The following is a 72089-nucleotide window of genomic DNA, read 5'->3' on the forward strand; positions in this document are numbered from 1 at the left end:
CCATCAACAAATCTATTTCTCAAAATACACAATATAAAACCAAAGCCAAGAGAGGCAGCATGGTCCACTGGCTCGGGCACCAGTTTAGGACATTGGAGACCTGAATTTTAGTCCCTAATCTTCCACAGACTTCTTGTGTGATTTTGGGCAAGCCAAATAAGCTGTCTGTCCTTCCTTCCCCCATGTGTAAAAGGGGGAGAATAGCACTTCCCTGCCTCACAGGACTGTTGGGCATGTAAATACATTAAGACTTGTGGCGTGCTCCATTACTATTACAATATTTAGATAGAGATATTCAGAATAGTGGAGGTGTAGGCCGAGATCCTCAAATATTTAGGCACTTAACTCCCATTGAGCTCTTATTTAAGAAATAAGACACATTTGTGAAACATAGTCTGTGAACTTCCTGTCAGAGAGGACTGGCCATCGAGGGACGGGAGAAGGAACAAATAATACATTGCTTAAAATATCTCCACAATAAGTATTTAAACCATATTTATAATATTTTTTCATTTTTATTGAAATATTTAAAGATAATCACTATTAATTAGAATAATTATGAATCTTGCTACCTTCAGGGCAAAACGTAAGGCCCAGGTCTTTGTCCTCTCTTTCCTACAGTGTTAGTAATTATAATAAATTAAACAAACCCATCACAGAAACCTCCCATCTGTGTGTTCATGGAAGGGAGGAGGGAACCAAAGGGAGACTCCAAGAGAAAACTACATTGAGAAAATTACCTGCCAGATTTATGTCATATAAATCGCTCCGATACCAGATTAATGAGGGTGATTCTCAGCTAGATTGTACAATAAATGGCCTAGTAAATGGCAGTAGCAGATCCCTACCCTTCTGGAGAAAAGGGGTGGGGCAGAGAAATAGATCATACATATAATTGACCCTCAGCATTGCGAATTACTATTTCCTACCCCTCCCCTCTGCTGCTTGGGATCAGCTGTGCTGGCTGGTGCAGGGGAGATGGAAATAGACAGGGACAGAGCTGGGGCTCTGCGAACTCACTTTCTGCCTGCTGCCTGCTGAAGATGGGGTAGTAACAGGTGTGCAGAATCTGCTTATCCCTATGCCCCAAAATCCAAGCTCCAGGGAGAGCTTATGGGTCTTACTCTCTTACACCTTATGTAATCATATAGGGCTGGCCATGATCTAACCCATAAACATCAAGGTCCTGATCTTGTAACCCCTGGGGGAGGTACACAGAGGTCTTCCCGGGGCCACATCAACACATCCATATATTTGCCTAATTTTACAACAGGCTCCATAAAAAGCACTATCGAAGCCAGTACTTACAGTAACTCCTCATTTAACATTGTAGTTATGTTCCTGAAAAATGCAACTTTAAATGAAACGATGTTAAACAAATCCAATTTTCCCATAAGATTTAATGTAAATGCAGGGGGTTAGGTTCCAAGGAAATTTTTGGGAGGCAGACAAAAGGCATTATATACTGTACAGTACTGTACTGTATTGTGGTTGGGAAGTGCCCCTGGCTTATCCCACACAGGCACAGCCCGGTGCAGGCAAGGATGCTAGGAAGCACCTTCCCTGCAGCAGCAGTGGCAGCTTATCCGGAGAAGAACAGGCGCCGACTTTGCCAGGGGATTCTCCAGGCCCACCTCTTCCCATCCCCACTCCATCTCCTCTTCAGAGCACGCTGCAACCCCGCTTCTTCCTGCCCACCCCCTAAGCGCTGCCAAACAGCTGTTTGGCAGTGGGGGAATCGCTGGGAGGGTGGAGGAGGAGGCGGAGAAGAACTTGTGTGATGCTCCCTTGTAAAGTCGCTGCTTTTCCACAAAATCTTACAAGCAGTGTACAGAACAGGCAGCCAAACAACATTATAAGGGAGCATTGCACAACCTTAAATGAGCATGTTCCCTAATTGAGCAATGACATAACTTTGAAACAATGTTAAGCAGGAGGATGTTAAGTGAGGAGTTACTGTACTAAAGTTTCATCCAATAACTTTTTTATACTGCTCTATATACCATACACTGAAATGTAAGTATGATATTTATATTCCAATGGATTTATTTTATAATTATATGGTGAAAATGAGAAAGTAAGCAATTTTTCAGTAATAGTGTGCTGTGACACTTTTGTATTTTTATGTCTGATTTTGTAAGCAAGTAGTTTTTAAGTGAGGTGTAATTTGCAAGAAAAATGCAAGAAAAATCAGTCTCTTAAAAGGGGCACAGTTGTCTGGAAAGGTTGAGAGCAGACCCCATACCCTTATGGAGTCAGTGGGACTCTGCAGTATTAGATACCAACACAGAAGCAGGGCCTAAATAGTAAGTTGCCTTGGGACTGGGCTTCCATACACCAACATTCTCTCTTTTCCTGATCTCCAGGTGGTAGCTGTCAAGAGCTGTGGTGTGGCTAAGCAGCCTCTTGGAAATACAGCACAGCTCATGGCATTACCATACCAGAAATGGCTTTAAAACAAGTGTCCTCAGAAGATTCTAGAGGAGTATCCTATGAGTAGCCATATGTGGATCAGAACCTTCAAAAGGGAATAGAACAGCTATAGAACAAAAACAGTTGTTTTGCTCAGTAGGCTCTGTATTAGAATCATTGCAGGATTATGTATTCAGCATCTTTCAGTTAAATTGATCATTGGCATTTTATATACTGCTCATTTTGTTTATTTATTTTCTTGAGCCCTTATTCTTGTCACATTCTTTCTTCTTGGTGCTTTTTGTACTGCTCTTTCAGGCTGATCTGCATATTGATTTTTGCTAGCAACACCAAGACTTCAGATTTCACTCTAATTAAGTGCTGCTGCCATCATTAATTGATCCAGTGCTAAGGGCCAGGTTTTTTAAAGTATTTAGGCATCTAAAGATGCAGATAAGTGACTAAGGGCTTGTCTTTACTACCGGTGTAAATTGACCTAAGTTAAACTACTCCAGCTATGTGAATAACAAAGCTCCAGTCGACGTAGCTTAGGTCGACTTACCCTGGTGTCTTCACTGCACTACATTGATGGGAGAGGCTCTCCAGTTGACTTCTCTTACTCTTCTTGGGGAGCTGGAGTACCAGGGTGAACCAGAGAGTGCTCTTCCATCGATTTAGCAGGTCTTCACTAGACCCACTATATCAACACTCACTTCATCTATTGCAGCAGCATTGATCTCCCTGGTAGTGAGACAAGCCAAAAGAAATTTTAAAATCTGGCCCTAAGTGCCTAGTGAGCAACAATCAGATGTTAATTTTCTCCCATTTCCCTTCACTCCCAATTTGATAAGAAACCTTCTTGCTGGGATACTGAGAGCTGAAATACTGCTGTCAGTTCTCTTGGATTTTTACCATAAAGTACTTAGAAAAGTAGTATCATTAATATTGATGAGATGACAACCCTTTAGATCACTCCACTGGCTATAACAAGTTCAATTCTTAATGTTAGCGAGCAATTCAGTAAATTATTCCTCTGGTTTACAACCTGCATAAGGTCATAGTAGACAGACATTTTTTTTATTTACTGAATCAGACTCTTAATCTGCAAGAATGACAAAAATGAAGAGAGAGAGAGACAGTTGTGCAGCTTTTCAGAAGATGTCAGTACTTAGGGCAAAATTATCCTCTCAGAACTGCAAGGTAAGCTCAACTTCTATATTTTGATGTCCTTACCAAACTCCCAGCAACATCATATCATATTTTTTACATCACTGACAATGGTGTGTATGTGTCGTTGATGATGTTCTTATAATCTGATTTCAATGTATTTATATTTATATAATACTTAGTCATAGAATCATAGAATCATAGAATATCAGGGTTGGAAGGGACCCCAGAAGGTCATCTAGTCCAACCCCCTGCTCAAAGCAGGACCAAGTCCCAGTTAAATCATCCTAGCCAGGGCTTTGTCAAGCCTGACCTTAAAAACCTCTAAGGAAGGAGGTTCCACCACCTCCCTAGGTAACGCATTCCAGTGTTTCACCACCCTCTTAGTGAAAAAGTTTTTCCTAATATCCAATCTAAACCTCCCCCATTGCAACTTGAGACCATTACTCCTCATTCTGTCATCTGCTACCATTGAGAACAGTCTAGAGCCATCCTCTTTGAAACCCCCTTTCAGGTAGTTGAAAGCAGCTATCAAATCCCCCCTCATTCTTCTCTTCTGCAGACTAAACAATCCCAGCTCCCTCAGCCTCTCCTCATAAGTCATGTGCTCTAGACCCCTAATCATTTTTGTTGCCCTTCGCTGTACTCTTTCCAATTTATCCACATCCTTCTTGTAGTGTGGGGCCCAAAACTGGACACAGTACTCCAGATGAGGCCTCACCAGTGTCGAATAGAGGGGAACGATCACGTCCCTCGATCTGCTCGCTATGCCCCTACTTATACATCCCAAAATGCCATTGGCCTTCTTGGCAACAAGGGCACACTGCTGACTCATATCCAGCTTCTCGTCCACTGTCACCCCTAGGTCCTTTTCCGCAGGACTGCTGCCGAGCCATTCGGTCCCTAGTCTGTAGCGGTGCATTGGATTCTTCCATCCTAAGTGCAGGACCCTGCACTTATCCTTATTGAACCTCATTAGATTTCTTTTGGCCCAATCTTCCAATTTGTCTAGGTCCTTCTGTATCCTATCCCTCCCCTCCAGCGTATCTACCACTCCTCCCAGTTTAGTATCATCCGCAAATTTGCTGAGAGTGCAATCCACACCATCCTCCAGATCATTTATGAAGATATTGAACAAAACGGGCCCCAGGACCGACCCCTGGGGCACTCCACTTGACACCGGCTGCCAACTAGACATGGAGCCATTGATCACTACCCGTTGAGCCCGACAATCTAGCCAGCTTTCTACCCACCTTATAGTGCATTCATCCAGCCCATACTTCCTTAACTTGCTGACAAGAATGCTGTGGGAGACCGTGTCAAAAGCTTTGCTAAAGTCAAGAAACAATACATCCGCTGCTTTCCCTTCATCCACAGAACCAGTAATCTCATCGTAAAAGGCGATTAGATTAGTCAGGCATGACCTTCCCTTGGTGAATCCATGCTGACTGTTCCTGATCACTTTCCTCTCCTCTAAGTGCTTCAGGATTGATTCTTTGAGGACCTGCTCCATGATTTTTCCAGGGACTGAGGTGAGGCTGACCGGCCTGTAGTTCCCAGGATCCTCCTTCTTCCCTTTTTTAAAGATGGGCACTACATTAGCCTTTTTCCAGTCATCCGGGACTTCCCCCGTTCGCCACGAGTTTTCAAAGATAATGGCCAAGGGCTCTGCAATCACAGCCGCCAATTCCCTCAGCACACTCGGATGCAATTCGTCCGGCCCCATGGACTTGTGCACGTCCAGCTTTTCTAAATAGTCCCTAACCACCTCTATCTCTACAGAGGGCTGGCCATCTCTTCCCCATTTTGTGATGCCCAGCACAGCAGTCTGGGAGCTGACCTTGTTAGTGAAAACAGAGGCAAAAAAAGCATTGAGTACATTAGCTTTTTCCACATCCTCTGTCACTAGCTTGCCTCCCTCATTCAGTAAGGGGCCCACACTTTCCTTGGCTTTCTTCTTGCTGCCAACATACCTGAAGAAACCCTTCTTGTTACTCTTGACATCTCTTGCTAGCTGCAGCTCCAGGTGCGATTTGGCCCTCCTGATATCTTTCCTACATGCCCGAGCAATATTTTTATACTCTTCCCTGGTCATATGTCCAACCTTCCACTTCTTGTAAGCTTCTTTTTTATGTTTAAGATCCGCTAAGATTTCACCATTAAGCCAAGCTGGTCGCCTGCCATATTTACTATTCTTTCGACTCATCGGGATGGTTTGTCCCTGTAACCTCAACAGGGATTCCTTGAAATACAGCCAGCTCTCCTGGACTCCCTTCCCTTTCATGTTAGTCCCCCAGGGGATCCTGGCCATCTGTTCCCTGAGGGAGTCAAAGTCTGCTTTCCTGAAGTCCAGGGTCCGTATCCTGCTGCTTACCTTTCTTCCCTGCGTCAGGATCCTGAACTCAACCAACTCATGGTCACTGCCTCCCAGATTCCCATCCACTTTTGCTTCCCCCACTAATTCTACCCGGTTTGTGAGCAGCAGGTCAAGAAAAGCGCTCCCCCTAGTTGGCTCCCCTAGCACTTGCACCAGGAAATTGTCCCCTACGCTTTCCAAAAACTTCCTGGATTGTCTATGCACCGCTGTATTGCTCTCCCAGCAGATATCAGGAAAATTAAAGTCACCCATGAGAATCAGGGCATGCGATCTAGTAGCTTCCGTGAGTTGCCGGAAGAAAGCCTCATCCACCTCATCCCCCTGGTCCGGTGGTCTATAGCAGACTCCCACCATGACATCACTCTTGTTGCACACACTTCTAAACTTAATCCAGAGACACTCAGGTTTTTCCACAGTTTCGTACCGGAGCTCTGAGCAGTCATACTGCTCCCTTACATACAGTGCTACTCCCCCACCTTTTCTGCCCTGCCTGTCCTTCCTGAACAGTTTATAACCATCCATGACTGTACTCCAGTCATGTGAGTTATCCCACCAAGTCTCTGTTATTCCAATCACGTCATAATTCCTTGACATCACCAGGACCTCCAGTTCTCCCTGCTTGTTTCCAAGGCTTTGTGCATTTGTATATAAGCACTTGAGATAACCTGTTGATCGCCCCTCATTCCCAGTATGAGGCAGGAGCCCTCCCCTCACAGACATTCCTGCCTGTGCTTCCTCCCGGTATCCCGCTTTCCCACTTACCTCAGGGCTTTGGTCTCCTTCCCCCGGTGAACCTAGTTTAAAGCCCTCCTCACTAGGTTAGCCAGCCTGCTGGCAAAGATGTTCTTCCCTCTCTTCGTAAGATGGAGCCCGTCTCTGCCCAGCACTCCTCCTTCATGGAACACCATCCCATGGTCAAAGAATCCAAAGCCTTCTCTCCGACACCACCTGCGTAGCCATTCGTTGACCTCCACGATTCGACTGTCCCTACCCAGGCCTTTTCCTTCCACGGGGAGGATGGACGAGAACACCACTTGCGCCTCCAACTCCTTTATCCTTCTTCCCAGAGCCACGTAGTCCGCAGTGATCCGCTCAAGGTCATTCTTGGCAGTATCATTGGTGCCCACGTGGAGAAGCAGGAAGGGGTAGCGATCCGAGGGCTTGATGAGTCTCGGCAGTCTCTCCGTCACATCACGAATCTTAGCCCCTGGCAAGCAGCAGACTTCTCGGTTTTCCCGGTCAGGGCGGCAGATAGATGACTCAGTCCCCCGGAGGAGAGAGTCCCCGACCACCACCACCCGCCTTCTCCTCTTGGGAGTGGTGGTCGTGGAACCCCCAACCTCAGGACATCGCATCTCATGCCTCCCAACCAGCGGAGTCTCCTTCTGCTTTCTCCCCCCAGACCTATCATCTGGTCCACTCTCCGCAATGGTACCTGTGGAGAGAACATGAAAGCGGTTAGTTACCTGTGTCTGTGTTACTGGAACCCGGACATTCCGCTTACCTCTTCTGGAGGACACATGTTGCCAAGCTTCTTCACTGGCCTCTTGGCTCCTCTGTGCAACCTGCTCTACATCTTTAGAGCTTTGTGCCCCTAGAAGGCTATCCTGAGTTTGGTCCAGAAAATCCTCAGTCTCTCGTATACAACGCAGGGTCGTTACCTGTTGCTCCAGACCTTCAATCTTCTCTTCCAATATGGAGACCAGCTTGCACTTTGTACAGACAAAGTCGCTTCTGTCCTGTGGAAGAAAGACAAACATGGCACATCCAGTGCAGGTCACAACAGCTGAACCCCCCCCTTCCATATCACCTACCTACTATGAGCTTCCTCAGAGACGTTGGCAAGATGTAAGCCTCACTGGGCTCACTCCAGGCGAACTCCCAGGCAAACTCCTGCTGTGAGCTGCTCTGCTGTCCCCGCTGCTCAGCTGGTTCGCGAGGCTCTGGCTATTTTTAAACAGCCAGGCTTCCCTGACGCAAACACACAGACACCCTAATGCCCGCCCCCTGCAGGCTAGCAGCCAATCAGACACTCACTCAGGCTCTCTCCCTGCCCTCCCAGCAAACACACGCTCGGATACTTCCTCAGCAAGCAAACACACACACTCGGATACTTACCAGTCCCAGGCAAACTCCTGCTGTGAGCTGCTCTGCTGTCCCCGCTGCTCCGCTGGTTCGCTGCCGCTCAGCTGGTCCTACCTTGAGTGCATGGGACTGGACTAGATGACCTCTTGAGGTCCCTTCCAGTTCTATGAGTCTATGATTCTGTTTAAAGTGGTACGATTTTCTTCTTGATCAGCTGGGCCATACTCTGAATTTATAATTTGGGAGCCATGTGTGTATCTGAAGTCAGAATACGGTCTATTTTTTTGGCTGATGCAAAATCCAAAAGTTTTAGGCATTTTTAAAAAATCTGATTCATTTGGCATGAACTGGAGATTTTCATTCTTGTACTTCCTTAGACTCTGAAACCTAATCTTGGATCCTTATTTGATCATTGTACGGGCAAAAGCCACTGATGACATCAGGGCAACACCAGTATGGAAGGTAAATCTGAGCACTATCAGGCAGATTGAAGAGGAGAATTTTTTCCATTAGCAACTTTCACATAAAAAGAAACTTGAAATTGAAATATTAAAAACACTTTATTGTCATGTAGTTTACTATTACTCAGGCCTGTGGTTAATGTTTGCCTAAGTATCATCCTTTCTATGTGTTTGGGTATTCTATCAGGGTATTTGTGGGAGAATTGATTTGATTAGTCATGTAATTATGATATCATTTGTTTTGTTTATAAAGGTAATTTTCTCTATAGCACTATGTTTGAATGTTGTTGTTGATTTTGCTGATGGTTTATTTGTCCTGTATTTTTGTAATTTTTTTTATTTGTTTTAAAATCTATTACATTTTCTTCTTTTTTCTTCAACCATTTATTTTGCTAAAAATTTTTGCTAAGTATTTATTACTGGCTCTTGGAGAAATTTATGTTTTCAGAGATTTCTTTCCTTACAATCACTGTGTTGTTTTTCTTATTCATGCAATTAATCCATAATCTGCAGTTTAATGCTGTGAAAATGATTGTGATCCTTCATTTTAGGCATTGCGGTTTTTCTGCAATTCGAGCTGGAAGGGAGCCAGAAATCCCTTGTTTAAATATGTGTCTTTGTTATTTAGAAAAAGTGATGTGGCAAGAAAAATTATGAACATGTAAAAAAAAGGCTTTTTTTAATTTTAGATATGAAAAATCCTAGTGATTTCCACACAATAGCATCTTTTGAAAATAATGCTTGAGAGCTCACTCCAAGTGCCATTGAAGTCAATGGGACTCCTTCTATTGGCTTCAGTGGGAGTTAGATCTTACTCTAGAGAACCGTATTGCCAGACTAATCACTCACCTAAACGCTCATAAGTACTCATGCATGGGAATACATAAGTAAGTACTCTTCCACTGGAATGTTGAAAAGATTTACTGTGTCTAAAATAATGCAGGTAAGGAAGTCTCCACTCCAATCCAAATGATTACGACCGTGATATTCAGATCTCAGGGGTTCAGGAGCCAAATTAGCAATCAGCATTACCCAAAAGAGCCACATTAATGTGAATTCATTGTTTCATTTGCCATAGTACTATATAATGGTATCAGAGGAAAAATATTTGGGGGGAGGGATAGTTCAGTGGTTTGAGCATTGGTCTGCTAAACCCAGGGTTGTGAATTCAATCCTTAAGGGGGCCATTTAGGGATCTGTGGCAAAAATTGGGGATTGGTTCTGCATTAAGCAGGGCGTTGGAGTAGATGACCTCCCGAAGTCCCTTCCAACCCCGATATTCTATTTAATTTATATTTATATATAAACAGCAAAATGAATAACCAAGTATTATTATTTCATCAACTACAATTGGTTAATAACATAGTAAAAGCATCCTGATTGGTTAATAATTAAATCACACACTGTTTGAATATCATGTGCTGCAAAGAGTCAAAGGAAACACATTAAAGAGCCACTTGTGGCTTGTGAGCCTCGGTCTGAGTATCACTGGATTAGAACCTGTGTAAAAGTGACTAAAGTAACTTGCATACTGTGTCAACAAAGACCATAGGCCAAAGTCACCCCTGGTGTAACTCCTATGACTTTAGTAGAGTTATACTAATGATGAATTTGGCCCAACTGGACTTGTTCTGGCTTCTGATACACACACTTGTGTATGTATATTTGTGGTGCTCATCCCTGAATTATCTGGATAACTTCAGTAGAGTAATGATTTAACAATGCAGGGTAACTTCAGAAATTGGTTTATATGATATAGGAGATGGTCCTAAGAGGTGCTAAACACTTGCAACTCTCAGTGAAGTGTGGTCTAATAATGTATAGACTACCTGCTAACAGCAACTACAGCAAGACAACTATGGCTATATTAAAGGTTTCAGAGTAGCAGCTGTGTTAGTCTGTATTCGCAAAAAGAAAAGGAGTACTTGTGGCACCTTAGAGACTAACAAATTTATTAGAGCATAAGCTTTCGTGAGCTACAGCTCAGATGAAGTGAGCTGTAGCTCACGAAAGCTTATGCTCTAATAAATTTGTTAGTCTCTAAGGTGCCACAAGTACTCCTTTTCTTTTTGGCTATATTAAAATTACTGCATGGCTATATTCAAATTACTTCAGTGGGAAGTTGTATATGTTCACACAAGATCAGGATCAGTCCATAATCTATGTCATATACCAAGGAGAGGACACCACATTGATAAAAGAAATAGTTGTGCAAATCAATCTATATAGTAACATAAGTAAGTGGTGACTGCAATGGCAAATATCTGTGTTTAATGAAATCTAAGAGAATTCTACGTGATCCACCTGCTTAAAAGAAAATAAGAGATTTGAACAATTATCTAATTCTTTTAATATTTGGTTTTGATTTTTGTTGTTTTGATCATACAAATACTACTATTCTAGTACCTTTAATTATTATATGAATTAACTCTTCCCAAATTAAATAGTGGTTTCTACACTCACTTACAACTGTGCTCACTGAAAACAATGTGGTTGCACAGTGGAGTCCAAAATCTGTGGCCTTTGTTTATGCCCAATTATAGCCTTCATTTGTGTGACAGTTACTGATAGCCAATAAAGATGCACTCTGATAGTCTCACTGTGAGACAAAAGTTGACATAAGATTCTGACGGATATGAGATATCTGTAGTACCTAATTAGTGTCTGTACCCACTAATTAGAATACTGACCCCTTTGTGACTGGTAAATGACCATATGGTTGTTTCTCTTTTTGCTGCTGCTGCTTCTGCTTTGGGCTGCAGTTATGTACGTCTTTTGTCAAACAGTTCAATGAGAACATGATATTCTTGACAAAGGCCAGAATTCATCTAGGACAGAGTGCCTAATAAAGGCAGAGTGATTGGCATTTCCCAATCTTAAATACTTCTATGTGGCATGTAGGGATAGTACAGTAAAAGATATGTCCTCTAACAAAGATCAAAAATGCTTTGCCTGACATGTTTTCTGGATGGAAAGACCAACTGAAAATAGGGACCCCAAACTCAGGCTGTTGTTACTTACTTCAGGTCAAGTAATCAAGCCAGCACCATGAATGATCTGATCTTTGAACAAACCCCAGATATTGCAAATTTGCTGCTATCCTGGTTTATCACTACTTATACGCAGAGGTCATGGCCTTCCACCAAGGAGGCAGGCTGATCGTATCTGTCTATCTTCAAAGTTTCACGGACTCTGTTGGCACTCCCTGGTGACAAATGGTGACCATCTCCTGGACCAAAGCATTAAAGGGCTTATAGTATGCTATAGCCATCTATTATCCACAGCCACTGATGCACTGCTTATGCCCTCTCCCTTCCCCCTGCCCATTCAATCAGATCACCTTGGTAAATGATGAGTTGGGACAGATTAAAGGGAGGAGGCAGTAGATTGGAGCATTGATGGTGGAAGAACAGAGTCTGATAGTCTGCAACATGAAGAATTTGTGACTTCTATTCCACATTGGTGAAAGAATATAAACACATCATAGAGTCTCGCTCCAAAGTTCCTGCAAAGTACCACCTGGCAGATCTTTAAAACTATAACACTCTTATTGAGAAACTTCTCTAGCAGTCAAGGAGCACTGGTTCTCTTTGTTCAGTTCCAAGGGACTATAGTGCTCATAAGGAGGGCTGTACTGAAAGCATTGGAGACTGAGATTCTCTCCCCACAGAACTAGTAGGGCAAGGTATAGTACAAGCTCCCAACACTATCTAGCTACGTATCTCAATTCCTAACCTAGAAAGATGACTTTTTGGAGAGTAAAGCTCAATCTTTATGACTAAACTGTCAAAAAGAGGACCAAATCAATGTAGTTGTTCAGGTGCCAATCCAGATCCAGTAGTCTGTGTGGAATGACTGGTAGCCTCAGCCCAGTTGTTAGTGAACTTCCATTAAATATTAGTAACTCCACACTAGAGTTTTAGCCAAAGCATCATTTTATAGACAAAGGGTTGTGGTTTATCCATGATCAATCCTATGAATCATTCAATCCTTTATTCAATTAGAGTGGTATTCACTACCGTGCAGTGGTCTTGCACAATGCCCTACAAAAAAATTCAAACCTCAACTACCTCTGTGTTAAGGGTATAAGTGGTACATAGGATTTTGCACTGACCTGCTATGCTAGGATGGATGTCCCTTTTTAAGTCCCCCAGTTATAGAACAGACCAGAGACACCTAAATCCTGAACTGTAGAAGATTATAGAGTAGCAGCCGTGTTAGTCTGTATTCGCAAAAAGAAAAGGAGTACTTGTGGCACCCAGTCTCTAAGGTGCCACAAGTACTCCTTTTCTTTTTGTAGAAGATTATGTTATTGTTTATTGGTGTTTTAAAAATAACTCTCTGTACATGATCTATAATTCACCATACTTTAGATGAAGATTTCATCTCAGTTACTTGTGTCTATTCTCTCTGTATTTAAATACACAATTCCTGATTTTTTCGTTAGTTCAAAAAAAAAATAACCTGCATCTTCCATCATTATGCCCTCTAGCATCAGGAATAATGGGTTCAAATCACTTCTCTTCCCATCTTTTTTCTAGAATACTCTATTCCACTGCAGTCTAAGCTATCCAATAGTCCTTCTATCATTTTTGTTGCTTCTCCTTGAAACTTTTATTGCTCTTTAATGTCCCTTTTGTAGTGGATTGCCCTTAAATGTCCAGAGTACTCTAAGTAACTATCCTTAATCGGGGACTTGCACAGGCAGATCAAGAGCAGTAAATGGCACTAAAGGTGGTCTGGCAAGTCTCTAATAGTAACTCCTATGGGTGTCTTTGGTTTCATTTAAACATTTCCCTTTTTGTGTCTGATATCTGCATTTTTTGCAGTTCTGTCTATCATTCCTATAGCCGCTGACCCTGTGTTTAGCAAAGTTTTCTGTTAACTTAGGTCAGTGATTAGAGGCCTTTTTCTGCAAATATGAACCTGGCTTGTTTTGCTCTGATGCTCTTAAACCTACTGCTACTTTTCCTCTTAAGATTTTTTTGAAAACGATATTTCTTGCAATTCAGGATTTGAGGGCAAGGTTCTATATGTCTGGCTCCAATTTAGATTCATTTTCTAATAGAGTTAAACAGGTAAAGATAGTGCAGAGTAATTGAGAATAATTTTGAAAATGTTCAGGAAAAAAGAATGTAAACCGAACAACTTAATACAAAATTTCTTATGCCTATAGTAATAAAATATAATTTTATTATGCCCAGGGAGATCAAAATTTTGGTAAATTATATTAAGCAACCAATATTGGGGCTTCCTGAGGTATCCAAGATGAAGGGGATGACTGATTTTATATCTGCTACTTTGAATTCTGGAGCTATTTTTGATCTACCTCTCTTCTAAATGGATTCAGGAAAGCAAATAAATGTTCATTAATGTCTAAATTGGCCAGATCAAGTATTTTTTCTACTGTAATTGTAGTCTTTGCCTCAGTTCCAAACAGGGAAAGAATTACAGAAATGCAAGATTACTTTATACATTGATCATGGGATTCATGTCTTTCCTGATCTTTCTAAGACCATTCAGTCTAAAAGTTGAAATGTATGATTGCTTACAGAAAGCCCTACAGCCATGAAATCTGTTTTTTATCCTTCAAATCTGTGTTTTTCTAAAGACAATGGAAAATTATTTTTCTTTTACAATGATTGTGAGGCGTTTCTGATCTCTCAGAGGAATAGTAAAGAGTCTCTTTCTCCAGCTACAGAAATGTTGATTTCTGTGCTGTAATTGTGATATTCTGTGGATCAGATCTTCACCTAGCACAGTGAATCTAGTGTTATATCACATTTTTCAAGCTTAATATGCAGTTGATTAAAAAACTTAGATTTTTTTGTTGCTCTTCTATCTGATCTTTCTATGTCATGGTGTTTAGTGGCCTGCTGAAATTTGTGGTTGTGAGATAGTTTAATTGCACTATGTAGGCACTTTGTCTTGAATGCCATTATTTATTCAAATTTGGGATATCATTTTTAAAGTAATATGAAACTCATTTGAAGGCTGCCTTTGAAAAGAGTCACTGAAAAGTACCCCTTGCTGATGTTACTACACTCCCACTCGCTCCAAACTGTTTATTCATCACCCTCTTTCCCCTAATGCCACCTACATCTAGTGAGATTGTAATTTCTGCTCGTTTCTTTACAAGTGCACTTTCTTACTTCACAGTAATCTACTGAGACTGCTCTTCAGCTGTTCTCTATTCTATTCTGCTTCATCACTCATTCCAAGCTGTTTTTTTACATTTCTGTGAAGCAACAGACTTTTGTTCTCTCTATTTCCAAGGCAAGCCTCTTAATCTTACATTTACTTAAAAAGAAACTGTTGAAACAACTTAGTACCTTTCTAAATAAGAGGCCCTGATTTAGAAAGGTACTAAGCACATGCCACACTGAAAGTGTGTGAGGGCACTACACTGCAATCACATATCTCTGGTTGGCCTGTGCCAGCTGATTCAGGCTCCTGGGGCTTGGGCTGCAGGGCTGTTTAATTGTGGTGTAGCCGTTTGGGCTCAGGCTGAGACAGAGCTCTGAGGCCCTTCTCCCTCAAGGAGTCCTAGAGCCCAGGCAAGCCCAAGTCTGCAGGTATGGGCCAGCCGCAGGTTTTTAATTGCAGTGTAGACATACCCTGAGTGGGTCAGTTGAAGTCAAACTGCTCTATATTCTATACACTGAAATGTAAGTACAATATTTATGTTCCTATTGATTTATTTTATAATTATATGGTAAAAATGAGAAAGTAACCAATTTTTCAGTAATAGTGTGCGGTGTCACTTTTGTAATTTTGTCTGATTTTGTAAGCAAGTAGTTTTTAAGTAAGATGAAATTTGGGGGGTATACAAGACAAATCAGACTCCTGAAAGGGCTACAGTACTCTGGAAAGGTTCAGAACCATTGCATTAAGGGAGGAAAGAGGATTTATTATTGATTTAAATATCCTGTGCAGGTGTGACAAATGGAGAGATGGAAATGCCTGTTGAGAGTACAGGAAAGTGGTAGCTGAAAGGCTGGTAAGAGCCGCTACCTTAACTATGATTATTCTTGACTACTCACAAATATGTCTCTCTTTACCTGCATGCTGATCAACCAGCAATGTTAGAACATCATTGTCACACGTACACTTTATCTCCAGACATGGGAAGCACAGAGCTCACAGACTCCTGGTATTTCAGACCTCAGTACCCAGCTCTTCTTTTTCTTAACAACATCATATTATTATGTTCAAGCCCTGTGCAAAAATCATGATTGTATCTAATAGCAAGACCTGCTGCTTTCATAAGCAAGGATTAATACACTGTGTGCTAAGCACCTGTAGGATTTTAGCAATTTACTGACAAGAGTATGAAGGATATGCTCATTAAAGACAGATGCATAAGAGGACTCCTCTACTCAGAGTGGAGGCGGGGAATGGTTAATTTCACCCAGCAAACATTTCTGATGCCCCATCATCTCCTGGGGAACTTGTGACCATTCAAAAGAGTAAGAGGGAATGACCCTCTAATCCTGCAGATGCCCTAAAATCTATGGGGAAATCCACAGATCTCTGGTATGTCTGAACCAAACCTTTCGTGCTTCTCCCTGGACCCCCATGTCCTTTAACAGCCCAGTTCAATCAGAAGTCATGCTGTCAATGTGTTCTACCCCTTCCCTAAGAAGGTAGATGCCAAAACGAAGTTATTGCTGGGTAGAGTGGCTGCCCCTAGGCCTCTGGCCATACCTTCCTAGCTTCTATCCTGCAGAGGGATTTCTTCCATCTTGAAATATAGGCTGTAAGAGTAGTCTCTGCTGTTCTCCTTTGCATGTTTAGTACACAAGTTTGACTGATATTTCCCCTAACTTCATTCCTGATACACTTCACTCTATTGTGTATCTTTTGAGGTGGGAAGGGAAAGGTGCTTACACTTAACCTATTGGTGAATCCCTGTGCTCCGTGAGTACTGCCACTTCGTACTGTAGTGTGCCTTTTCAATCTGCAGATCTTCCTATGGGAATGGTTTACTAGCTACATGTTTGAAATACACGGTCAGTGTTCAGCCAATAGTAAATCCTGTAACAAGGGGATATATTAAAGTGGTTTCTGTTTTATCCAAGATTCCTTGTTCTGGCCTCTAGTCATTCAGTGCAATCTCTACCATGATTGTCTTCCCAATAGTGACTATTATTAACTGAAGCATATTTATTGGTATTAGAAGGTCAAAGAAAGACTCATCATAAACTTGCACAGATAATCCCTTGATGGATTATCTCTGCCACTATTTAGCAAAACTTTCATATCACAATTAGGGGGTCAGTAGTATCTAGTGTCAGTCCTATAATGACTGGAAATAAAGGCTTCATCTAATGATCTGAGAACAAGGAATGTTCGAGTTCTAATCCTGGCTCTGTCATTGACTTCTTTTATGGCTTTATCTGATGAGTCATGTATGCTCTTTTCCTTGCTATAAAACTGATATAACAGGGACGTTATAAGTATTAATTTAATTATGGATTTGATCCTCCTTTCCTTGGACACTCAAAATTCCTATCCATATCAGTGGCAGGTTGGCGTGAACAAGATCCGGTCCACTGTTTGAAAAGAGCTTTGAAAATGAAAGGTACTATATGTAGTGTAGGCTAAGTATTATTAAATACTTTCTTCTTTGCTTTGGCTTCACAAAAATTTCTAAAAATCAGGTTTAAAGAGACATTTTAAACAGCACTGCAGCACTTCTATCAATTAAGCCAATGTTTGAAAAAAACACTTTTCTATATTTTGAAAAAACAATGCTGTATTTTAATAATTAAAAAGAACACTTTCTAAAAACTTGTGGTGGTAATTAGCAATTCCAGTCTTAAGAAAGCCTTCTAGATTTTATCAGCTTTCTACAAATGAATTTTGACCATTGGTTGTGCTTGCAATTTGTCGGCTATGTTTTATATTCTGTGCACATGTATGCACATACACACATGCCTGTATTTAATGGGAGCTTTGGATGTGCAAGGATGAAGGCTCAGGTATTTGCTGTTGAATTAAATATGTAAATTTATATTGTTTAAATGATTCTCCTGGCAAGCATATGTGGATAATAGCTGACTAAATCCCACATATTTCTCTTGATAGGCCTACAAACAAAGTCTAGTCTACCATAATTCTTTTTTCAATATGAGCATTAATTACTGTGTCACTTGGGTGACTAAGTAGGTTTTGTTTATTTTTATTGTGATAAGCTGTGCTTTTATTAAGCATGTAATTTATATTACTGACATTTATCTGTGATGGTACGGAAAATAAACATAGAAGTTATACTTAAGCACAGTGGAAGGCTCAAGAATGAAGCACTCCATTAAAAACCTGATGGCTGATTGCAGCTTACAATTTTAGCCCTTATCAATCACAGTCTTGAATGATACATCAAATGATCTTTACCTATAAGGACAGTATTGAGAAAGCCAAGTGAACCAATAAATATTCTTGTTAGTAACACAATTACTACTAAATACTCTTGAGAACTCAGTGAAGCTTTTTATTGTTTGTATTTCATTTTCAGTTACACATAGGAGGCACAGTCAATGCACTTGTATCACAGCAGGTGGCCACAGTCTGAAACTCTAATTTTGACTGCTGTACTTAAGTAGACTTGTCTTAAGATCTTAGCTGAATAAAGAAAAAAAAAATGAAATAAGATAATGAAATGAGAGTTATTTCACTGATGTCTGACATCAGTTTATCCAGGATTATGGGGTATTTATTTTGCAGGTGCTGTGGCTCTTTTAACAAAGCAAACTGCTTCATCTCCCTACAGAATAGAATAATCAATATAAAATATTTTAGATGGTCTAAATTCTCCAGTATTTGATGCAGTAAGGATGTGCAACAGACACAAAAATAGAAAAAAATTTAGTTACAACATCAAATAGTACTTAGTCCCAGTTGGTTAAAGGTAAAGCACATAGAACTTTTTGTTTTCCCTTAATGGTTAAGTAGAACTGTTTAACTTATGAAGGAAACTATAATACAAGAGATGATAATTGTTAAAGGATAAACCAAGGACACAGTCATACGTGTGATGCAGTTGAATACGTCTAAGACTCTCATTATTACAGTATTTGTATTTACTATTGTTTCAAATACAACTATAATATTTTGCACACTCCTGCTTCACACACATGTTCTGCCCAAGGAGTCATTTACACAGTTTATGTTCCTATTTTTAAATGCTGCAGTTTTCCTCCAGTCCCTTTTTAAAGTAAAGTTAACAACTCTTTCCACTGAAAGAAAGAAATTACAGGTGCACATAAGTACAACTATATTCATACAGACACAAACAACTATTATGCTCACCCCTAGAACTTGCAAGAGAAAAGTTAAAGGCAAGCCTGCAAAATAAATAGACGTTTTACTCTCAAATTTTGTTTCCAACCCCCATCAGTTCTAAATCTTGATTTGCAGTTGCTCTCTTTTTGTAATGGCTGTGTGTTTTGGAAAAGCATCTTTGCAAGAGTCATTACATTGAAATGCAGGGCAGAACAATTTGGTGGCAGTATGTATTGATGTTATTGCAGCATCATGAATCTGACAACTGGGGCGGGGTTTCAAGCAGTGTGTCTTTACAATAGCAACTTGATTCTGCAGACAAAAAGGGAAAAATATCATAGAATTATTAAAGTGACACAACAAAGACAGTAAGTATTCTGCATAAAATGGCACTGAAACGTATATACATTACATCATATCATGCTAAATGCACAGTTGTTCAACATGTGAAGTAAAGAGAATCCTTTAGGACACTTAATTTAGTGGGATTGGGTATAGAATGTTAATGTTTATATTAAAATCACCTTACTTCAAATGATCCTGATCATGCAACCCTTATTCAGGCAAAACTGTCTTTGAAGCCAAAGGGAATTGTGGGTGTACAAAAGGCAGCATGGGACGCTGAAGTTAAGGTCACTCCTAAAACAGGGCCAGATCCAAACTATTTGAAATAGATGGAAAAATTAATATTGAATGTTGGAGGTTTTGGATCAAGCTCCAACTGCACAGTGAAATCTTCTGATCCTTCTGTCTAGAGAAGTAACTACTTATCAGTCTCCTGAGAGGTGCAGATGAGAAGGCTGTGCTGGCACTTACAAAATTTAGTATGAACTATGGCTCTGGAAGCAACATTTATTCCTCCCAATGAATATTACATAAACTCTGGCACTTAGTTATCTAAATATTGCCCCCAAAACTCCAAAATTATTTGAGCAAAAACCAGAAGCACTGAAACTGGCTACCTTTGCCATTTCTATTTGTTCTAAGGCAGATGGCCCACGTATTTCATGTAATCCTTGCAAGGAGATGAGCAATCAGGAGACCAGAGCTACATCGGGGTTCTTACTATATTGCGTTACAAATATTACTGGAAAGGGAGCAGGTCTCTGAAGGTGCATAATGATGCATGAGAAGGGGATTAGAAGTGAAAGGAATGTTATTGCGAATGAGTGCAAAGAGAAAATATTTCGCATTTTAAAAGTCCTGTACGGAGAAGATACGCCAAGGCTCTCTTAATACGATCCCAGTGTCACTGTAATCAGATTAGCTTCTGTTTGATCAGTCTACTGTTCTGAATTAACTTCTGCTTTTTTTTCCGCCCTAGACAGATGGGCTGAATTAGATTAGAGAGCAAAGGCATCTTAAAAAAATAGGGTTGTTTAACATTAATTGGGCTAAATGATTGTATTAATAATATGTGGAACAACAGCAAACTTGTGTGAGTCACTCCTTATGGGCCTCCGTTGGCTGCGAGTTTAAATATGTAAAATGTCAGAGACGTGTACCGGCAATAAAATGAAAGCAGTTTGCAGGCTTTGGCACGAGCGCACGTACAATTTAGTTTGATTTGTTAAACGTGATTTGGCAATAGCTAAACAGAAATAAGTCACACAGCTGCGGGAAAACACACACAACGGGGTTGCTATTCTCATACTCCATAGCCCCTCCCTGCCCCCAGTTTCAAGTATAAAGTGGTTAGTCTCAACGCATCATTGCCAATTCTTCCAGGTGTCGGCTCTGTCCGCGTACAAGCTAAGGTTTGGAGCCTTATAAAGTCCACGTGGCTCATTCCGTCATGTTTTAAATTAAAGAAACAAAGAGCAAGATAGCTGTAACGAGACATTGCCAAAGGACTTGCAGAGAGACCGCGGATACCCAAAGTTCTCGTAGGGCATGCTGGGCGATAAACTTCTAGTTCAAGTACTGCCAAGCTGTAGATCTGTCCAAAGGAGGTGTCCAAAAGCTCTCCAACTCCTAACATAGTGCTCTACGGGCTCTAGAGGGCATAATCCAGGAGAGACACCAGTGATTTTTTTTAGGGCACTGCTACTTAGCAGGATCAGAAGCAGCAGTGTCATTACAAGGGCTAGAGGAGAAACTTTTACAGATTCGCCCCTCTGAAGGGAAGCAAAGCCCTGCTTGCCTGATTGAACTTCGCTCTCCCATTAGAGCAGCCTTTTAGAGAAATGATAACATCGTAAGAATAATCAACCTACCTGTAGAATCAGACACAAAAGTGTATTCAAGCAGCCCTGGAGAACACAATGCATTCAACATTCAGCTTGTGCATCTAAAACGCATCAATTTATGAAAAGCTTGTTTGAAGTCTTCATTGGACATTGTATAGATTATGGGATTGATTAAAGAGTTGAGATATCCTAGCCAGGTGAAAAAGTCAAAGATGGCCATGTGGAACCAGCAAGCCTCCTTGCAAATAGGCAACACCAAGGTGATGATGAAGAAGGGCAACCAACAGACAATGAAGGCTCCTAAAATAATCCCTAAAGTCTTGGTCGCTTTCCGCTCTCTAGCGGCAGTGAGCTTCTTTTTCTCCAGAAGGGCATCCGAGATCTTCACCTTGACCTGATTCATATATACAGGAGATCCCGTTTCACTGGAAGCCTCTGGGGCCTTCGAGTTTATGGAGGTGACAGACGACGATGATCCGGGGGAGTCGGTTATTAAATGAGCCCTTGTTAATCTTTTGCCTGTTTTCGTTGGCGACTGTTTCAAAATCCGAGATCTGGCTTCCACATAGATCCTTCCATAGAGGGCCATCAGCAGCAAGGTGGGGAAGTAGAAGGCGCCCACTGTGGAGTAAACGGTGTACAGTATGTGGTCTGTGTTCACCACACAGTCAGAAACTTCTTCCGCTTTCGCTTGACGCCAAAACAAAGGCGGCATGGAGATGGAGATAGAGAAGACCCAGACCAAAGCGATCATGCCCGCTGCCCTCTTGGGAGTCCTTTTCGTAGAATATTCAACTGCATCGGTGATCGCCCAGTATCTGTCCAGGGCGATGACACACAAGTGGAGGATGGAGGCTGTGCAACAAGTAATATCCGAAGAGAGCCATACATCGCAGACGATCTGGCCCAAAGTCCATTTCCCGGTCACAGTATACATGGTGCTAACGGGCATGACAAGGATAGACACGAGAAGGTCCGTGACAGCCAGGGAGGCGATGAGATAGTTGGCCGGAGTGTGCAATTTCCTCGTCTGATAGACGGTTGCAATTACAAATGCATTGGAGAGCATGGTGGCGAGAGTGATAAGAGCCAAGATAATGGTGAGGACTATCTTCCAGGAGAGCGGAGTGGCATCCTGGTAGATCCCTCCCGCTGCACTGCAGTTGCGGTCGTGGTACGACTCATTGGTCTGAAGCTCCTTCAGGTTGTCGGGTGCCGGCTGGCAGGGAGCCGCTTGCTCCATCACTTTCTCAGCCGAAGCGTCAGCCGGCAAACTGACGGGCGCTGAGTTAGCAACCCAAGGCGGCAAAGGGCAGGGCAGCCCCCCCCGCCAGGAAACCGATCGCCGGAGGAGCGGGCTGCACCTCTTCCAACTCCGCCGGCCCCGGCACGGACTGGGCAGAGGCGACGCTCCCCATCCCCGCCCGAGCCGGGCAATCCAATGGGGAGTCTTCTCGGGTCTCCGGCGCCCTGGCGGCTCCCTGCCCGGGGGCGCCAGCTAAACCCGGGCAGCGCGCGAGCCGGTGCATTAGCCCACGGGGCTGCAGCCGGCCTGAAACCTCCCCGCGCTTTGGCGGGCTTCAGAGCGGCTCTGCCTGCCACGCTCCCCGGGCAGCCCGCAGCCTCCGGGCGGGAACAGCTTGGCGCTTCAGGTAGCGGGCCGGGCGGAGGTTCCCCGGGCTGGCGGGGCGCGGGGGAGGGGGGGGGAGCCCTGTGCCCCGCTCGCTCGTGCCCCGTCCGCAAGTTGCGGCGGCGGGGGGGGGGGGGGAGGGGGCAAAGGCGGCGCCCCTGTGTCCGCCCAGCGCTCGGGGGCAGGCAGGGGCTGGGCTCCGGCAGCGCGGCCGGGAGTGAGAGACGCGCGGCCTCCGCCCCTTATATACAGCGCGGCTCGGAGCCGCCGGAGCGGCGCGACTCGTGCGGTGCCGACTGCGGGTTCCCGGCGCCTCACCACCCGCCCCCCCTGCCCGGGGAGGTTCCCGCCGGGTCCTAACGCCCCCGGCAGCGCTTCCCTCTGCCCCCCTCCCGGCCGTGCATTGCTCCTCTCCCACCGCAGCCCGGGGCATCCCTCCACTCCGGCTGCCCGCGCCGAGGCTGTGAGCGCAGGAGAGAGCGGGCCGAGGAACCGGGTCGGGCCCAAGCCCCAAGCCGCGTTTCCTTCGGGCCGATCTCTCGCCTGCCCCCCCCCCCACCTGCCGCTCCTGGGCGGGAACCCTGAGCCCCGGGGTTTGCCCGAGGGGGCTTTTCTGCGCTGGAAACAAGCTGCAAGCGAGGGGCCAGGGAGCCTGCAAAGCTGGGGACGTTAGACCGAGACCCCGGGCTGCAGCGATCCCTGACAGGGGGCGGGGATGGCTGGTGCTTTTGGGAGGGATCCTGTCTTCTGGTAACGTCTGTTCTCTCTTATCCGCCCCCTGATTTTAACCCAGGCTGTGCATGCTGGGGCGATAGTGCGGCCCCTCTGTATTGTAGCCCCCCTTGGAGTGGGTCCTTGCGGAAGTTGTATTTGCTTTTGCTGGAAATTCCCCCCCCCCCCCACACACACACACACACGCAGCTGCTGGACTGCTTAAACATAGGCAGGCCATGCCCAGCTCGCCCCCCCCACCCCAGAGCATTGCCCGCGGCTGATGCACCCCATTCACACGGTGTGCGCATCCTCCTTCCAGAACCCGTATCCCGTACATTGCTAGGGAAATTTTGCATTCAGATATAGTCAGGATCCGGTTGGGAAAGGCAAACAAACAACAGATGACAGAAGTGAGCTGTAGCTCACGAAAGCTTATGCTCAAATAAATTTGTTAGTCTCTAAGGTGCCACAAGTACTCCTTTTCTTTTTGCGAATACAGACTAACACGGCTGCTACTCTGAAAAAAGCGCTCAAGTAGACGGGGTGAGAGATTAGGCTTTAGGGCGGCAGTAGGTGATTTTTATGAGCTTGATAGCTGTAATCTGTTGTTTGCCAGCCTTCGATTTACGGCAATAAACCGGTGAATTGGTCTAGTTTCATCGGGTTCCCCTCGGAGTCGCAATCTCCCCCCACCCCCAGAGAAACCCCAGGACTGGGGAGCGCTCTGATGGGAGCCCAGCGCTTTTATGGACTAACGTTGTGTAAATCCCCGTTTGTTGTGTGGATTTAAAGTCCTAAACCGCAAATAGCCGATTGTTAAAGCATTATCGCTCTGTCATTTAGAACCGCCCCCACGTTCACACTCTATTTAATGGAGAGGATGCTTTAATCAACACACACACACACGGCTGACTGAGCCGGAAGTGTGTGTGTGTGTGTGTGTGTGTGTGTGTGTGGTGTTAGTGCCGGCTGGACACACAATGTACAGGATTTCTAACTTCTGGGCGCTGTTGTGAAGTGGCCCTTGCAGTTGTTTCAGTCATTTCCCACATGCCGCAAAGGAAAGTTTTGCAAGGAAAAATAAATGTAAGATTTTTTGTTGATTCGGTGCTCCTGCTGGAGTCTCTCAGTGATGTATAGAAAACGGATTGGAGAAGGGAGAGGAAAGGGAATTCTCTTCCTGAAATCTTTGTATGTACGTGTGTGTATACCGTAGACACACACACTTGATTTGTGCATGTTGTTTATGAATAAAACTTCAGAGCACTAAAAATCTCATTGAATCTTCCATACCTGGGAACCTCAGCGGGCGTCGACAAAAAATAATGCATCCGATGAAGTGAGCTGTAGCTCACGAAAGCTTATGCTCTAATAAATTTGTTAGTCTCTAAGGTGCCACAAGTACTCCTTTTCTTTTTGCGAATACAGACTAACACGGCTGCTACTCTGAAACGTCTGGCAATTGAAACTGTCAATCTTTAGCTGGCAAACTCTGCTCTTGTTCTCCGGGAGTGCTGAGTCCTCAAAGTCACCGCCACCTCCAGGAAGCCTTTTGTTCAAGGGAGCAGGTTGGTGATCCAGGTGCAGCCCGCACTCTGCAGCTGCACGTTTGCTCTTGTCGCCCAGCGAATAAATAGCCAGCCGCTTGTTCTGTGCAGTGGGCCAGGTAAAATGTCAAGAGCTGAAGGGGTTAGCACCTTCCTCTTGCTGATGACCCTTCTCTTTTAGTGGGTGTTTTCAGGTGTGCTCACAGTGAAATGCTTTTAGAGGACAATTCTGGAAAGCAAGGAGCATTTAGAAGTAAGCTGATATATAGAGAGAGAGCCAGAATCATAGCCCACGGCTTTGGCACAGAATTATAGAGCCATTTCCTCCTGTTTATACACTCCCCCACCTGACCAGTGGTGCAGCTTTAAGAGAACTCGAAAAGTCTTGTAAGACGAGACAGGCACACCAGACAAGACTATGTGTCCAGTCAAAGGGTGGCAGGCTGAGAAGCCGGGATGTGCAAATATAAACGAAGGGAGGGAGGAAACTTGTAAGAAAGCTCCCCAAATAGAAGCTCAGAGAAAAAGTTGCACAGAGCTACCGTGACTTTGCAGGCTGGGTGTGCGCTGAAAGAGCTCCCGTCGGTAGGGAACTGTCCAGGAAAGAGACCTTCTGAAACAGGCTAGCGTCCATACGGAATGTCAGCCCGAGAAAGGCAGTGATGCTGGACAGCAAGACATGCAGGGGCTCAGTCCCCCCTCTGCACCCTCCAGACAGGTTGGCATACCTTTCGGAAGTATTGAGCACCCACAAGTCGGTGGAAGGTACGGGTGCTCGGCATTTTGAAAGTCAAGCCATAAAGGCCCAGTCCTAGCCTCACTGAAATCATCTAGTTAGAAACTCTGCAGAACTAGAGCTTCAATCAAAATCTTGGCAAAGATGAGAGTTTGAGTTAATTGGAGTTTTGATAGTCAAAGTTTGGCTGTACTGGCATTGGCTTCTGGTCGCAGTATATATCGTCCCTATTCACTCCCAAGCATCAGCCTCTGACGTTTGCCACTTTTTCAGCACGGAACCAATCGATATAGCCACGATTAATGTACTATTGATATAAAGTATGCACTTGATTAAACTATTGATGTAAAGTATGCACTTGATTAAAAGGCCAGAAGTTGTTTTTATGAAAGTATTTTATTTTGTATCTACACACAACGGTGTATTTAACTGCACTTCACACTGGGAATGTATTCCTTGACAATTTAGCAGTGAGTGATTAGCCCATGTCCACATGTTATATAGGGGGTAAATTCAATCACTGCTTAATTACTCTTTTACGGATGTAAATGAGGGTAGAATACTGGCCCTCAGTCTTTACATCAGTGAAGCTTGGTTTCCCACCCTTTGGCTTAGGGACTGTTTTATGTACATGCTTCAACATTGCCTAGCACAACGAGGTTGATCGTTGATTCGTTGATCGTTACTAATAACAAATAATAATATAGAGCCTTTGGTATTCTTCGGGACTCTTTTCAGTGGGAAGAGGTTTTACAATGTGAGTTCTTCATGTGGCAGCATAAGTTCCCCCTCTCCCATTTAACATTTTCTATTGATTTTGATTAAACTCCTGTAGGCAACTTTCCTCTGAATACCCACTCCGAATTCTCCCGAGAAGGGCCAACTTGTGATACCCAATTGATTTTAATTTCAAAAACTGTTTCTGTTTTGCAGCAGCATGTCTTCCTTCGGTGGAAAGTCTCTCTTCTCTTACAACCCCATTTCGTTCAACAGTAACGTTCTAATCTTATGACCTCCAATTTAACCTTTAATCAAGATAAATACTAGGTGGCTGGAGAATGAGCTCTGGCCTCTCTAATGCAGTTGTTTACCCTTATTATAAAAAGTTCTTGTTCCTCTGAGGGTGTTTTGCGGTTGTCCTTCTTTCTTAATTCTCGGTATTATACATCGATATTCATCAGTCATTGGTCCCCTGTTTGTTTGGCAGGAAATGTCTTTCCTTCTCACGTTTTTAAAGTTATGCTATACAACGCTGAATCTTATGATCAAGAGTGTATTCATCCAGGTCCAAAACCATCACTGGTGTAATTTCAATGATTTCACTAGAGTTTCACCAGGGAATAATTGGGCCCCCATATTTGTCCCCACTTATTTCAGCAAATATACCCTATATTTCTTACTGGGAATACTGCTTGAACTGGCAATATCTTACTTTCAGGCAATAAGGTAAAAGACAACTTCCTAACTGGGCTCACTGTAGCAGGTTATGTACTAATGATCTCCATGGAGGAGCCCGGGGAGAAGGAATGTTCCCACCCAGGCTGTGGAGCTACTCCATAGGGATTCCTGGTAAAAAGGGGAAAGAAAACTTTGGAAAACTGCATCTATTCTCTTTGGGCTGAATACTGATTCTCAGGATCTGGGCCATAGTGAAAGATGCTGCAGACTTTCAAGGGTGTCTTTTATTCTCTCTCCACCCAAGGAGTGCACAGTCTGAGTGCTGTTACATGATGGACTCCCACAGAGCCAAGAATTGATGGAGGCAGGAAACAGGATGATAGCAGGATCTTCAAGAAATTATTGGCAAGGGTCATCTTATCCCGGAGTTTCAATCAGCACAATAATTTGAATCTTATTATCACATATATTATCACATGAATGATTCTAATCCATAGTTATGCCATCACACTGAAACCTGCATTTCAAAGCAATAGGCAGAAACTCTCGCAACCTTCTTTTCTTTTCAACTGTGCCTTAAAAGATGCTTATGGAAAGAGATTCAACTTCTTGCAGCTTTTGGGTTTTACACAGAGGAATGCATAAATAGTAATTTCATTCTGTTGGGGTAATAGTTCTTATATTTCTTTTATCCACATCTTGACCTATTAAAATAGCTGAATAAAGGAACTGCAAGTGAAAAAAAAGATAATATTCTGGTTATTTTATTGCAAACTGCCAGCATATGGTGATTGATGTGGCACGAACTTGGGTCGGTGACTTGTGAAGAAGTCAGAGAGAAAGGCAGACATGTAGGAACAATCCTATGAATATCACAAACTAAAAGTCTAAGCCCATAATCAGCTCTGTGAAGGTGGATCTTTTCACCCATTTGGAGTCAACAGGGCTCTGCATAGGTTCATAGGTCTGTCTCTATGAATCAGACTGTGGGATTAGAACCTATGGATTTTGTTGTGTTCCCTTAGGCTTTAAGTCACTCCAGTGTATAAGGCTCTAGACACAACTTAAGCCTCCCTTATACTTATATTAGTATTTGGTTGAGTTTGCCAGCAGACAAACACCACCAAAATATGTGTGAAGTTTCCTAATGTTAACTTTGAAATATAGATGAGGCCATTTAAATGCCAACACTTTTAAATCACTAGTCAAAATAAAAACACCCAGCTTGAGTTACTAAAATTTAATTATGAGGAACAGCTGGGGATGGTTTTGATTTTGACTCTAAAGTCCTATAAAAAGAAACAAGCACATGTGCTCATGCTTACACTCTTTTTCACACAGACACATACACACTCACACTTAATTGGACTCTTTAAACAGAGGAATAAAGCTGATATTATTTGAATTATCACTTTTTTCTTTAAATTTGTCCAGTTAGGAAAATCAGAGCATCCATAGGTGCAGTTGACACTCAAACTTCCTATAAATAGGGTTTATCTTGCATTACAAATTTCTTTTCAACTGGACATCCAGAGTCAAGTGATAAGAGGACTCAATCCTCCCTTGCGCATTCTCTGCCACTTCATCTCCAGACACTGCAGTCTGCCTAACTGGCTTCCTCCAGCTCATGGAAGTGGTGTCAATGCTCAGTGACTGCTTCCCCTTCAACCTAAACAGGACTCACAGATGATGTTCAGTTTATTATGCATGGAGTTTTAGCAAATGCTACATGACCACCTCAGGCCAACCCGCCATCTCCTCCTTCTAGGCTGGCCAATGATCTCCTGGCAACAGAACAGAAAAAAAGACACTCAGCTGGAAACAGAAGTAGTCCCATCATAATCACAGGTATCTTCTAAGACAGACTTTTCTTATGAGAGCCTCCAGATCTAGTTGGGGAGCAGCATGTACAGTAACTCCAGTGAAAGCTCTGCCCTTTCTCCAGGCCCCTCATAAGCAATGTTCCCTGAGGAGGGACCATCCTCATAGTTTAGACTGTCACAAATTATGCATTTTAGGTAGTCAATGTTTGACGCTCAGCAGGAGAAGTAATGAATTTTATGCTGGTCCTTGTGGAATGGACCATAGAAAATGGTTCCCATCCCTAAACTTTCAGATATCAGTGTACACTTATGTGCTAAGTAGTTAGCATGGGTGAACTATCCTTTTAATGCAGAACTCTTTATTCGAAAGAAGAGCTAGATACCTGTTCAGCATGTAGGCCAGCTTCTCACCATCTCCCAGAACCTGATGGTAAAGCTGTAAGAGGAAGTAAAGTTGGGTAGTGAGGACTCCAAATCTGGACTACCTGGAGGCACCTAATTTGAAAGGTATTTGTCCAGCATTCTATGCTGAGACTTGACAAAAGGTAAACCTTCCAACATCAGTTATGAAGTGGATATCAGAGGGGCTAAAGCTTATTTCACTTTAAATCAGGTATAAAGTTGCCTCCCTTTAGAGGAGAAAATCTGCAAAGACTTAGTTTCAGGATCTACAGTTGTTTTAAAAAATCTCCAATAGTGAAGCTCCGAAACAGCAACACTTTGGAAACACTTCACTGAATTCTTCATATGTGTTTTAAAAAGACAACAAATCAAGAGAGAACAAAATGCACAGGGAATGTGTTCATTGCTGTAAATCAAAGCAAAGAAATAGTAATACTGGAAATTAAGGGCCAGCTCCTCAGTTGGTGTAAAGCAGCAGAGTTCCATTGACTTCAGAGGAGCTAAGCTGATTTACTCTAGATGAGGCTCTGGCATTTCTAAATCCCTAGTGAATATCTATGTAGGCAAAAAGGTAACATATATTAAGCACACTGCTAATGTTAATATATATATGCTTTCACCACAGCTTCTTTTTTTTTTTTTGTGGAGGTAACCAGACTTAACTCCTAATTTTTTATAGCTTTTGGCTTTATATTGGTTAGCTGGAGTGTCAGAACTGGCTCTTTTGAAAACCATTGATGAAGAAAAATCCAAGCCCACAAATACAACATCAGGGAAGATTATAACTCATACTGACAGTACCCACATACTACTCTATATTGTCTTGTTGGGAAAGATCCATGCTTATGTGTCCTTTCCTATCCTGAAGCTATACTGAAAGATCTAGTGAAAGAACAGCTGATTTAGCCATCCTTTTTATGACAGCTGCAGATTCTCTGCAAGCCAGTCAGATCCAATACAATCAGGTCTTGGACTCAGTCTCACATAAAAAATGCAAGTATAGATGTTGCCAAGTATGGAACCTAATCTGTCAAAGGGGTGTGCAATTATCAAAGGATGTGATGTAGCCACAGTTCTTTCTGCAGCCCACTGGGATGGGAGACCAGACGTCCATGAAACATTACTGGAAACTCTTCAATGAGTATATACAATTTCCCTGAAATGAGTTTAAGGTTCTCTCAAATATTGAAAGTAATGTAACTCTTCACCCTCTGGTTGTAAGAATAAATATTTCAATTTATTTGAGGGGAATAAGGGCATTAATGTAGCTCGAGTGACTTCAGTGGAACTGTGCCAGTTTATGCCAGCCAAGGATCTGGCCTACTATTTCCCCCCACATTTTATTTATTTATTTATCCCATCTATATTTCTCATAGATGTATTTTCAAATATATGTATATATCTTTCTTAGTTAGACAAGGTCAGCTTCTATTTTTCTTTCCTTACAGGAAGAGATCAGACTAAAATATTCAGTTCTCAGGTCAGAACCCTGTCAAGATAAAGGTTGCTATTATCTCTACTGACCTTCCAAAATATCTCTCCTGTGGGTGTGTTCTTCAGAATGCACTGGACTTTAAAGATTATAGTAAATTCTGCCCTCGGTTTCACATAGCAGAAGGCAGATTTAGGCTCCTTTATTCATTTTTGGATCTATATTTTGGACATGAATTGTACCATTTTTTCTTTCCCTTGTTGGCCAAAACTTTTTACTTCCCTCTAAGGTATAGTTTACAAAGTGGAATGTACATAAAATAACTATGTTCTTTATATTGCTTATAGACATCACTGATTCCAAGCATCTAGTGGAATTCAAAATAGGATTAGACGTTTATACAGGTGATCATACCATTATATTAGATAGGATTATGAACACATTAGATGGGGTATAAGCCAACCATTAACTGACAAGAGGTTAGAAAAATGACTAGAGTTTTTGGTTGTGCTGCAACTCTTGCTAATTGATTGCCAACTAATTCATTAACTGACACAATAGTAAATTCTAATGTAGACACTTCAGACATTTTTTCATGGCCACGTGTTACCCTAGGCTAAGTCCTACAGTGAAACGTGACCAGAAACAAACATTTGTCTTCTGGAACAATTATTGTGAGTCAAACATGGACATATCTTCTGGGGTTTATTGCATCTGTAAAACATCTGGTACTAGCCACTGTCAGAGACAGGATATTGGACTTGATGGAATCAATTTCCGTTTTCCTGTAAAAATTGCCTTGTGGCTTATTACATATTTTCCATCTGGGGAATATAGAAGTATTTTGCTGTTTGGGGAGGAAAATTGTGTCGTGCTTTCTTTATGTAACTAATTCAAAATGAGAATGGGATGTCAGGGCATCCTCCTGAGAGGTGGCATGTGTCAGCTTGTTCACATCTATGGCAATTCTGCTTTTCTGAAGTGTAAAGATTTAAAGGGCAGGAGGATAACTTAAATGTGAAACATAGTGTAATTTCCCCTCCTCAGATAAACAGAGGATGTTCTTAAAGAGGCAGGATTGTGGGTTGTGCTTTTGGACAGGACAGCAGCAAATAGAATCTCCCTGCCCCTCTTCTCAATTGCTCAGCATCTGCCTCCAGAGACCAAATCTCCAGGGCTTCTTCAAGGAATGTTTTCTCGAATAAGTACTGAATATAAGGCCTTCACAGTTTCATCCTAAGCAATCAGTTTTTAAATGATATACATAGCACTGCCTGCTATTTATTCTTATCATTGTAATGTGTTAAAATGTGAATGCCCCTTGAAGATTCAATGGCTGAAAGTTCCTATATTATGAGAAGCTTATTGACTTGCTTTGACATAAATCCTGCAAGTTTGCAATAATTTTAGTTTCTGCAATAGGCGCACTTTGTCACTTGGTGTTGTCAAGAGGTTTGCAATTCTTCTGTAGGATTAAATAAGTCACCTTCCCTTCAAAAGACATGTTTTTTGCATGATTGCCTTCTTTCTTCACTGTTTTGATTGCTATTAAGTTCCCGGAGTTCTCCAAGATGTCATCCTTGGATGAGATGTTCATGTGGGGCTCAGTCTATTATTTACTGCCTCATGATTATCCTGCTGAAACAATACTGAGGATGTATACTCCTGAACACTAGAGGTGATGCACATTTACTTTTATATCCCTTGGCAAAAGCAGGCTTTTAACTTGGATTCTATCAGATGAAAACTATTAGAACAGGATAATCCAAGAAGCTCATTTCTTCTATTGAGGAACTGTTGAAGCATGCAGGGTTTTTTTTTTAGTTAGTTATTTCTGCAACTCTCCATTATTGGGTCTTGCTCATTCCCTTGGAACTTTATTTCTTGCTCAGGATCAAATTCTGTTCTCAGGTACACTGGTCCAACTGGCCTGCAGATTTGCAACCCACTTCATTGTCATTTATGTGTATGTAAGTCCCATTGAATTTTGCCCTAAAGCTTTATCACAGACTTAATGTCAATAAAATGAAGAAACAAATCACTTGGATGCCTAATAAAAATACTGGCAAAAGATCAGAATAAATTAAGAGGAAGATTAAAAGCAGGGAATGGGCTAGGTGGATCTTGGTTTTAATCCTCTGCTAAAGATTCTAAATCAGGCCAGTGTGTGTCATACTAGTCACTTTGATTTTAAAATGATATAAACACAGGGAAGGCACAGCAGATTGCAAGGAGAGTGATAGAGTAACCTGAGGATATTTAATGAACTACTTTAGATAATACTAACTCTTTATAATGAAAAATAGTAGATTACACAGGGAGTGGTTTTACTAAATTACACAAAATTCTAATGGGGATTCACAGAGTGCATGTGACCTCCAAGGAAAGGCTATTTTGAAATGTAGGAACATGAGAGTATTGCAAATAATCCATGGAAGGTCTAAGGGCACCAAATGCATTTCTTTACATAATCAAGTCCAACCTTTGCTATTATGTAACCAACACAATCACATTCCTTTTCAGTTGAATTCTGCATACACTGTTATTTATACCAGGATTGCAAACTGCATTTCTTGACTCACTGAAACTTAAAGAGCTGGGGCAGATACCTACCTAGAGCCCATAGGAAAAAAGAGTTTGGAGATAATGTCAGTATCTAAAGAATGGACAGTGCCATTTTTTTCAGACTGGAGACAAATTGAAATAGGGATTAAATGAGATAAAATGGTTACGAATTAATACAACAAACTTGAAAGAAATAGTGGGTCAAGACAAAGTCTCATGCTATTGGTTCATGGGGAGATTTGCCTGAGCTAGACTTGAGTAAAACTTGAGTCCCAATTCAAATACACACACAGACACAATCATCCATGCACAGAATTCACAAATAGAAGGAAGGGCTCAGCCTTCTCCATGCTATTAGCCTTCTGTGGAACCCCACAAAGGTTGCTGAACTGGACCACGGTCTATATTAGTGGAAAGGGCTGGAAAGGGCACTCCTTGCTTCCCCTTGGCATAGGTGAAAAAGATAATATAGGTTTTGGCATTATCTGATTTTTGTAAAACATCCTTGGAAGAAAGCAAAACAGAATTACTATGATTCATAAAATGAGGAGCCCAGTTGATTCTAAAATATTGATAACAGGTGTTTTGGACACTGTTAAAACATAGGTAAGCGGCAATAGGATTTTTTTTTAATTGAGCTACTGTAGTGACAAAGATGGTGATTTTGGTAAAGGCAAAGTAAGTTAAATGTAACCAAATGGTATACTAGGAAGGCAGATTGAGAAAATCTAGAACAGATCACTTTCTATTTTAGGGAGATACATTCACAATTCCTAGACCTATTGTAATTTATAGACGATTCACAGATTTCAAGACCACAGGGGTGCATTATGATCCTTTAGTCTAGGGATACTCAGACTGAGGCTCGCGAGCCATTAGTGGCTCTTTACTTTGTCTCCTGCAGCTCTTTGCAGCACATGATATTAAAACACTGTGATTTAATTATTAACCAATCAAGATGCTTTTACTGTGTTATTAACCGATTGTAGTTAAAATAATAATATTTGGTCAGTCATTTTTCTGTGAGAATATTATAGAGATATATAAAAATAGTAAATGAAGCAAAGAATTCACACTACTGTGGTTCTTTTGATTTCTAATTTGGTTCCTGAACCAGTGAGGTTTGAGTATCACTGCTTTATTCTGACTGCTTGCATAGCACAGGCCATATTATTTCTCCAAGTGATTCAGGTATTGAGCCCAATAACTTGTTACTGAACTAGAGCACCTGTTTAGAAAGACACGCAATCCTGATTCAATGACTCCAAGTGATAGAGAATCTACTATGTCCTTTGTTAAACTATTCCAGTGGTAAATTGCCTTAACTGTTAAAAAATCTGTTTTATTTCTAGTTTGAACGTTGATGACTTTCTCTTCCAGCCATTGGATTTTGTATGCCTTTATCTGCTAGATTGAACAGCCCTCTAGTATCAGATGTCTTCTACCTGTGTAGGTCTCTGTAGACTGTGATCAAGTGCCTCTTAACCACTTTTTGATAAGTGAAGTAGACTGATCTCTTCAAGTCTCTTATTGTAAGTTGGGTGCTCCAGATCTTGAATCATGCGTGTAGCTCTTCTCTGAACCCTTTCCAACTTTTCAGTACAGAAAACTATAGGAACATAGGCTTTATACAAGTTAATTGTGGAAAAAAGATCTGTTAGGTCACGTAGGCCAGGGCCCCTGCCAAAGACAGATTGTTGCCTACAGTATAGTCTCATGAGCTATGTCCATTCTAGTTTTAAATGTTTCAAATAATGGGGCTTCTGTCATTTCCTTGAGAAATTTTGTAGACTAATAGATACCATCTTTGGCAAGATTTTCCTGATATTCATCTTAAATTATATCTTAATTTCATCCTGTTACCCCTTGGTTTTAAATTCTTAAACCACCTTAAACATTCTTCATTTTCTTCATGTTAACTGTGATCATATATCCCCCATTTACTCATTGCCTAGCCATACCATGCATATATAGGGTCCAACCTTTTGCTGGTATAAGAGGGCCTACATCTTTTATATTTAATGGAGCTCAGATTCTGGCCCTTAATTCTTTTAATCTGTTCTCATAAATCAATCCCTCTAGCCCATCATTTTAGTTACTGTCTTCTAAAAGGTAATATGGTATCTAATAGTTTACACATTTTAAATATTTTATCTAACCCAGTCCTTATTCTTATAGGAATAAATTAAAAAATAGAAAAGAATAGATAGTCATAGCTTCTGAAGATTATAAATTATGTTAGTACAGTGGCTTACACAATGGAGCCCTGAACTTGATTCAGTATTCCAGGTGTTATCACAAGTATAACAGTAAGTAAATATAAGAATGAATGTATCTTTGTAAACTTGAATTCAGATAGCAAGGAAAGAGACAAACCTCATGAAGATTTTGTTGGATATGATATAACGTATCCATTCATTTGGAATCTTAATAATACATTGCTCAAACCATGCAAAAAATCCATAGGGGGTGAACACACTGAAAATTGTCAGTAGGACTTCCTGTTGGCTTACTGGTAATGTCAATACTGCCATTTGAGAAATCCAGGTTTGATTTGGGTACCGGCTTGTCATGCAACTGGCCAGTAAAGGCTCTGGGTGTTATAAAAATTACAGAAATCTGATTCAGGCAGTGTGTTGATAGGCTCTAATAGAAAATGGCTATTCAGTCTTCCTTGGGCACAATTAGGGTGGGTGTATTGAAATGGGGAGAAATATGAGACTCTTATGGCATTGCAAGAGACGTGGAAGACTTCAAAAGAGAAAAATTGGAAACACTATTCCACTGGCCAAAATGCTAACAAAGGGGAAACTGTACATTTTATACTATAACCAGATATGCTATATAAAGATAATAATACACTAGACTATTAAGCAGAGGCAAAGTTTTTCCTTAATAGATACTAGCTATAAGCATTATTATTTATTATTATTTACTAGTATCACCAAAGATAAAGGGGCTACAAAGTATAGTAAAAAGAAAAGGAGTACTTGTGGCACCTTAGAGACTAACAAATTTATTAGAGCATAAGCTTTCGTGAGCTACAGCTCACTTACGAAAGCTTATGCTCTAATAAATTTGTTAGTCTCTAAGGTGCCACAAGTACTCCTTTTCTTTTTGCGAATACAGACTAACATGGCTGCAACTCTGAAAAGTATAGTAAGTCTACAACAGGGCCTTTTGTAAGGCAAAATCATTGTATACTGTAATTTCCATAATAACTGTATTTAGTGAGCCTGCTAACTCTGCCACATCTTACTTCGAACTTCTATTTCATGGTAATGGAGCATTTGTATGACAGGACAGCACTTACCAATCTAAGGTTTAATAGGAGTTCAGTTGCAGAGGCAGTTTTCTGAATCAGTAAGGGAATATTATTAACTCCTCATAAGGTTGTGACAAAAGCTAAACAGAGATTTATTCAGTTTAAGATCATGCACTGGGTTTAATGGACACCTGACCACTTCAATACAAGTGATTTAGTAGCAAATGAGATCTTCTGCTATCATGAAGCAGAGAATGGGGATTTACTATATTTGTTGTGGACAAATCAGAAAGTCAGCTTTCAATAATCAGGAATGTACTGTATAGAAAGAGCTTACAGGTTTAGGGAAAATACTTTCCTCCCTGTGTAACTGCTTCTTACACAATAGATAATATTTCTGAAAAATGCTCATACATGCAAAGTACACAGTTTCATGCTCCTTAAAGTCGGTGGGAGCGTCCACACCTGTTGACCTGATTGTGAATATTTTACTCTCCCTGAATGGCTGATCAGTAGTGAGAGTAAGGGGTTCAAAATCTCTCTGAGGGTCAGAGGAATATTGGAGTCAAAATCCACCTATGGATTTATGTGGAGAATTTTGTCTGTAGAGGCAAGCACCATTGCGTTGTGGTCCATACCAGGGTATGATGGAAGATTTGGTCCTTTTTATGTCTTCTTTGGTCTACTTACCTATGTCAATCTAGCAGCAAAACAAGACGTCACTGACTTCATTGCAGTTGCCTCTGTGACAAAATATTTGCAGTGTTAGATTCACAGACTTTAAGGTCAAAAGGGATCATAATCATCTAGTCTGACGTCCTGCACATTGCAGGCCACCCACCCACCCACTCCTATAATAGAAGCCTCACCTCTGGTTGGGTTACTGAAGTCCTAAAATCATGGTTTAAAGACTTCAAGTTACAGAGAATTCACCATTTACACTAGTTTAAACCAGCAGTGTTGGAACAATTTTTATAGTGGGGGTGCTGAGAGCCATTGAACCAAACTGTAAACCCTGTACATAATGGAAACCACTTCAAGTTAGGGGGTGCTGCAGCACCCCCCCGCAATCCTAGTTCCAGCACCTATGGTTTAAACCTGAAAGTGACCCATGCTGCAGAGGAAGGCAGAAAACCCTCCAGGGCTCTGCTAATTTGACTCAGGGGAAAATTCCTTCCCTGACCCCAAATATGGTGATCAGTTAGACCCTGAGCATGTGGACAAGACCCACTAGGCAGACACCTAGGAAAGAATTCTTCATAGTAACTAATGCTCCATCTTTGGCCATTAGGGACATTTGTTACTAGCAGTTGCAGATGGGCCGCATGCCATTGTAGGCAATTTCATCATACCATCCTCTCCATAAATTTACCAGGCTCAGTCTTGAAGCCAGTTAGGTTTTTTACCCCCACTGCTCCACTTCGAAGGCTGTTCCAGAACTTCACTCTTCTGATGGTTAGAAACCTTTGCCTAATTTCAAGCCTAAACTCGTTGATAGCCAGTTTATAACCATTCATTCTTGTGTCCACATTGGCACTTAACTTAAATAACTCCTCTCCCTTTCTGGTGTTTATCCCATCTGATGCATTTAGAGAGAGCAATCATATCACCTCTCAGCCTTCTTTCGGTTAGCCTAAAGAAGCCAAGTTCTTATCTCATAAGGTGGGTTTTCAATTCCTTGGATCATCCTAATAGCCCTTCTCTGTACCTGTTCCAGTTTGAATTCATCTTTCTTAAATACGGGAGACTAGAATTGCACACAGTATGAGATCCAGATGAGATCTCACCAGCACCTTGTATAATGAAACTAACACTTCCCTGTCTCTACTAGAAATACCTTGCCTGATATATCCTAGGACTTAGCCTTTTTTCACATTCGTAGCACATAGTCATCCTGTGATCAACCAATACGTACAGGTCTTTATCCTCTTTCATTTCCAACTGATACGTCCCCATCTTATAGCACACATTCTTGTTGTTAGTCCCTAAATGCATGACCTGGCACTTTGCACTATTAAATTCATAGATACTAAGGTCAGAAGGGACCATTCTGATCATCTAGTCCGACCTCCTGCACAGCGCAGGCCACAGAATCTCACCCACCCACTCCTATGAAAAACCTCACCTATGTCTGAGCTATTGAAGTCCTTATTTAAAGATTTCAAGGAGCAGAGAAGCCTCCCTCAAGTCAACCATGCCCCATACTACAGAGGAAGGTGAAAAACCTCCAGGGCCTCTCCAATCTGCCCTGGAGGAAAATTCCTTCCCGACCCCAAATATGGCAATCAGCTAAACCCTGAGCATATGGGCAAGATTCACCAGCTAGATACTACAGAAAATTCTTTCCTGGGTAACTCAGATCCCATCCATCTAATATCCCATCTCAGCCGATTAGTCCTATTTACCCTGAATATTTAAAGATCAATTACTTACCAAAATCCCATTATCCCATCATACCATCTCCTCCATAAACTTATCAAGTAGAATCTTAAAACCAGATAGATCTTTTGCCCCCACTGCTTCCCTTGGAAGGCTATTCCAAAACTTCACTCCTCTGATGGTTAGAAACCTTCATCTAATTTCAAGTCTCAACTTCCTGGTGGCCAGTTTATACCCATTTGTTCTTGTGTCCACATTGGTGCTGAGCTGAAATAATTCCTCTCCCTCTTCTGTACTTATCCCTCTGATATATTTATAGAGAGCAATCATATCTCCCCTCAACCTTCTTTTAGTTAGGCTAAACAAGCCAAGCTCCTTAAGTCTCCTTTCATAAGACAAGTTTTCCATTCCTCGGATCATCCTAGTAGCCCTTCTCTGTACCTGCTCCAGTTTGAATTCATCCTTTGTAAACATGGGAGACCAGAACTGCACACAGTATTCTAGGTGAGGTCTCACCAGTGCCTTGTATAATGGTACTAAAACCTCCTTATCCCTACTGGAAATGCCTCTCCTGATGCATCTCAAAACCGCATTAGCTTTTTTCACAGCCATATCACATTGGCAGCTCATAGTCATCCTATGATCAACCAATACTCCAAGGTCCTTCTCCTCTTCCGTTACTTCTAATTGCTGCGTCCCCAACTTATAACTAAAATTCTTGTTATTAATCCCTAAATGCATAACTTTACATTTCTCACTATTAAATTTCATCCTATTACTATTACTCCAGTTTACAAGGTCATCCAGATCCTCCTGTATAATATCCCGATCCTTCTCCGAATTGGCAATACCTCCCAGCTTTGTATCATCTGCAAACTTTATTAGCACACTCACACTTTTTGTGCCAAGGTCAGTAATAAAAAGATTAAATAAGATTGGTCCCAAAACTGATCCCTGAGGAACTCCACTGGTAATCTCCCTCCAACCTGACAGTTCGCCTTTCAGTAGGACCCGTTGCAGTCTCCCCTTTAACCAATTCCTTATCCACCTTTTGATGTTCATATTGATCCCCATCTTCTCCAATTTAATTAATGATTCCCCATGTGGCACAGTATCAAACGCCTTACTGAAATCTAGGTAAATGAGATCCACTGCATTTCCTTTATCTAAAAAATCTGTTACTTTTTCAAAAAAGGAGATTAGGTTGGTTTGGCACGATCTACCTTTTGTAAAACCATGCTGTATTTTGTCCCATTTACCATTGACTTCAATGTCCTTAACTAATTTCTCCTTCAAAATTTTTTCCAGGACCTTGCATACTACAGATGTCAAACTAACTGGCCTATAGTTACCCGGATCACTTTTTTTCCCTTTCTTAAAAATAGGAACTATATTAGCAATTCTCCAATCATTAGGCACTACTCCTGAGTTTACAGATTCATTAAAAATTCTTGCTAATGGATTTGCAATTTCAGGTGCTAATTCCTTTAATATTCTTGGATGAAGATTATCTGAGTCCCCCGATTTAGTCCCATTAAGCTGTTTCAGTTTTGCTTCTACCTCAAATATGGTAATATCTGCCTCCATATCCTCATTCCCATTTGTCATGCTACCATTATCCCTAAGATCCTCTTTAGCCTTATTAAAGACTGAGGCAAAGTATTTGTTTAGATATTGGGCCATGCCTAGATTATCTTTAACCTCCACTCCATCCTCAGTGTTTAGCGGCCCCACTTCTTCTCTTACTTTCTTCTTATTTATATGGCTATAGAGCTTTTTACTATTGGTTTTAATTCCCTTTGCAAGGTCCAACTCGACTCGACTTTTAGCCTGTCTCACTTTATCCCTACATGTTCTGACCTCAATTAGGTAGCTTTCCTTGCTGATCCCTCCCATCTTCCACTCCCTGTATGCTTTCTGCTTCTTCTTAATCACCTCTCTAAGATGCTTGCTCATCCAGCTTGGTCTACAACTCCTGCCTATGAATTTTTTCCCCCTTTCTTGGGATACAGGCTTCCAATAGCTTCTGCAGCTTTTATTTAAAGTAATCCCAGGCCTCCTCTACCTTTAGATCCATAAGTTCTTCAGTCCAATCCACTTCCCTAACTAATTTCCTTAATTTTTGAAAGTCAGCCCTTTTGAAATCAAAAACCCTAGTTGCAGATTTATTTTTGTTAATCCTTCCATTTAGTTTGAACTGAATTAGCTCATGATCACTTGAGCCAAGATTGTCCCCTACAACCATTTCTTCTATGAGGTCCTCGCTACTCACCAAAATTAAATCTAAAATGGCATCCCCTCTAGTCGGTTCAGCAACTACTTGATGAAGGAATCCATCAGCTATCGCATCTAGGAAAATCTGAGCCCTATTATTATTACTAGCACTGGTCCTCCTGTCTATATCTGGGAAGTTAAAGTCTCCCATGATCACGCAGTTTCCATTAGTATTTACTTTATTAAAAACATTAAAAAGGGCTCTATCCATATCCAAATTAGATCCCGGAGGTCTATAGCACACCCCAAGCACTATCGTAGGAGAGGCTTTACTAGTTTTCTTCCCCAATGTAATTTTTGCCCAGACGGACTCTGTCTTATCCATTGCATTGCTTCTTATTTCTTTACAGTCTACCTCATCATTGATGTACAATGCTACTCCACCCCCTTTACCTTTCTTTCTGTCTTTCCTAAACAGCACATACCCTTCAATACCTGTAGTCCAGTCATGACTACTATTCCACCATGTTTCTGTTATCCCTATAATATCTGGTTTCACTTCCTGCACCAGTAGCTCTAGTTCCTCCATTTTGTTACCTAGGCTCCTCGCATTGGTGTATAAACATCTTAATTTTTGCTGTTTGGCCTCGCTCACATTTTGTATCCTATTAGACACAGTCATTCTACAGCCAGTATAACCTATTAGACTAGTATCCACACCACCCTCGCTCCTTATATACATTCTCCTACTCACGGCTGTATCCTTTCTTACTTCGTCTTCTTCCCTCTCAATGCTAAAATCTGGCATGGAGATTTCCTGGAGATCTCCCAACCATCTCCCCCTAATTCCTAGTTTAAAGCTCTCTTTATCAGTTGTGCCAGCCTCGATCCTAGAAGTCTATTTCCTTCCCTACTCAGATGAAGTCCATCCCGAGAGAACTGTCCTCTGTTCGTGAATGCCTCCCAGTGGCCGTACATCCCGAAGCCCTCCTTATAGCACCACTGCCTAAGCCATCTGCTGACAGTCATAATCTTGTCACACCTTTGTTGCCCTTCTCTAGGAACAGGAAGGATCCCGCTAAAGATCACCTGAGCCTCAATTTCCTTAAGTGTCTTCCCCAGCCTAGCATAGCCTCCCTTAATACTTTCCAACGAGAATCTAGCCGTATCATTTGTTCCCACATGAAGGATAATTACAGGATTCTTTCCTGCTCCCTTGAGGATCCTTTTCAACCTCCGGTCTACATCCCGTATCTTAGCACCCGGAAGACAGCACACCCTTCTATTCTCTGGATCAGCTCTAGTTACAGGCCTGTCTATTCTTCTCAATAAAGAGTCCCTGATCACATAGACCTGCCTTTTCCTGGTGACGGTGCTATTCTCCAGTCTCTCCCCTGTTCCTTCTGGCTGCAAGTTCTTTCCATTCCTATTTTCCCTTATAATCCTCTTCAACCCATCCTGTATCCTCCTGGGGCTCATATTTGGTGTAGTTTCCCTTGACTCTTCCGCTTTTCCTATAGGACTAGCCTCTTTTCTCTTCTTCCTTACCCTTCCACCTTCAACAAGTACCTGCTGAGCCCCTTCTTCATTTTCCAACTCTGCAAACCTGTTCCTAAGCTCTATTTCTCCTTCACTAGCCCGTCTTTTCCTCTGCCTGGTTCTTTTAGTCACATGCTTCCACTGACCACTTTCCTCACCCAGTCTCCCCTCAAAATTCCCCAGCCCTGCTTCCATCTGTGAGTTGAGCTTTTCCCTTCAGATACCTCATATCTTTGCTCCATCATCTGCTCAAACCCCTTCCTAAACTCAACAAGACTTTCCACCTGCATCTCCAAACCTCGGATCTTTTCCTCCATCAGCTCTATTAGACGGCATTTCATGCAGAAAAAACGCTTACCAGGTCCCCCCTCCAGGATCATGTACATACCACAGCTTCCACATCCAGTCATCCTCAATGTGTCTTCCACTACAGGAGTCACTCCCACAGCTGCCTCTGTATCTGTCATCACCTTCCCACCTAAATCCTGTTAATCTGGGAAACACAAGCCACACCAAAAAGATCACCCCCCCCCCAGCAAAAGCAAACCCCAAACAAGCACCACAATCCAAACTCCCCTGTTTAGAGCTCTGTTTGCAAGCTCCTCTGCCACTGCAGCTGTCTTTGCTGCTGCCTGACTGGCTGGCTACCTTTATGGGACCTCTAATCAGAAGCCCCAGCCCCTAAGCAGGGCTCAGCTGCTCTCTCAGCACAAATATATTCCTATGTATATTACTCCAGCTTACAAAGTCATCCAGATCTTCTTGTATGATATTATAAGAACATTCCCACTTTTTGTGCCAAGGTCAGTAATAAAAATGTTAAATAAGGTTGGTACCAAGAACAATCCCTCAGGAACTCCACTAGTAACCTCCTTCTAGCCTGACAGTTCACCTTTCAGTATGACCCATTGTAGTTGCCCCTTTAACCAGTTCCTTGTCCACCTTTCAATTCTCATATTAATCCCATCTTCTCCAATTTAACTAATAATTTCTTATGTGGAACTGTATCCGATGTCTTACTGAAATCCAGGTAGATTAGACCTACTATGTTTCCTTTGTCTAAAAAAACAGTTATCTTCTCAAAGGAGATCAGCTTGGTCTGGCATGATCTACTTTTTTAAACCAGTTTCTATTTTATCCCAAAAAGAAAAGGAGTACTTGTGGCACCTTAGAGACTAACAAATTTATTAGAGCATAAGCTTTCGTGAGCTACAGCTCACTTCATCGGATGCATTTGGTGGAAAAAGCAGAGGAGAGATTTATATACACACACAGAGAACATGAAACAATGGTTTTATCATACACACTGTAAGGAGAGTGATCACTTAAGATAAGCCATCACCAGCAGCGGGGAGGGGGGAAGGAGGAAAACCTTTCATGGTGACAAGCAAGGTAGGCTAATTCCAGCAGTTAACAAGAATACCCTCTGATCCCACTGAGAGTTACCAAAAGAAACTACAGCATTTGCTCAAGAAACTCCCTGAAAAAGCACAAGAACAAATCCGCACAGACACACCCCTTGAACCCCGACCTGGGGTATTCTATCTGCTACCCAAGATCCATAAACCTGGAAATCCTGGACGTCTCATCATCTCAGGCATTGGCACCCTGACAGCAGGATTGTCTGGCTATGTAGACTCCCTCCTCAGGCCCTTCGTTACCAGCACTCCCAGCTATCTTCGAGACACTACTGACTTCCTGAGGAAACTACAGTCCATTGGTGATCTTCCTAAAAACACCATCCTAGCCACTATGGATGTAGAAGCCCTCTACACCAACATTCCACACAAAGATGGACTACAAGCCGTCAGGAACAGTATCCCCGATACTGTCACGGCTAACCTGGTGGCTGAACTTTGTGACTTTGTCCTCACCCATAACTATTTCACATTTGGTGACAATGTATACCTTCAAATCAGCGGCACTGCGATGGGTACCCGCATGGCCCCACAGTATGCCAACATTTTTATGGCTGACTTAGAACAACGCTTCCTCAGCTCTCGTCCCCTAATGCCCCTACTCTACTTGCGCTACATTGATGACATCTTCATCATCTGGACCCATGGAAAAGAAGCTCTTGAGGAATTCCACCATGATTTCAACAATTTCCATCCCACCATCAACCTCAGCCTGGACCAGTCCACACAAGAGATCCACTTCCTGGACACTACGGTGCTAATAAGTGATGGTCACATAAACACCACCCTATATCGGAAACCTACTGACCACTATTCCTACCTACATGCCTCTAGCTTTCATCCAGATCATACCACTCGATCCATTGTCTACAGCCAAGCGCTACGATATAACCGCATTTGCTCCAACCCCTCAGACAGAGACAAACACCTTCACCTAGATCTCTATCATGCATTCCTACAACTACAATACCCACCTGCTGAAGTGAAGAAACAGATTGACAGAGCCAGAAGAGTACCCAGAAGTCACCTACTACAGGACAGGCCCAACAAAGAAAATAACAGAACGCCACTAGCCATCACCTTCAGCCCCCAACTAAAACCTCTCCAACGCATCATCAAGGATCTACAACCTATCCTGAAGGACGACCCATCACTCTCACAGATCTTGGGAGACAGGCCAGTCCTTGCTTACAGACAGCCCCCCAATCTGAAGCAAATACTCACCAGCAACCACACACCACACAACAGAACCACTAACCCAGGAACCTATCCTTGCAACAAAGCCCGCTGCCAACTCTGTCCACATATCTATTCAGGGGATACCATCATATGGCCTAATCACATCAGCCACACTATCAGAGGCTCGTTCACCTGCGCATCTACCAATGTGATATATGCCATCATGTGCCAGCAATGCCCCTCTGCCATGTACATTGGCCAAACTGGACAGTCTCTACGTAAAAGAATGAATGGACACAAATCAGACGTCAAGAATTATAACATTCAAAAACCAGTTGGAGAACACTTCAATCTCTCTGGTCACTCGATCACAGACCTAAGAGTGGCTATCCTTCAACAAAAAAGCTTCAAAAACAGACTCCAACGAGAGACTGCTGAATTGGAATTAATTTGCAAACTGGATATAATTAATTTAGGCTTGAATAGAGACTGGGAATGGATGAGTCATTACACAAAGTAAAACTATTTCCCCATGGTATTTCTCCCCCCCCCCCACCCCCCACTGTCCCTCTGATATTCTTGTTAACTGCTGGAATTAGCCTACCTTGCTTGTCACCATGAAAGGTTTTCCTCCTTCCCCCCCCTGCTGCTGGTGATGGCTTATCTTAAGTGATCACTCTCTTTACAGTGTGTATGATAAACCCATTGTTTCATGTTCTCTGTGTGTGTGTATATAAATCTCTCCTCTGTTTTTTCCACCAAATGCATCCGATAAAGTGAGCTGTAGCTCATGAAAGCTTATGCTCTAATAAATTGGTTAGTCTCTAAGGTGCCACAAGTACTCCTTTTCTTTTTACATATTATATAATCAAAAGATTTTCTATAAAATATGGTGGTTCAAGATACTGATCTACTTTCCACATTACTCAAGATTTGGCTGTGTAACAAACACCTTCAGCAACTTGGTGACCTTTAAAACAGTGGAAATACTTGCTATAGCATAAAACAAAATTATTTCCTAATATTTATTTGAAAATGTCTAACTTAGGAAAGGTAGGTGACAAGACCCCTGAAGGGTTGGGGCAGAGAGTTCCTGGAAATCTTAAGATCTATAGTAGTTAGAATCTTTGGAAAAGCTACAAAATAATTTCAGAAAATGTTTTTAAGCTTTGAGATCAATTTCAAAACACTGGGATTCCTTCTCCGCTCATAATTATGGACTTTATACTTTCCTAATCAAAATATTAATTTGTATCTTGTGCTAATAAAAAAAGGAAACAAAAACCGGCACAAATCTCAGATTTGGGGTTCCTTATGCATAGAGGTTTCATTTTATTATTTGTAAATAAAATGCTGTAAAATTTAGAAAAATACTTGTGCTCAGAATCCAGTATAAAGAAAGAACTATACAGCTTCCTTAATAGACAGGTTCTTTAAATGTCTAATCATCCTATAAATTGTAAAGTAACGAGCTATTAAGCCCACAAACCTTTAGGCTCGCACTGATTTATTTTCCAGCTGATGTGTTTCATACAATCAGAGTAGGCAAATTAAATTGATTTAGATGTATTATTTTATTAATGATTTAGGATGTATTGCAGAGATTACCAGTAGCTGTAAAAATGCAGTCTTCTGAAAGACTATATCAGTAATCTGCAACACAGAGTAACAGACTTCTGTAGTGTAGATGCACCTTCTTCCTGGCACCAATAAACTGGATAAAAACAAGTAGTGTTATGTTTCTACTGAAGGCAAAAATCCTATTTCTATTTAGCTCAATGTCAATTGACTGGATCAATGTTCCGCAACCTGGGGATGGGCTATTTGGGGGGATTTCAGACTAGTTCATGGGGGATCATGATGAAGCAGAGGAGGGGGTATCAGTATAGGTAGGGAAAGCTGTGTGGGACACATAGTGAAAAATAAGCTGCCATGTCTGGAGCTAATGGGCCAGGGGGCTGCCTTCAAAGCTGCCTGTATTCCTTGCCTGCTCCTGTTGAGGCCCCTAATGTCACTGGTTGTGAGAGCAGCCCGCTTATATTAGAGTGCTGGAGAGCAGGCTTAGGCAGGGGCTGCCAGCCCACATTGCCCTGCTTTGCTGCTGCACTCAGCTCAGCTTTGGATGGCACCAGTGGATGTCCAACAGCAGCATTTAGCCTTCTAGTGAGCAAAACAATAGGCCACAGGAGCAATAGGAGTAATAGGGAGGAGAGCAGAAAAATAATGTAAAGGAATAAAAAAACAGAAAGAAAAAAAGATGAAGAAAAATACTACACAAAAAAGGCGATCAAAATGGGAAAAAGAAGAGAAGGAGAAAGAGAAGTGAGAGGAAATGGACAGGAAAAAAAGAGGTGCCAGATGTTTCAGGACATGGCACAGGGAAATGTGGGTGCCCCCATCCACCAATCCATCTCTAGGTGGTGAATCAAGCAAAAAAGGATGGGAGCTGAGAGGTGAGATAATGGAGATGGCATGGTGGTTCTCTTAAAGCTAAAGTGAACATGCAGTTCCTAAATTCTAATGGACTTTTTGCCTTGCAATAGTAAAAATGGCAGCTCTGAAATGTAGTGGTTCTCTGCCCAGTGTTGTGAAGGTAATAAGCTGTGAGAAACTGAGGATTGAGAAAGACTTTGAAACACCTTTTTCACAGGCCAAGAGACCTGCTGGGTCATTTATCTTGAGGGGGAAATCAGTGGTTTCTAAAACAGCTTTTCCCTAGTCATCTTGACAAGACACATGGAGTACGGTAGCACTAAGAAAGGTTTTTATGAGGTATTGTATTGTGTCCACCTGGAGGATGCAATGATATTCAGCAGTTAGAACAGAGGGAAATGGAAGTCTGGATGAGGTAAAAAAAAGAGTAAGGAACACTGAGGCATGTATTTTGCACATACTTAGAAGCCTAGGAATTCATACATCATTTAAAAGAGGGGGGGTGGGGAAAAAGAAAGCCAGATCAAGCTTTTACTGTTGGGATCTTTGGTATGTTTTTGGCCAATTTCTTTACAGTTTTGTAAATCAGTTTTATTACCGTTTAATTAAATTACACAAATCTAAATGGTAAGATCCAACATACCATCTTAAAAGGTCTGCTTGACATAGTGCTATATTCTCTTTATAGGTTAGAAATCAGAAAGTAGCCAAAGTAGAATCTACTTGCCTATCCAGCCTGGGGAGAAGTATGCTACATTACTTCTTGTAATCCGTGCAGTGTACAGAGATACGTTATAATGTTCAGTATAAATGAGTGATTTGGACACAAAAATAAGTTCTTTGAATTGCAATTTGCAAGCATGACAGTTGGTGGCAGCTTTGAAACAATTTTTGCCTTCAAATGTAACTTTGTTGTCTGCAAATCTGTAGACAATTACATTAAAGTATTAAATCACTATTGATTTAAATGAATGTAATGATACAAAAACAATCAGTTTTCTTGTGTGTTGTTCAGACACCTCTGTTAAACAGAATTTTATGATCCACATTTATAAAACTGTCAAAAGTACTCAAGAAGAGAAACGAGGAAACCAATGTCGGAGAGAAATGTCCAGAAAGGAAAATAGTGACAATGACAACCAAGTGAGTCATTATGAGCTACTTGCGTATACACCATGACAGTATGCTCTAAGCATTAGAGGAGCCAGGCCTGCAGCAGTGGCATGTTTCTGAGGGTAGTCTGCCACAATTTAGTTCATGTTTAAAGGGCTCTTTAAAATGTAGAAGTTCAAAGTATCTGATATGTTTATAGATTTTTAAAAAATCAACCCAATAGATACATAGATTTTATCAGAGACTTTAATCCCAAGGCTCATGTGATGAAGAACAGCAGTGAGATACAGTGATTGCCATTACAATTTCCTTGAGGAATATGGATGAAGCAAATGTTGTGCTTTCCAGGGTGCAAGGACTATGATTGTGACAGGCTATTTCCAGCCACTCCCTACCACACACCCTCAAAATCCTTCCCAGAGTTCTCTTTAGCATAGACACCGACTCCATGGGTGATCTGGGGATAAAGCACCAACGAAAAGTATAGCGGGTGCTCAGCACCCACTGGCGCAGCCTTGCTGATCAGCTCCTCCCCTACCCCGTTCAGCATCTCCCACCTGCCAGTGATCAGCTGTTCATCAGTGTGCACGAGTTGGTGGAGGGGAGGGATAGGAGCGGGGGCAGGAAAAGACAAGATAGGGGTGGGAAGAAGCGAGGTGAGGGTGGGGCCTTGGGGGAAGGGGTGGAGTGGGGGTGGGGTCTGGGGCAGAGAAGGGGTTGAGCAGCCCTAGGGAAATAAGAAAGTCAGTGCCTCTGCTCCTTAGGGTAAGAGATGCCATTCAACTCTTACTTAATGCTGTGTGATAAAGGAACAAGTGTAGCCCTGAATCTTCCTAGTGCCAAGGATAATGTATCCAGCACAAAATGCTCTCAGGTTTCTGTGGCTTTGACATTGTCAGAGATTGACAGACACCAAACATACTTTCACTCATCCATATTTAGGACAAGTTCCGAGAACGTCAGAGAACATTGACAAGGTATTCAAATTCTTGAAAGAGTTTTGCTTATTCTGAGACACTTGCAAAAAGGTCTAATGATAAATTTGTTAATTTTGCCTGTGTAAAAATCACTCTTAGGCTATGATTTTTGGTTTGCAAGGCACAAAGTTTCCAGAACTGGTGACTCCTGTGCAAAAGGATATTGCCTGATTATGTTTTAGTGTATGGTATCAGGCTGTAATTTTCTTAGTTTCATGTGGATTGTTTTCAAGTCTTGGACAAATGTAAAGTCTTCTATTTAGAGGTATCATATTTTATTTAATTTAGGTTGGAGTATGAGTTTCATGGTTCCAGAAGGGGTATGCAATATTTTCTTGCAGTCCTTTGATTCCCACTTCAGGATAACATCTGCTCCTTACTTGCTCAAAGTCAAGCCTCACTTTTCTAGTTTTATATAACTGTGTCCTAGCTTATCCATTTGTAAAACTGCCATATGAGTAATATGAACTCTCCACAGGAATACCAACTGCCATTGTTTTCCTTGTGTGACTGGGAAATTGCTCCTCACTGCAGCTCCCATAGGAACTTGAAGCATCCTTATTTGACACTTTCTCTTCTTTATTAAACAATAGTTTTATTCCCTGAAAACATAATGCAATACCAAACAAAGACAGAAACACAGCAGCCCTTCTAACTTAGATTCCGAGTTGACTATCATCTGCCCCATTTGATTTGCTATGTCTACAATAACTATATATTTGAAGAAGCCTCAGTCCTGACGGATACCTTTGGGCACTACTCAAATATAAATAATTATAACAACAATAGTCTCTATAACGTTCAGGGTTCCTAATCACGCTTCCTCTTGAAGTTTTGAGCAAAGGACTTGAAGAACCAGCCACGGCTGGCTCCTGGTGATCTTTCCAATTTGGCTAAACTACCTACAACACATTGTGTTCCTGTCTGTTAGAAGTGACAGTGTCCATGTCTGCATGGGATAAGCTGTATGAACCCCGCATCAATGATGCAGGGGTTAAAAAGCTGCTACGCGGAAGGCTGGCCCCGCCCCTCTAGCTCTGTCAATCATTATCGGGGTGGAATAAGGGCTTAAAAGCAAGAAGTTCCAGACAATTGCTGAGCAGCTCTGGGGGGAGAGTAGACAGTGGCTCTATAACTCCCAAGACAGACTCCTGGAAGCCTTCAGGGGAAGAGCCCTCAGGAAGGCCATTCACTGATGCCCATGCACCTATAAGGAGACAACAGACTCCAATATACCAGCTAGGTGGGATAGGTTTGGCAATCCCCAACGAGAGCTTTAGGTGGTTGGTACTGCTACTCTGTAACCCTTGTGGTGTTAGAGAATCTGGGACTGTACTAAAGGGACTAGGGGAGTGGGAGCAAGGAGCCCCACCTCCTTCAAAGACAGACTATTTCACCCAATTTTGTATCACAGAGACTCCTGCTTAGGCAATCAGGGGGCACTCTACAGATTTCTCAGTGTCCAAACAGTAGGCGGTGCCTGTCAGCAGCCCGAGAAGTGTGACATTATAGAGAACACTAAATCTCAAATGGAGACTTGCTGAATTTCATCTCTTCTTTCTGGGATGAGTTGCAAATATCTCCCGTTCCTCCTGAATGTGCTGTATTAGTCTTGACAATTCCGGACATAGGAGGCTGGTATTCAGCTTCCACAGTGGCAGGTTTTGCAACAGTTAATGGCTCTTTATGTTGATTTCATGACAAAACTCTCAACTGACTGTAGTTGCTATAATGTTTTTCACAGCCTCTGGTTACTAAATAGACACATTGGCTTGTACATTTAGAGACATGGCCTTGCATAAGGATAGTTTGCTGTATTTATGAGGAGATGAGTATTCTATTTTCATACAGTAACTTTCCACTTGATACTCGAGGGCTACTTTTATCTAGGAAAAAAAATTGGAGAATTCCAATATAATTAAGCCACTTACTTAAAATGCTGTCTGGCATTCCAGATTTTTAGTATTGTGCCTTCTGATTTGGTGTAAATGAGATTTGAATGTTGGTTTTAAGTTTTCTGGTTTACATGAGCTTCAGTTTCCTTAGGCTTTTGCAATTTTCTTGCAACAGCAACTTTAAAAAGGTGTCTTGACAGTGCATTAGCACCTACCAATCTCCTTGACAGGCTACAATGTCTTTCAAAATGTTTCAGACTTTTTGCATGCCCATATTGCATTAAAGCATTCCTCTTCAATTTGAATGTTTTGTTTGATACTAAGACACCAATGTCCAGAAATGGATTGTAGATGCCTTCAGATTACCATTGTGACTTGGCAGTGTTCCTTTAATCAAATAACTGGCACCTATACTTACAGCAACTGGTTTACTGGCATTGAAGACAACAAGTGCAGGCGTAGTCTGTTGGATGCCTGTTCTCGTTATGTGATCCAACGCCACATACTTTCTTTATTTTTTAAGATATTCAGGCAAAGGATGTAATACGTCTGACAGTTTACACATATATCTGTCTAGATAGCAAATCACCTCATAATACTAAGATACTTTTCACTTCCGGAATGGATACAAGAGAATGAATTTCTTGCCTGGCTTTTACCTTCTCTGGATTCAGGCTTATGAACTGCTCTTTTATATGGTGCTTCAGTAAATCTAGTAGTTTCTGGCACAGCGAGCACTTGACGCTTTATTCAGCTTTATTGTTTCCACCATGCTAGACAAATTTATTTTAACCATATTCTCTTTCCATATAGTGCCATCATTCACATCAAAGACTTCCCCCTCCCCAATATCGTGCAGCAGACAGGTCCTCCAGCAATACTATAGGATGTCTGTGGAAATAGAATCATCTAAACAAAGTTATTGAAAGTAGGAAACTTGGCATCATCTTGGGTGAAAAGGAATCTGTCAATAAGCACTTGCAGCATCTAAAAGGGAACATACTTGGTGTGCCTACTGGTACTCATTTTGGAAGAAAATCATCCATTATAGGTAGGGTGTCTTCCTCTGTCTGGACTACTGTCTTCATTTGGTTTTGGTTCAGCACATATATGAATTGTTCCGTTGTTCTCAGACACTGTAATCATATGTGCAAGATACTCAATGGACTCTGCAATTTCTTTTATAACCCCACTTAACCATCTGCTTAAATTCCTTTTTTACATTACAGAGCATTGTAATTGAAATCCCCCTTTTTTGAGGGGCGTTAGCATTTTAAATCTCAGAACTACACAGGGATTGGGAAGTAGTGCTGAACCACTAATTGCTAAGGGGTGGTTCCAGGTCAAGTAAAGTGTTTGCATAAGTCTTATGGAGGCAGACTCTCACAGAATCATAGACATGTAGGGCTGGAAGGGACCTAGATTCATAGATTCATAGATACTAAGGTCAGAAGGGACCACTCTGATCAAATAGTCCGACCTCCTGCACAGCGCAGGCCACCCACCCACTCCTATGAAAAACCTCACCCATGTCTGAGCTATTGAAGTCCTCAAATCATGGTTCAAAACTTGAAGGAGCAGAGAAGCCTCCCTCCAGTCAACCATGCCCCATGCTACAGAGGAAGGCAAAAAAACCTCCACGGCCTCTCCAATCTGCCCTGGAGGAAAATTCCCTCCCGACCCCAAACATGGCAATCAGCCAAACCCTGAGCACATGGGCAAGATTCACCAGCCAGATACCCAGGAAAGAGTTTTCTATAGTAAATCAGATCCCATCCATCTAATATCCCATCTCAGGGGATTTGGCCTATTTACCCTGAATATTTAAAGATCAATTACTTACCAAAATCCCATTATCCCATCATACCATCTCCTCCATAAACTTATCGAGTAGAATCTTAAAACCAGATAGATCTTTTGCCCCCACTGCTTCCCTTGGATGACCTGGTGAGGTCATCTAGTCCAGGCCCTTGTGCTGAGGTGGGACCAGGTTAACCTAGACCATCCCTGACAGGTTTTGGCCAACCTATCCTTAAAAACCTCCAATGATGGGGATTCCATAACTTCCCATGGAAGCCTATTCCAGTGCTTAAGTACCTGTACATTTAGAAAGCTTTTTCTAATATCTAACCTAAGTTTTCCTTGCTGCAAATTAAGTCCATTACTTCTTGTCCTATATTCAGTCCACATGGAAAATACTTGATCACTGTCCATTTTAACACAGCTTATAACATATTTGAAGACTCTTATCAGGTCCTACCTCAATCTTCTTTTCTCAAGACTAAACATGCCCAGGTTTCTTTTTTAACCTTTCCTCTTAGGTCAACTTTTCTAAGCCTTTTATCATTTTTGTTGCTCTTCTCTGGACACTCTACAATTAACCACATCTTTCCTAAAATGTGGCACCCAGAACTGGACACAATACTCCAGCTGAGGCCTCCCCAGTGCCATTTACAGAGGGACAATTGTCTTCTGTGTCTGACATAAGACTTCTGTTAAACCGAGAAAAGGCATTAGCCTTTTTCGCAACTGCATCATGTTGACTCATATTCAGTTTGTGATCCACTACAACCCCCAGATCTTTTCAGTAGTGCTACCACCTACCCAATTATTTCCCATTTTGTAGTTGTGCATTTGATTTGTCCTTCCAAAGTGTAGTCCCTTTGCACTTGGCTTTATTGAATTTCATTTTGTCGATTTCCGACCAATTCTCTAATTTGTTAAAGTTGTTTTTAACAACTTTATTATTTATTATTTATTATTAACAACAATTCTAATCCTGTCCTCCAAAGTGCTTGCAACCCATCTCAGCTTGGTGGCATCTGCACATTTTATAAGAATACTGTCCACTGTATTATCCAAGTCATTAACAGAAATTACTAGAAATAGCCCGCTTTTCTGTCAGAATCACACTATCATCAGCCAGGTGAGTGCTTATTGTCACATTTGATCAGTTCAACAAGGAAAGGATATTGCTTTCATTTCTATGCACTCGGTGCCAGCATATTTTCCTGACAGTGAGCTGCATGGTGACTAGATATGTTAATTGATTGTCAAGAATGTTTTAGAGATGACTGGAATATTTTCAGAGATGGGTGGAAACCTGCTATTACCCCACTGCAAGATGAAGTGCTGATGCTGTATTTTAAGTGCTAGTTGATTATGCAAGGGTGCAAAGGAAGGTTGGGCTACGGGTCATTATTTAGCAGCTAGCTCAGTTCTAATATAGTGTTCTGCCATTTGGGAGATTTAGTTTGGAAATTACTTCAGGAATTTAGCTCTATATGCTCATGAGGAGGGGGTAAAAAAGTGAAAATGAGCTCTCGGTGGGTAGTGAAACGCTTATATCAGTCTTTTTCTGAGTTGTGACATGTTCAAGGAGTGGCACTGAAGAAACTGTCTTTCCCTTCCTTCTTGGGGGACTGATACAGTATATTAGTTTGCAGAAAGGGTTATTTCAAAAAAGATAAAGGAGGCAGGAAAGAAAATTAAGGAATAAAGCCTTAGGGCTCTACTGTTCCTGGAAGAGAGGCATTGCAGAGTTTTCTCAAGATTTTTGGTAGGTGATTATTTTTTGGTTCAGGGTTGAGTATGTATGGATGTCAAACATCCAGGGATCCACCACCAAAAACTGAAAAGAACTAAAAACATATGTTTGGTCCCTGTGATCTGGTGAACCCCCCAACCTATGCATTGGCCCTGGACAGGAAAAGTTTAGTTATCTGTCCTGGAGGCAGGAGCTGAAATTGGCCCTTCCTAAGAACACCATGAGCAATGTCAACCCTGGAAGGAACAAAAAGGGCTTCCAAGCTGGGTGACCCTGACAAGAGGATCTTGGATCTAAGGCAGAGAGGATGGAGCAGGTGGGCTAAGCGTCCCTGAGGGAAGAGTCATAGGAGCTATCACAGCTGAGTAGAAGACCTGGACTGAACTTTGTTCTGTCCCATGGTTCATTATTTTGTCAAAAAAACCTTAAACTGGAGGAAGCTGGTGAGTTTGGAGCATATGCAGGACATGTGAACTGAAGCAAAAGTCACCTGCTCACAGGCCTTCATTCACTTTAATGGTGACCAAGACACTTCAAGCAGTAACTTATATTTTCTAATATTTGAGAGTGTGACACAGCTAGCCATCAGAAAGATGTGAAGGAAGCCAGTTTGATTGCTAAGGGATTTTATACAACAGCTCCATAGTTAAGGTTAAATTAGTTTCCCCGTGTAAGACAAGTTTTCAATCCACATATCCCTGAAGTATCCAAGAAGAAACTAACCTTTTCGAGCTTTCTTATGCCACAAATCATCCAAGGTAATGTTTTTTCTGGGAAATTTGGTAAAATCAGAAGAGGAATTTTAAAAGTTTTCCATATTTACCTGAAATTCACTAATTTGTGAAGGTGTGGGGGTTCATACTACCTCCAAAATGCCTTGGCCAAAAAACTCCTCTTTGTTTTGTCGTGTTGGCCTTGTTGAGGAGAATTGTTTTGTATGGTTTGTATGGTTTTCTGGTGGTGGTAGGGAGGTCTGGAAAGGTCACAAAGATATAATAATAAAAACAGCTTTCAGTAATCTGACCTAAGATAGGTAAAGAAAGGTTTAACTGGATGTTTTCTTAATAATAATTATTAAGGCTCCGTGTCTGTCACAGAGGTCATGGAAATCATGGATTCCATGACTTTCTGTGACTTTCGTGACTTCTACAGCGGCCGGTGTGGCTGGCTCTGGGTCTGGCCAAGCAGATCAGGCAGCCCCTGGGCCAGTTACACCGGCTGCTGCTGGGGCAGTTTGGATGTGAGAGGGGGCTCAGGGCTGGAGGTTGGGGTCCGGGGCGGCACTTACCTCAGGGGGGCTCCCCTAAAGCAGCTGGCATATCCCTCTAGCTCCTAGGTGGAAGGGCCAGGGGGCTCTGCGTGCTGCCCCTGCCTGGAGGCACTGATCCTGCAGCTCCCATTGGCTGTGGTTCCCGGCCAATGGGAGCTGCGCAGCCAATGGGACCTGCACAGCTGGAGCTCGTGGCGGGGGCGCAGGTCCCCCTACCCTTCTCTCCCCCAGGAGGGGGAGACATGGAGCCAGATAGGGAGCCTGCTAGCCCCGCCAACCCTCTCCCCCAAGCGGGGTCCTGGGCCACCCTCCCCCCCACAGCACCTGCATTGCTCCCAGACCACCCCCCTAGAGCAACTCTGGCCTAAGTTTTAGTCAGGAGTATAATACAAGTCATGGACAGGTCACGGGCTGTGAAATTTTATTTACTGCATGTGACTTGTCCATGACTTTTACTAAAAATATCCATGACTAAACCATAGCATTAATAATAATATGTAACTCTGTGTAAGAGCTTTTCATCTGTAGATTTCAAAGTGCTTTACAAAGGAGGTCGGTATCATTAGTACCATTTTACAGATTGGGAAACTGAGGCATTGTGAGGAGCAGAGACTGGCCCAAATTTCAATCAGCAAACCAGTGGCAGAGCCGTAAATTGGACACAGAACTTCTGAGGCCTAGTTCAATGCCATGTCCACTAGGCCAAACTGCCTCCACTACAGTATGGTTATAAATGTGTTAATTATATAAACCCATTTTCTATGTAAGGGATCAATTTTTAATAATCTTCTAATCATTTCGTATTTTCATCTTTGTGTATATTTGCGTATTTTATGAGGAAATATTAGGTTTGGGTGGACACAGTACATTGTGATGGATTATATGGTAATGGTTTGATTTGTTTATTTCCAGGAATTGTAATGTTTTTGTTCATTCGTTTATTTGTTTTGGGGGGTTTTTTGGTTTAAAATGTTTTTAAAAGAATACAATACTTAGCTGGTAAGTATTAGCTGAACTTCAGTGAAACATGTTTCAACCAGTTAAAGTGTTTTCTTTGCTAATTCTTACCAAGTAATTAAGGATAATCAAGTGCAAGGAAAGTTTAACTGGGGGTGGGGGGAAGGGAAATGTTGACTGAAAGCAAAGATGGAAATAGCTTACTACATTTATTGCATAAAATTGTTTGCAACCTAAATTAAGGTCAGTGACAGCTACAGTAACAATGGGAGGCAAAACATTTATTCAGAAAGGGGCTAGTTGTTTTATGAAGATGGACAGTAAAATTGTTGGCCTTATTAGATAAAGAAGTTTACAGAATGCTTAAATGTGTAAATTAAACCTAAAAAAAAATTGAAATGTCATATCTGTGCAACTTGTTAATGAACAAATATTTGTTATACAGCATGACTTTCTGTGCCAGTATAGCAAGTGTTGCTAATCCTAGGGAGCAAAGGGAAGCTAGAAATATCTCTTTTTGGGTACTTAGTATCCTCGGGACATTGAAAATTAGATTATCCTATAAAGAAGGGTTCTCACATTCTGTGAACTCCTTCAGGGAACGTTGGGAACTCTTTTGCTACAGTACTACCCAGTGTTTTGTGGCAGATAGTCATTCAGAGGATTATTGACTTAGATTGCTAGTAAGACTGAATAAGAGAGGAATAACTAACAACTTAGAATTAAATAAAATAGTTTAAATTATACTACATAAAGGTTTTTTAGCAGAATATGTTACAGATGCAAGATGCAAGTCTGACAGTATAGCAAACTGCTTTACAAGGTGATATTTTTTATATATTGTGGGAGGCAATATTAGCTCATTGTTCAAGTTAACAGAACGAGCCAATTATGCAAATTATTAATCACTGTAGTGTGCTACCCATATACAAAAATGAGAAAGATATGTTTGGGAATATAAAAGTAAATGTAGGATGTTCAAATGATCAGATATTCAAACTGACCTAAACATAGCCTCAGTAAATGTATTCCTAGATTTGATACCATAAACTCTGAACTGCATAGTTGCCCCACACAGGCAAGTAGTGTTACTAAAGTTGGAGGCTACTTGCATGAGATCCTTATCTGTAGAATTAGTTGTATAGTCAGATATTCTATTACCTGATTTTCATGAAAAAAAATGCAATTTGCATGCTATATGCATCTTTTAAAAAATGGACAAAACATTTTACAGGCAGCTGTTAAAATTCAGGTTAAAATGTTAGCGAAAAGAAAATTAGCATCTACAATTTTTGAATATGCACAGTTTTGTGCAGCTTCTGTATTCCAAGTGTCTCCATAGGGTAGGTAGTCACTCAAAAATGGGATCGATGATTTTCATCAATAAATACCCTGCGCAAAATTCTAAGAGGTGAAATCTCATTTGTCTACTAGCTTTCAATTAATTTGCAAACAGTACTGAGCAGCGCCCAGAGACTCCAGTCAGGACTGAAAAACTCTTGTGCTGTACAAACATAAAACAGAGCCCTAAGGAACTGACTGTCTAAATAGAGACAAGACATGATTGGTGGGCATAGAATACGTCATGGGGGAGAAGGCTAGATGACAGTAATAGTAAGGTGATGTTCTGGAATTATGTCCGAGTTACTGTTATCTAATCATGAGGAATGACCCCTAAGGGCCAGCTGTTCAGAAGAGCTCAACTCCCAGTTAGGCATCTAAATAACTGGCCAAATTTTCAGAAGAGCTCATGTTGGGTGCTGAGATCTTTTTGAAAATATAGCCATAAGTGTCACTGGGGGAGCTGTTGGGTACAGAGGGCTCCTGATAATCTGGCTCTTATTTAGGTGCCTAAATGGGAGCTAAGCTAGCTCTGGAAGAGCTAGTTTAAATATGTCATTAGCAATAATATTGCAAGGCAGTGGAACATTCAATCGCCACATCTGTATACCTAGATGATACCAGGCATATTGTGTTCCAGATGAGGCAATTACTTACATTATCAAAGACAAGGTGGGTGAGGTAATATCTTTTACTGGGCCAACTTCTGTTGGTGAAACTGGAAGGTACAAGCTTTTGAGTTACACAGAGCTCTTCTTCTGGTCTGGGAAAGGAAGCACAGTAACTCAGCTAAATACAAATTGGAACAGATTGTTAAGCAGAAGGGGTAATGCAGATTGGAGGTGGTCACTTGAAATGAATTGGGCAAGTGAGGGTTGGATTGTTATCCACAAAGTGAAGTGAACAATTAAGAGTAGCAGGCAATGTGGTATGTTACAAATTGTTGTAATGAGCCATAAAACCAATATTCTGATTAAGGTGACAGGAACTGTCGCAGATTGAGGTGTCATTAGAGGAGGTTTTGGAACAAAGTGATGAACTAAACAATAATAGTCACCAGGACCAGATGGTATTCACCCAAGGGTTCTGAAGGAATTCCGATATGAAATTGTAGAACGACTAAGTGTGGTATGTAACATATCACTTAAATCAGCCTCTGTACCAGACACCATAACAGAGGCTCAACTTAAATGTATACCCCAAATTAAAAAACGTAGTAAGAGAACCAAAAATGTGCCCGTGGCTAAATAACAAAGTACAAGAAGCTGTGAGAGACAAAAAGGCATCCTTTAAAAAGTGGAAGTTAAATCCTAGTGTGGAAAATAGAAAGGAGCATAAACTCTGGCAAATGAAGTGTAAAAATATAATTAGGAAGGCCAAAAAAAGAATTTGAAGAACAGTTTGCCAAAGACTCAAAAAGTAATAGGACTTTTTTTTTTAAGTACATCAGAAGCAGAAAGCCTGCTAAACAACCAGTGGGGCCACTGGATGATCGAGATGCTAAAGGAGCACTAAAGGACGATAAGGCCATTGTGGAAAGACTAAATGAATTATTTGCATTGGTCTTCATATCTGAGTATGGGAGGGAGATTCCCAAACCTAAGCCATTCTTTTTAGGTGACAAATTGGAGGAACTGTCGCAGATTGAGGTGTTATTACAGGAGGTTTTGGAATAAAGTGATAAACTAAAGAGTAATAAATCTCCAGGACCAGGTGATTTTCACTCAAGTGTTCTGAATGAACTCAAATGTGAAATTGCAGAACTACTAACTGTGGCATGTCATTTAAATCGGCTTCTGTACCAGATGACTGGAGAATAGCTAATGTGAACCCAATTTTTAAAAAGGGCTCCAGAGGTGATCCAGGCAGTTGCAGGCCAGTAAGCCCAACTTCAGTACCAGACAAATTGTTGAAACTATAGCAAAGAAGAGAATTATCAGACACATAAATGAACATGATTTGTTGGGGAAAAGTCAACACAGCTTTTGTCAAGGGAAGTCATGCCTCACCAATCTATTAGAATTCTTCGAGCTGGTCAACAAACATGTAGTTAAAAGACAGGAAACAACAGGTAGGCATAAATGGCCAGTTTTCAGAACAGAGAAAGGTAAATAGTGGTGTTTCCCAGGAATCTGTACTGGGACCAGTGCTGTTCAACATATTCATAAATGATCTGGGAAAAGGGGTAAATAGTGAGGTGGTGAAATTTGCAGACAATACAAAATTACTCAAGATAGTTGAGTCAAAAGCAGACTGTGAAGAGTTACAAAAGGATCTCACAAAACTCGGCAACAAAGTGGCAGATGAAATTCAATGTTGATAAATGCAAATTGGAAAACATAATCCCAACTATACATACAGAATGATGGGGTCTAAGTTAGTTATTACCACTCAAGAAAGAGATATTGGAGTAATCCTAGATAGTTCTCCTAAAACATCTGCTCAATGTGCAGTAGCAATCAAAAAAATAGCTAGCAGAATGTTAGGAACAATTAGGAAAGGGATAGATAATAAGATAGGAAATATCATAATGTCACTATATAAATCCATGCTGTACCCACATCTTAAATACTATGTCCATTTCTGGTAACCCCATCTCAGAAACTATATATTAGAATTGGAAAAGGCAGTAAAAATAAGGGATATGAAACTGCTTCCATATGAGGAGAGATTACAAACACTGGGATATATCAGCTTGGAAAAGAGGCGAGTAGAGGGGGATCTGATAGAAATCTATAAAATGGTGAATGGTATGGAGAAAGTGAATAAGGAAGTGTTATTTACTCCTTCTCATACCACAAGAATGAGGGATCACCCAATGAAATTAATAGGAAGCAAGTTTAAAACAAACGTAAGAAAGTACTTCTTCACACAACACACAGACACCCTGTGGAATTCATTGCCAGGGGATGTTGTGAAGCAAAAGGTGTCACTGGGTTCAAAATAATTAGGTAAGTTCATAGAGGATAGGTCAATCAGTGGCTGTGAGCCAATATAATCAGAGATGCAACTCTATATCCTGGGTATCCATAGCTTCTGACTGCCAGGAGATGGGAGTGGATGACAGGGGATGGATTATACCATAATTGCCTGTTCTGTTAATTCCTGCTGAAGCACTTGGCATTGTCCACTGCCGGAAGACAGGATATGGGGCTAGATGGACTATTGATCTGATCCACTATGACTAGGGCCCTACCAAATTCACAGACATGAAAAACGCATCATAGACCATGAAATCTGGTCTCCCCCATGAAATCTGGTCTTTTGAGTACTTTCACCATATAGTATACAGATTTCACCAGAGTTTCTCAAACTGGGGGTCCTGACCCAAAAGGGGATTATGGGAGGTTGTAAGGGTGGCAACACCAAACCATTCCACCCTTACTTCTGTGCTGCTGCCTTCAGATCTGGGCAGCCAGAGAGTGGCATCTGCTTGCTGAGGACCCAGCTATGAAGACAGCAGTGCAGAAGTAAGGGTGGCAATACCATACTAGCCTATCCTTACTTCTGCGCTACTGCTGGCAGTGGTGCTGCCTTCAGAGCTCAGCTCCTGGCCAGCGGCCACCACACTCTGGTCACCCAGCTCTGAAGGCAGTGCCGCCACCAGCAGTAGAGCAGGCATAAGGGTGGCAATACTATGACCCCCCCACAATAACCTTGTGACCCCCCACAGGACCCCTGTAGTTACAACACCATGAAATTTCAGATTTAAATATCTGAAATCATGAAATTTACAATTTTTAAATCCTATGACTGTGAAATTGACCAGAATGGACTGTGAATTTGGTAGGGCCCTAAGCATGACTGTTCTTATGTCCATAGTTTTTGGTGTCTAGCAGAGTTATTAATTTAAGTTCCCAAGCTTAACTTTTGAAGGTGTTGTGCAAGTTTCCTTTGAGGACAATATTGAAGATCAGATGTGGAGTGATTGTTTTGTGAAAAGTGTTCACCCATGCGTGATATAATGTTTTTGTCTTTTATCGTTATTCTATGTGAGTTTATTCAAGAGCGTAATAATTGTGTGGTTTCACCCACATAATTATTATTAGGGCATTTGACGCACTGGATGAGGTACACCATATGTTGTGTTAAGCATGTGTAGGACCCATGAATCTTTAAAGATGTGTTGTGTAGGCCATTTATCATCACAGCAGTGGAGAAATGTCTGCCAGTTTTACATCTGTTGTTCTGGCAGGCTCTGGTGCCATTTTGAATTGGTGTGTGCTGGTCTGTGTGCAGAGGTGATGTGTGTGTGTGTGTGGGGACATGCGGTTTCACATGCCCCCCCTCCAGATTTCTGCCAGGGTTTGCTGGCCCCTCTTGATCACATGTTGTAACCGTACCCTCTCTCTGCGCAGCAGCTGCCGGAGCCGGTGAACTGTGAGCTGCGCCCTGCGGGGGGAGGAAAAAGCAACAGCTGGGAGCTACAGGGGGGAGCCACTGCTTTCCGAGAGGGGAGACTGAGGGTAAGGGGAGGACCTGTATGGAGGGCACCATGACTCAAGCTGTTCCAGGGGAAGAGAAATCTTTAAATTATGCCCCTCTAATATCAGCAGGGATGGGTTGTCTGTGGGGAGCTTGCTGCTGACGACAAGCCTGGCAATCTTGGGGTGTTATTTTTAGCTCAGGTACTGTGCTTCTTTCCCCAGACCGGAAGAAGAGCTCTGTGAAGCTTGACAGCATGTCCCTTCCACCAAGAGAAGTTTGTCCAATAAAATATATCACCTCACACACCTTGTCTTTCTCATGTCCTGGGACCAAAACAGCTACAACAATGCTGCAAACATATATTGTCAAAAGTAAATATCTGAGCTAGTCAGTTTATTTATAAATCTCCCTTGACCTCCTGTTTGCTGAAGTTCCTGAGGTTGGCCAGCCTTTTATTTTGGTAATGCCAAGGGTGCTGATTTGTTTTATAGTGGTAATCAGGATTCTAATCACTTAAGCACTTTACAAACATGAAGTAAAAGTTGGCCCTGCCCTGAAGAGTTAAAGTATTGTGTTAAACTTGACCTGAACAAGTGGGTTTGCATGGGATGCAATCAAATTCTGGATATATGTTCCTGGAAACTCTCATATCAGATTGCAAGGTGCACCACCAAATCGATTACCAACATACAAACTTGTTCTTGGGAAAAAATTTTTTTTTTTTTAAATTAAAAGAGGATCATAATGGGGAATGGATTTCAGGAGGAGGGAAGTCAGAGCCCAAAAGCAAACATCAAGTATTAAATATTTTTTTAATAATTTAAACTCTTTAAATACATCATAAGTGGGCTGGTGACAACAGTGATATTTGTTGTAGTCCTTTAATTTCTGATTTAATTTCTCATGCCTCTATAAGCAAACATTGCTGTCAGTGAGACCAACATGAGAATAACATCAGGAGGAATCTAAAATAATACAGTCCCTTTCATCGACTGCAATGAAATGTTTATTATATGTCTCAACCAATGTGTGTAATTGCTTCCATCCGTCTGTCACTGGGGAAATGGATTCACAGTTAGACAGTTCGGTGAAAATACTCTTCAATGTTTTGGTGACAGTGTTAATTATTCTTCAAGTAAATTATTCTTCTCTAAATTTGGAAAACTTGTGCACATAGTGTGACAGTAACCTGGATTCAGATACAGGATTAACAGATTTATATTATAAGTATATGAAACTGTCTGATATTAAAATATATCTGGTATATCTTATCCATGCCCAGCTCCCTAGCAAGCACCCAAAAACTTTCGTCACAGTCTTTTCTGGCCACAAAAGGCTATGGGATATAATGGATCAGTGGGTGGATTTTTTTTTATTTATTTTTTTTGGCCTTTTTTAGTTTCAGTCCTGGATCCAAAAAAGTTGAAATCATTGGCTTAGGATCCACAATGTAACCCAAGTTAAGTGAGTAAAAATCAGGCTTAGAAACAAAAGACACAACAGGTTACATTGTCTACTGTAGTCCAGCCTGTTTATACCATTCGGGAAGCATAAAGGGTCCAGAAAGAACAAAGATCTCATTATCTGAATATTCTCCCAATTGTGGGTAGTTTGTTCTGGTTTATGCCAGCGCTGCTGGCTAACACACCACAACCACTGCCTAGGCTGTGTGTGTCTGGAGCACTACTGCATTCCAGCTACTCTTGGCTAATATAATGACCTCTGGAGGGAGTAGAGCCCTGAGGGCGTTCTAAACTATGGCAAGGGCCAGTGTAGTACAAAGCCCCCAAATCAGAGAGCCACAACTAGCTTCTCAGTAGCCATTCCCTTTAGCTGAGTTAGTAGATTCTGGGTGTAGCTAGTATCTTACCCAAGATTTTTAGATTAGTTCAAAAAGAGAAGAAAATGGATAGCCTGTTTTCCAGAAACCCTCAGAACAGTGGAGGAACTTTACAAACTTTAGAGAGATTGGAGCAAAATGAAAGCATTTGTGATCTTAATTCATAAAAATACATCCTGATTCTCTTCCTGAGTTCCCTAGTCTAAGAGGGCCATCAGTGAACCTCTTAGGTAGTGTGAAAATGTGGAATATGTCCATCCTGTGATTTGGGCACCACAGAGTTTCCAGGGAGGGTGCCTGGTTGGAGAGAGAATAGCTGCTGCCTGTGGTATCCTTCACTGTAATAGCGTTGGTTATCCTACCTACAAGCAGGGGTTCAGGTTGGCAGGCTTGGGTGGGCAATAACAGTTGAACTCTTAAAGGAGCTATGATATCAGTAAGGATTGGAGCCAACTCCTCATTCATCTGTCCCCACCTCTAGTCCCTCCTCTTAAGAGATTTTTATAAGGAAAACACTGAGATGAACCTCATCGATGATTCCTGGCCACTTGTCTGCCTCACTCAGAAAGGTATGGTTTGGCTCTTAGACTAACTGTAAGCAGTGTTTTGAAAAATAAAAATGTCTGGGGCAGTGCATTCTGCTACAGAACTGTACAATAGGAACCGGAAGCTATCCATTCTGCATAGTGTGATAGAGCATGGCCAGAAGGCAGCAGGAAAGTGATCAATTGGGATCCGGGAAGTAAGCGGGCTTCGCCCGTCCACTGCTAAAGGATCCTGCCCCCCAGCCTAAGAGCGGGATCCACAGGACCCGGACACCAAATAAATCTGGGGGTCAACTAATGAAGTAACAGGCATGGGAGTGTGGTCAAAGGGGCAGATGAAGGGAACCGGACTGCAGGAGAGTGATATAGGAGAGATATGCAAGTCCCAGGATGAGGAGAAGCCCTATTCCTTATAGAGGAAAGAAAGGTTTCTGTAGATTAATTAAAAGCACCTGAAGCTAGTCACCTGATAAAAAAACCCTGCTTCAATCAGCCAGGGAAAGGAGTTGGAGCAGAGTGGTTTGGAGTTGGAGCAGAGAGCAGTTTGGAGGAGTTGAAATAGAGGAGAGTTTGGAGAGGTGCCGTGGCTCGCCAGAAGACCAAGACTCTGGGTAAAGAGACACCTGGCTTGTGCAGAGAGAGAGGACAGGAAGTCCCTGAAGAGCAGGAGAGGAAAGTAGCCCAGAGGAAGGAAGCATTAGTTCAAGTGGTTAACCACTATCCCTAGTGCCCCTGGGCTGGGACCTGGAGTAGAGGGTGGGCCCGGGTCCTGCCTCTCCACTACCCTTCTCTGGGTTACTAGTGGGACAGTAAATACCCTAGATCAGGGGCAGGAAACTGTGCCCTGAACCCCCCTGCCCCAAGCAGAGGAAGCACGGGACCCATCATAATCGTACTGGCAATTTGCCACAGTAGATAATACTGCACATGTCCCAGATAAGCAACCTTCCCACTTTCAATAGCTGGGCATTTTCTTTCACTGTTGGTGACTTTAGCCATACCCTCTTACCAAAGATATATCCAGCAGCATCTTGCAAGTTGGAAGGCTGTGCCCTGAGGGCCATTAAAAAGATATGAAAAATTCAAGTTTGTGTATTTGACAGAAATACAATGGAAACAGCAGAGAATCCATTTTTCCTCCCCCACGCATAATTCATATTCACATATTGATTGTCTGCTAATACAGAGCTCTGCACTGGAGAATGTACTCTCCTATTCTAATTATAGTGCTCTGTATACAGTACACCCATTAACGGCAGTGCAAACAATGTAATGTGAATAGAGTGTGTTCCTTTCCCCTTTCTGTCTTCTCTTGTCAAATAGACTAATCTCCTTTTCCAACCCCTTTCAGTCTTCACCCATGGGTGATATAGAGAGGTTAGTTTCCAAACAATTACCTCTCTATCTGATCTGCCAGATAATATAAGAAAGGTCCTCATTAATAATGGATTTTGCAGAGTTTTCACTCTGCGAGAAGTCCCTACCCCAGCTAAAAAACAATCTGACACTATCTTATTTATTTTCTTAAAAAACATGAGGGACTTAACTCTGATTCTACACCAATGTAAATCAAAGCAACTTCAGCAAAATCAATGGAGTTATATCAGTTTAAATTGTGTGAGATGAGATTCAAGTCATGTGCTGGTTTGGAACAAGAAGCATCTAATAGCCATAATTTGATCTGGCAGACTAATTTATATAGATGGTGTTGACTTGACTGAGCCAGCTAATGAAAAGCGGGGAGGTAGCCTAGTTCTAAAATTCTTCAGTTAGTTCAGGTTTCTAAGATCATGTCAGATACAACTCTGTGAAAACTAGTGGAAAGTCCCAGCTTTTTAATAGGGTGTCTGCTCTAGAACAGTTAAACGTGAACCACATATACAAGACCAGCGTACATTGGTGTACATGTGCATAACACCATTTCCAAATTGTATGCTATGCTGGAGATTCAGAGCACAAGAGACAGCAAATGCCAACACATTTTCCCCAGAAGTTGTGCAATAATTCAGGGATGACCATATTTATCTCACCTTGCCTTTGCACAGCTTACAGTGCTCTGCAACATTAAAGTAGAATGTAGTATAGTATTTGGTTTAACTTATAGCATGTCTGGAGAAGGTCAGGATGTTGAAGTAGTTAACAATTCTGAAGTACAGTAGTGCAGAGGAGGCTAGGAAGTCTGAAGTTTGAGAGGGAAAGATCAGTAAAATTTCTAATTAATTTTATATGTTCATTTTTATTAATCAGCATTCATACATTGCATTCTTTCTTCAAAGCACATTTTATATTATGAAAGAACAGAAGCTAAAGCTACAGGAAAGTCATTTCTTTTGAATTTTCACCAATCTCTGGATTTCCTCCCACTAAATTCTTTCAATTTTTTTCCGTTTTGTTCTCCATTTCCTTAACTGTATTTCACTCACTCAGTTCTACTTGGTTTCATATAATCTTGTATAACGGCATTTTTAACACCACTCTGATTTTTCACTTCTTCATCACCCCTTTGATTTCTATTTTTTAATGTCTAATTTTTAATCGCTAGGCTTCTTGTTCTTTGATCCACTAACTGGATCCTTTCTTCTTTCCCAGTTTACAAGCTAACCTTTTTAAAAGCACTTAACTGTGAAAGTACTTATGCTTGTTGCCTTGTTCTCTGCTTCTTTTCCATTGCTTTCTGTATTGGCTACTCATTTATTCTCTTTCATATAATCTCTTTTTTTAGCAATCATGTTTGTCATATGTCTACTTTTAGATAATAATCATTAGTAAATTAAACCCTCATTAAGCACTGTACCCTAACGAAATAAGCTTGGGACAGGGAGTCAGGACCTGACTCTGTAGGTAGCTATGGGCAAGCCACTTAACCACTCTGCGCCTCAGATTTTATCATCTATAATACAAAGAGAGTAATATTTAACATGCCTATATCACAGAAACAGTGGGTGAAAAAGTTGATGAGTCAAATTCCCTGCTGCCAAAAGCCAGTGGAATTATGCCAACAGAGAATTTTGGCCAGTTTTGGTACAGCACTTCAAGGATGTGAATCATTGTCTTATAACTTACTATTAATTATTTTCCAAGAGTGATGTACACATAGCAATGCAATTCCAGGCTATAATTCTAACAAGGGTTCTTAGGGACTTTAAATACAGAAAGCAGATTTTGCTTGGCTCGTCACTAGAACTTACAGATTTAAACAGTTTTTCTCTCTGGCTCTGCCCACATTACACTTAGGAGAAAAACTGAATTCAAGACTATTCAGTTACTAACTTACCCTTTCAAGCAATAATGTCAAGTGAAAAGCAGGCAGGGCTAAACTTTTCTGAAACCTGCTGCCATCAGAAGAATGCAGGTGGATTGGGATAGGTTGAAGAAATGGACAGGTAGGTAAAAGATGATGTCTCTGTTTAGAACATGATAGTAATGAATCAATGGAGATCCAACTAGAAAGCGAAAACCTCATTAAATAGATTGGAATAGAGCTAGATGGGGATTTAAAGCGCAGAATGACTGGCATCCTGCTATGCCAATCCACTCCTTTTGTGTACTCTGTCATATTTTAGGTTTCAGAGTAGCAGCCATGTTAGGAATGCATCCGATGAAGTGAGCTGTAGCTCACGAAAACTTATGCTCAAATAAATTTGTTAGTCTCTAAGGTACCACAACTACTCCTTTTCTTTTTGTCATATTTTAGTTTACCAATTTTTTTTTCTATTTTTCTTCTCTCCTGTCAGTTCCACAAGACAGCACAGCAAAGAGAAAGGGAGCTGGATTCTGGTGCTTCTTCTTTATCATTAGCAAAATACTCCTGGGGAAATTCTGTGCCACTGCATGTGTGCAGAATTCATGTCCCCCCACACATTTCTTTGCTTCCCTGCAAAAAAAAAGACATTCTGAAAGGGAAGCAAAGGGAAGCCACAAGAGCAGTCATGCTCCCCTCCCCAGCAGTGTGGGCACATTGCTCCAGATGCCCAAAACAACCAGTGGAGAGGTAAATCACTGCGGGCAGGGTGAGGCTGGGGACACCCCACTTGTGCCAGGCTCAGCTGCAAGTCCCGGCTGTGCTGGGACACAGGAGGAAGAAACTTCCTCTTCCCCTGCAAGGAGCAGCAGTGGCCGGGGCTGGGGCCCAGGCTGAGGCCGGGTCAGACCCACTGCCCAGAAATCTCCCCTACCTGTGGGAAGCTCCACACACACCCCTCGCTTCCTGCCGCCATTGCTCCTCAGCTGCAGGGGGAGGGTTCAAAGACTCGCTGCACCTAGACCACCCAAAGAGCCCCCTTCAGCCCTATTCCACTGAGCCCCAACCAGCTCATCCCTCACATGTGTTTGTCCAACTTGTTTTTAAAAGCTTTCAATGATAGGGACTCCACGACCTCCCTTGGAAGTCTATTTTGGAGCTTAACTACCCTAATATTTAGAAAGTTTTTCCTAATATGCAATCTAAATCTCCCTTGCTGATTAAGCCCATTACTTCTTCTCCTACCTTTAGTGGACATGGAGGACAATGATCACTGTCCTTTTTATCACAGCCCTTTACATATCTGAAGACTGTTATCAGGTTGCTTCTCAGTCATCTTTTCTCAAGACTAACCATGCCCTTTCCCCACCCCAACCTTTCCTCATAGGTCAGGTTTTCTAAACCTTTTATCATTTTTGTTGCTCTCCTCTGGACTCTTTACAATTTGTCCAATCCTTCCTACATTGTGGACACAGTACTCTAGCTGGAGCCTAAATTACCTCTTGTGTCTTACATACAACAGTCCTGTTAACATACCCTGCAATCATATTAGCCTTTTAGACAGCTGCATCACATTGACATCTCACATTCAGATCCTTTTCAGCAGTACTACCCTCTTGACAGTTATTCCCCAGCTTGTAGTTGTGTACTTGATGTTTTCCTTCCTAAATGAAGTACTTTGCACTTGTCTTTATTGAATTTCATCTTGTTGAATTCAGACCAATTCTCCAATTTGTCAAGGACATTTTGGATTTTAAACCTGTCATCCAAAGGGCTTGCAACCCCTCCAACTGTAGTGTCATCTGCAGATTTTATAAGCATACTCTCTATTCCATTATCCAAGTCCACTAATGAAAATATCGAAGAGTACCAAACCCAGGACTAACCCCTGCAGGACCCCACTAGATACATCCTCTGAATTTGTCAGAATACCATTGATAACTACTTTTTAGGCTTTCAATCAGTTGTGTACCCACCTTATAGTAAATTCTTCTATACCATTTTTCCCTAGTTTGCTTATGAAAATGGCATGCAGAACTGTTTCAAAAGCCTTACTAAAATCAAGGTATATCAAATTTACTGCTTCCCAGCTCAGTAATCCCATCAAAGAAGGAAATTAAGTTGTGTGACAAAGTTCTTCCTCTACCTTGGTGGGTTTTGCAGTTATTGGCAGATTTGCTCGCCTCGGAGATTCATGGCAGCCCTCAGTTTGGCCCTTTTCGTGAACCCACAGTCCAGGTCAACTCTTCCTATGTCTGATCAGGAGTTGTGAGGTTTCGGGGGGAACCCGGGCCTGCCCTCTACTCCAGGTTCCAGCTCAGGGCCCTGTGGAATGCAGCTGTCTAGAGTGCCTCCTGGAACAGCTGTGCGACAGCTACAACTCTCTGGGCTACTTCCCCATGGCCTCCTCCTAACACCTTCTTTATCATCACCATATGACCTTCCTCCTGGTGTCTGATAATGCTTTTACTCCTCAGTTCTCCAGCAATATGCCTTCTCACTCTCAGCTCCTAGTGCCTGCTCCCAGATCCTCACAGGCGCACCACCAACTGAAGTGAGCTCCTTTTTAAACCCAGGTGCCCTGATTAGCCTGCCTTAATTGATTCCAGAAAGTTCCTGATTATTCTGGAACCTTCCCTGTTATCTTACCCAGGGAAAAGGGACCTACTTAACCTGGGGCTGATATATCTGCCTTCTATCACTCTCCTGTAGCCATCTGGCCCGCCCTGTCACAGTTGGTACTAAGTAGGTTAAGGTCTCTCTAAACTAAACTCCAACCTTGTTTAAAATTGTTTAATGCAGGACAGTGATTGCATTATGTTCAGACGTTTGGCCCATATATTCCATCTAAATGAATTCAGCACTAGCTAGTTGGATTATTAAATAATATGTCAACAGGCCAATAACTTCAATTTTATAAAGTCACATCAATACTATGACATTTTTGATTGACTAGATCTTGATATAAACTTGGGAGGTAAAGGAATTGATACCTATTAGCTGATGTACTTTCTAAGTGGGATTGTACTGTACCCCTGTTGTAGTACCATTGCTTAGAATGTTCAAGCCTCATACCTTTACAAACCTCACCCCTCACCCAGACCCCCCACCAACCCCTCTGCATCCAAACATCTGGATCTCTGAATACCAACAAGGGGATGTATATCAATGATGAGTTAGAATGTAAAGAAATAAGAAGCGATGCAATGGATAAGACAGAGTCCGTCTGGGCAAAAATTACATTGGGGAAGAAAACTAGTAAAGCCTCTCCTACGATAGTGCTTGG

General features: G+C 41.7%; 1 protein-coding gene across 1 annotated transcript; it reads right to left on the bottom strand.

The window, feature by feature from the left end:
• Nucleotides 1-17972: 17972 nt before the first annotated feature.
• On the bottom strand, nt 17973-22819 carry HTR1B (5-hydroxytryptamine receptor 1B). Its single transcript, XM_038397994.2, has 2 exons — nt 21003-22819; nt 17973-19098 (listed from the first exon to the last, which is right to left on the bottom strand). Exon 1 carries the CDS (start codon nt 22216-22218, stop codon nt 21064-21066), a length of 1155 nt encoding a protein of 384 aa, XP_038253922.1. The 5' UTR covers nt 22219-22819; the 3' UTR covers nt 17973-19098; nt 21003-21063.
• Between the last annotated feature and the right edge of the window lie 49270 nt (nt 22820-72089).

Source organism: Dermochelys coriacea, chromosome 3 (assembly GCF_009764565.3).
Source record: "Dermochelys coriacea isolate rDerCor1 chromosome 3, rDerCor1.pri.v4, whole genome shotgun sequence".
NCBI lineage: Eukaryota > Metazoa > Chordata > Testudines > Dermochelyidae > Dermochelys > Dermochelys coriacea.

Bases quoted from the DNA above. Each gene is read 5' to 3' on its own strand.
- HTR1B (XM_038397994.2), bottom strand. From the start codon at position 22,218: ATGGAGCAAGCGGCTCCCTGCCAGCCGGCACCCGACAACCTGAAGGAG.